This window comes from Rattus norvegicus, chromosome 19 (assembly GCF_036323735.1).
Source record: "Rattus norvegicus strain BN/NHsdMcwi chromosome 19, GRCr8, whole genome shotgun sequence".
Classification (NCBI taxonomy): domain Eukaryota; kingdom Metazoa; phylum Chordata; class Mammalia; order Rodentia; family Muridae; genus Rattus; species Rattus norvegicus.
Genome location: NC_086037.1, coordinates 27,438,888 through 27,510,976, shown reverse-complemented (window position 1 = coordinate 27,510,976; position 72,089 = coordinate 27,438,888). Strand labels below are relative to the sequence as shown.

Below are 72,089 nucleotides of genomic sequence, written 5' to 3'. Positions count from 1 at the left end.
AGAACTGACAGCTGGATATGGATCTTTGCATGGTCCAGGCAGCATGAGTAAATAGGGAATTTAAAGCCACCAAGCTGTACACGGGGTGATAGTGTCTTTTGTGTGGATAATGTGACTTTTTTTATGGACACACACTTTATGATGTAATCACTGACATACTGTATCCATGCTGTCATGTGTTCTGCTCATCCTAATCTATATCAGTCTACAACACCCATTCCTTATTGACTGTTTGCCCAGATATTGAGTAACACACACTCATGCCTGTAGAGCTGCAGAAAAAATGACAACTTTCACAAAGGAATATAGAATAATCCTAATCGAGAACCATGTGCCTCGGTTTTTCTTACAATACAGCATTAGTATTAAACCACAAAGATAATAACCATCAACGTCATTTTGGGAAATAGGTTTTTATAGGTGCTGTTTCATTTGATCATTCATATGCTGTGTTTTTTATTGTTGCTGATTATATTTATTTTTATCATGTAACTCAATGGATCTTTTTTTTTTCAAATGTATGTCTGGGCCACTCCTGAGTGCATTTCCCTCATGATCCAAAAGAGGGAATAGCATTCCCCATTGTAGATGATTGTTAGGGTCCATGTGGTTCTTCTGAGAGAGCAGCACATGCTCTAACCTGTGAGCCATCACCACAGCTCCTGTAGGTAGCTTTTGTCCTTCCAGGGAATGTGCTATACTAGATGGACGCCATCTTCTCCCATTAAGGAGAGAGATCTCAGGAGATTTGTATGTACAGGTGGTTGAGGGGTGCCTGCTCAATGTGGTAGCCTGCTAGGCATCCACACCGGGCTCTGGTGCCTCCACTGCTCATTGTGCATTCAGCATCATCCTCCAGCATCACTCAGTTTCAATTCCAAACAGAGCTTTCACTTACTATCGATGATCATATAGATTATGCACATCTGATAAAATACAGAAGAGACTAGCCTCCTTCTACAGGCCAACTTGGCATAATGAATTCTTTTGATAGAAAGCAAGATAATTATCTTAATCTATGCAGTTTAGGGAGGTCCTCAAGAGCATCCATAGTGAATGCAGACTGCAGCTGTGACCACATGTTTCTTTTGCAGAGCAGGTCTGTGCAAGCCCAGAACTTAGGTGGGATAGTTCATGTTTCACCTTTTACATGGAAATCTGTGATCATATTGAGAAAGTATATTTTCCACGTGACTCATTTACAATTTATGGAATTAAACTGACTTACTGAGAGTGGAGGTGACTCAGAGAGATAAAGTGCAGAAGACTTATCCAGTATGTCTGCAAACAGATGCTGTCTCATTAGTGCTTTTCAATGCTCAGCAGCTAGAGAAGCAAGGGAGAGGCATTGGTGACTCTCAAGCTTAGGTCCTCTTGTCATTATAAGCTGAGCATGACACAAAAAGTCATAGGTATCACACTAGAATCTAGTAACTAGATTTAACCAACCTATCACATTAATGCTATGTTTGGTGGTATTTTTTGCTCTCTTAGGACCTGGAAGAGGCTTGGGGTTTTCTAATCCTACTCATAATTTATTATCCTTCCCAACACTATGTGCTTTGTTCTGTTAATGCTAACAGCGCCATCCAATACCTAGGATATTTTCTACTGTCATGTGTGACATGAGACAAAACAGTCCCTGTCATCCCTCACCTGAATAAACTTCCTTAGAGTTCAGTGTAGTTGGAGGGTCCTTCTTTCCTCTCCAAGATAGAGAAACATTTCCAGTCTTCAGACAAGTGTGTCAGCCATTGTCCAGTGACTGTCTTGAGATGTCCACATTGTCAGCTGAGTGAAGGCAGGGCAGGGCAGGGCAGGGGATTGGGGCAGGGCAGGGCAGGGTAGGGCAGGGGATTGTGGCAGGGCAGGGCAGGGCATTGGGGCAGGGCAGGGCAGGTCATTGGGGCAGGGCAGGGGTTTGGGGCAGGGCACAGCAGGGCAAGGCAGGGAAGGGCAGGGGATTGGGGCAGAGTCCATGAGATGTCAGTAGGCAACAGGCCAGCTGGGGCTAGTGTGGGTACAGGGCTTCTAGTGTGGGTGTGAGAGGAGGAAATTAGGAATGGTCAGATTCTGAGGCAGCACATAGGCCGGAAGCAGCTTAGATCATCTCAGTGCCATATAGGGACATTGTAGACACTGATGGGCAGTGTGGGGATGGTAGGGTCCCATATACTGCTCTCTGCAGGTGTCAGGAGAGCATACAGTGGCTCTGTCAGACTTATGACAATCAGGCAGGCACTGGGTGCAAGTGAGAATCATGGGACAAGCCCTGTGTGCAGCCTGGTTTTGGGACATTCCCAGGTGCCCCATGGACTGCAAATTAAAGGCAAAGGACACAGGGAAGCCAGCAATTCCCATGCACAGGACATAAATACCTGTAGAACTTTCTAGAATTTCCATAGACTATCTGTTACTAGTCCTCATTATAGAAGGCACCAACATTCTGCCCTCTACTTCAACTTGGTGAGACAGCTATTCTAACTCCAGCAGGAAGGCCTCAGGGAAGACAGTAAGAACTCGCAGCTGACCCCTTTTATATTGAAACAGGGTCTTCCTATGGAGCCCAGAGTGGCTGTAGGATACTAATGCTTCTGCCTCACAGTGACTAGAATTCCAATCCACCCTCAGAGCGGTTGATTCATCACTAGATCAGACTAAGGACATGTGAGGCCCCAGGGTGCTAGGATTACCAGGGTCCTAGTAAGTTTCTCCAGCCTAAATTACAACCTGAGTCGGTGCTGCTATTTGGGACACTGCCTGATGCCCAGTGACATCACACCTTGGAACTCTTTGTCAAACATAAGCTGTTATGGGAATGAAGTAGCCACACAATAAACACTGGTCTGAACACTCCTAGGTCAAGAATCCCCTGTTGGAAATGCCTTGGACCGCAAAATTTTAAATTCTAGATCCTTCTGCGTTTTAGAAGATTTATAAATACAAAAAAAGAAAGATGGGCATAGTAATTTAAGCCTGTGATCCCAGTCATGGGAAACTGAGTAAGGGTGATGGAAGACTAAGTTCCAGGCCAACCTGTGTTTCAAGAAAAAAAAAAAAGGCATGGGGAAGATTCCACTCAAGTGGAAACCAAAAGGGTTTCACATGGGCCCTGCCATCCACTGGTCACTACATCCACTCTCATCACCACAGCCACAGGCAGACACTGGGGAACATTTCCCACTGTCTCTCTTTGGGATGCAATCCACCCCATGATTCTATGTGAGGAATCCCCCAAAGGTTGCATCATGTGAGGGACCTAGAAAGTTCCAAGATTGGGAGAATTTAGGAGTTTATAATTAGGGATGATCTACAGCTGTGGCAAAGCCTTTTCCCAGCACATGGCAGCCCTAGGTTTGCCCCCAACAGTAAAAATAAAATCCCCCAAAATAATTCAAACAAAATGTCCTGAAGCCTGCGCCCTGACCAGTCTCTTCAAAAGTGCCAGGAACCTGGGTCCACATTTAGGACCCAGCACGACCTCTGTGACCCATGAGAAGGGATCTAATATGGGAATTAGTACAGTATGACTTATCCTTGTGGATACCTTTGGTGACAATAAACACCTGACCCCTGAAAACCCATCTACCTGGGGGGCTCAACACTCATGTCACCCAAAAAGCCCAGATCCTAGGGCCAGCATGGGCAGGAGGTGAAGAAAGTTTGTCTCTCGTGAACATCAGTTGCCGCTCCTGACCTGACTCTATCCTCAGGAGACAATGTCACCCCAGAAAGTGTGGGTGTCAACGGCTCTTCCCAGGCCAAGGCTGGAATACTCCTTAAGGTCCACAATGCACAGCAGTGCTCACTCTAGAGCTAAATGTTCTACAGCTGAAAGGGGTGGGTGCTCTGCTGGCCACGCCCCTCCCCTGCAGTATTTAGTGCACTCAGAGTGGTGCTTCAGATGTGAGGGACTTCTTGAGGCTACTCCCATGGAGAATGGCAGATTCATCAGAACGGGGCACAGGGTGAGTTCAGAGCACAGCTGGGAGGAATTTAGGGATGCCAAGCCATGACTAAGACCAGATCCTGGGCTGACAGGCAGTTGAGCTGGAGAACTGGCATCCAAAGTGTGACTGCCTAAATTCCTCTTAGACCAAGAGCCCTGGATCTGAGCTACTTTGGTGCGTGCTCCTAAGTGGGGTCCCAGACACAGCTCAGAATTGGGGCTGTGCATGGACTTTGGTGCTGGCAGCAGGTGGCTTAGCCATAAAGTGCCGAGCTTTCCCATCTGTGCCCACTCAAACTCCTCTGTTTCATTTTAGGTGTGTTTGGTATAGTTTTGAGACAGGGTATCTTGTAGCAGCCCAACTCGCTTTGAGCAACAATGTAACATAAAAATAACCTTGAATTCAAGATCCTCGGACCCCTCTGTCCCAAGTCCTGGAATTAAGACCTCCAGCTATGACCATTTTACTGCAGCATAGGATCCATCTGTATTAGAGTGAGCTTTGGAAATACTGGAGCTCCGACTGTTCCTTAGAATTCAGGTTTCCTTAATTCTTAGCAGGAGTTTTGTGATGATGCTGATGAGAGAGTCAGGAGTTACACTGGGAGAGGTAACAGTCCTGGCAGCCCTGAGTGCGCAGTGAAAGTCAAGACAGAAGACTGCTGATTAGCACCTGAGTGAAAGTGGGAGGATTCAGAGTTCAAGAACAGACTCAGTTACATTCCTAAGACCATATTGCAACATTTTTGTTTCATTTTTGGCTTGTTTTCTTTGAGACAAGCTGTTAATTTATAGCCCTGGCTGTCCTGGAACTCACAATGCCTCTACCTCCCAACGGATGGAATTAAAGGCATGTGCCAACATGCACTGCCACTAATTAATTTTTAATTAAACATGCTGGCACAATCCAGTACTCCCAGTGCTTAAGAGGCCGAGGCAGGCAGATATCTGGCTTCCTGACAAGTCTGATCTACAGAGAGCCTGTCAGAATAGCCAGGGCCAAACAGAGAAACCCTGTCTCAAAAAATAAACAACAAAATGAATTTGTTTTAAAGAAGAGAGGAACTATTTAACAGAATTAGAGGGAGAGAACCAAAAGGTAATGGGCAGTGCAGAGTCTAGCTTCTGAGATGAAACTGGACACTATGGGGTTAGGGTGGGGATTCTCATCTTGGACTGGGAGACAGAGGGAGACTTCAGGCATGGAAGGTTCAGTCAGTCATTAGTCAGGATTCTCAATCAAGAGGGTGTTGTAAGTTCCAAAATGTGTGAGCAGTGTTCTGCATGAGAGTAGAAGAACCCGCCTACCTATACAAAACAGCCAATGAAGAGTAATCACAAGCATACGTCTGGAGGTCCATGGAGAGGTTAACATCCACCTTAGTGTGGATTCTTCAGAGCACAGGTGGAGAGGAGTAGAAGAGCTGATGGTGGCTGAGGCAGGAGAGGAGTTCAGGTGTGAATTTGAGCCAGTAAAGGAGCTTGTAGGTTGGGCAGAGCAATGAGAGGTCTAACAGCATAGCTGTTGAGGTCCTTCAGATTAATTTGTCTTAAGAGCCTCATGCCATAGCCAAGGACAGGAGTAGATCTGACTATTGGGTGGCTGGGCTCATATAGCCCAACAGGTTTGTCCTTGCATCTGTGGGATTCCAAGTCTCTCCTTTTAGACACAGCCATGGAGAAGGTGTAGCAGTGAAGGTGCAGATGGCTTTGCAATGCTTGGCTTATGGTGTTGAGTACTTCATGCTCCACAGAGCTAGGAAATGTCCTAGAAGCCAGGGAGGCTGAGCATGAGGAAGACAGGTCTCTGGGAGAGAGAAATGATAACCAAAGTCACTAAGAACTTCCTGAATCACAGTGTCTGTTAACCATATATTTTATTTACTTATTTTTATGGGCCTGAGTGCTTCACCTAATAAATGCTTGTGCACCATGTGGTATGTGTGGTGCCCGTGAAGTCCAGACTGATTCCCTAGAATTGCAATTACAGGTTAATAGGAGCCACCATGTGGCCACTGGGAACTGAACCTTGGTCTTCTGCTCTTAGCCACTAAACCAACCATCTCTTCAGCACCACCCCCCAATTGTATAGTCATTAAGATTTAACCATTTGGCCTTCAGTATTTGAATTAATACAGATGTGACAAGAGTTATAGTTAACATGGTGGTTCAGGTATAGACAGGCAGGCATCTCATTGTATACAAAATATGAATCCTTCCTTCCTTCCTTCCTTTCTATCTTTCTTTCTTTCTTTCTTTCTTTCTTTCTTTCTTTCTTTCTTTCTTTCTTTCTCTTTTTGATTTACTCTTGGAGACAGTGTTGTTTTTTGTGTAGCTGACCTGGAATTAGCTCTGTAGAGGAAGATGGCCTGGAATTCAGAAATCTGTCTGCCTCTGCCTCCCAAGTGTTAGGATCAAAGGCCTGTGCCACACCACCACACATCCTTCTGTTTAAAGGAAAAATGTAGTCTTACAGGGCAGCATGAGTTTAGCCCCGGTATAGACATTTTCCTAGGCCTTAGGAGCTGTAGAGTTCATGAAGGATTTGCTGCCTTCCCCTTTAGCCTGGCTAACTATGAGAGCTGCACACCCATGGGTGTTTGCTTCACAAGAGTCTGGAGGATGAGGGTCACAGGCTGAGGTAACTGTGTAGAGCAAAGGATGCTTGGTGAAGGTCAAGTGGGTAAAATGCTGAAATGCTGAGAGAAGAGGCCTATGGTAGGCGCCTCCTACACCTGAGACTTCCAACCCCAAAAAGCAGGGGGTAGAGAGTGAGGATGCACAGTGCACACAGGTCAGGAAAAAGCCATGTTCCCGAAGCCTCCATGAGTGGTGGACAGGCTCTAGGGCACCATGAGGGACCTCAGGAGCTTCTGCACTTTGTAGAATTACAGGGTTCCATGTTACCTCACATGCCCATGATTTGCCCCCTGCAGCAGGAAGAAGCCAACACCAGAAGCCTCCAGCTCCCAGCCATGCTTTTGCCATGTAGGTTTATCCAGAAAGAGGTTGGAAGTACCTGGACATGGAGTCTCAGTTGGTTGTGAGCCACCTGACCCGGGTGCTGGAGACTGAACCCAAGTCTTCTGCAAGAGCAGCAAAGACCTGTGCGCTGCCTGGCCCAGCCAGGGCTGTGAAATGGGATTTATTTTCATGCTGAACAAGCCCAACAACAGTTTAGGTCCCTAGAAGCCACGTAAACCTGGATGCAGTAGTGTCTGTCATCCTGCCCTTCCTACTGGGAAATATGAACCTAAAGTGGACAGTCTCTAGGATTAGGGGGAAGGGCTAGCCTAGCAATCACAGCCATGGATGAGAGGTAGGTGAGGACCTGTGCTCAGTTTGTCTCTGGCCTTTACACAGGCACACACACACCTGTACTCACAGAAACGCCATACAGACATACGTGAAAAAGGAAATAAAAACAAACAACATTGAAAATACAGTATACTGGGGCTGGAGGGATGGCTCAGTGGTTAAGACCACTGACTGCTCTTCCAGAGGATCTGAGTTCAATCCCCAGCAACCACACATTGTGTCTCATAACCATTTCTACTCTCATATACTACCCTTTACTGTTGTGTCTGAAAACAGGGACAGCGTACTCAGATGGACAAAATAATTAGTTTTTTAAAATCCTTTTCTTAAAAAAAAAAAAAAAACAAAAACTCTTCTGTGACACATGATCATTGTGTGATTCCAAATGTCGCTAAGTCAGTAAAGTCCTATTGCTACATGGTGCACCAGTTGTGTCAGCCTTGGTAGTAGAATGGCACAGTTGAAAATTTGCTGGTCACAGTGACCAGGCAGCCTAGAAAGCTAACCATGTGCAGAGAAGGCTGTGCTGTGTCCTAGTCCTCTACCCACACTGCCCCTCATCCCTACGAACATAGCACAAAGAACAGATGAGGAATGTTCCAGGATTCTTTCCTCTTTGATTGCCTTACTAACCTAGCCCTGTGCTACATGTAACCTTGTCACATCCTCTGTCCCATCCCTAAGCCCTCATACCTGTCAGATAAGACAGGGATCTTGCTTTGGGGGGAAGCTCTGGTCCCTCTCTGTCCTAACAGGCTCTGAGCCATCGCTGAAAGAGAGTCCTCTGAGGACTGAGGGACATCCATAGCCAGTGCTCTGACTTTCAGGAAGGTTTGAGGAAGGGGGTCCTCTTCTTGTGGTGCCTCTAGTAGGAGCAGCCCACACTTGGGCCCAGCTCCCACTGTCAGAAAAAGGAGGGTGGCTCTGGTCTTTGCACAGCTCTCTAGCTGAATGAACAGTGCATCTCTCCTCTCTCTCTTGCAGGAAGTCTCCAGTCTCTGGTGCAGGTGCTGTTCCCAAGACAAAGGAAAGGAAAGTGCTAAGTGAGGGTTCCCGGGATCCTTTAAAACATTATCTGCATTGTCTTCATTAATGTTTCTGTTTAATTTTTTATTCCATGTGTATTGATCTCCTTGTAGGGGTGTGCATGCCAAAGCATGAGTGTTGAAGGTGGAGGAAAAGCCATGGGAGTCACTTTATCCTACTGTGCGGGGTCCCAGGCTCTGAACTGGGTCATTGAGCTTCTTTACAAAGAGCTTTCATGCTGAATTTCTTGCTGACTCTGATTTCAGGGAGAGCATCTCATACAGCCCAGACTGGCCAGTAAACTACTGATCATCCTACCTCAAGCATTACCATCTAGTTCATGAAAGGTTGAGTTATTGACATGAGGAACTGGGGATGGGCAGAGGTGCATGACTGAGGCTATCTCTGCTCAGTGGCATGCCTTTGGGGACAGATAGTTTTCATCACTGAGGTGTCATTTGAGTGCAGTGCTCCTCTGGAGAGAAAGAGTCTCTTTTGCCAGGGCATCAGGCTCTCCAGACAGGACTTGAAGGTGGAGGTCTGGAGGCCAGGCCTGCATTCCTCTTCAGAAGCTGCATTTACCACTCTGGACAGTGCTATAGCACAGGGTCACATATCCAGTTCCACCCTGAGACCTGCTGAGTCACATGCAGTTTGTGCTGAGAAGCAAACTGGGGTCTCCTGCAAGGGCAGTGTGTGCCTCTCAACCACTTACTCATGCTTTCCTTAATTGTACACTCGAAGTGGGGCGGGCATGACACATGTGGGGGTCAAACACAAATCAAGGGAGTTTTTTTCTCTTTTTGTATCAGAGAGGGCCTAAGGATCAAACTCAAGCCCTCAGGATTGACAGTGATGCCTGGACCTGGTGAGTTCAGGGTAGGGGATGAGGGTTTAGTCCTAGGGATGGAGCCCAGGACCTCACATACGCTAGGCAAGTGCCTAATCACTGAGCTACATCCCCAGCAGATGTTGGTTGCAAGAGAACTTGGGCCCTCACCATGCCAAAGGAGCACTCTATCACTAAGTGGCCCCAGCCTGGTAGTCTTGTTTGTAACCTCTGCTGTGTTTGCATGCTGCCTGAGCTTATTAATATAGCCACATCCTCAGGGTGACAAAAACTTCATGGAGACTCCCACTGTCAGATACCTGAAGACAGGTTTCAAAGAGAACAGGTAACCAGTGCAGAAGTCTCAGAGTGTTCGTGTGAAGTACATGGAATATAAGTCCCAGATGACAGAATGCTCAGAACACTGGTGTCCCCACTCTTGGAAGTAACCAGGGCCACAGATCCCAGTCTTTCATCACACCTGAAGACCCCTAGCTGGCATGGTGGCACATACTTCTCATCCCAGCACTTGGGAGGCTTAGTCAGGAGAATCTCCTGAGAACAGGAGTAGGAGGACAGCCTGGCCAACCCATCAGGTGTTACCTGCAGGTCTAGTTCCAGACATAATCCTAGCATGCAGTCATCCCCGGCCATGCAGGGAAAGCATCATGGCACACCAGGAAGCCAGTGAGGCCCATGTTGCTTGACTGGGCAGCTACTTGTTAGCCATAAGGACTAGGGCTCAGAGTGCCCAGAGGCTGTGAGACTGAGGGTTTCAAGGACCCAGCAGCAGGCCAGATGGTCTCAGCCTGGACTCGATACTGAAGAAGGAAGGAGCCCTGAGTCCTGGGCCAAAGCTGTTAGTAGCCCCATGACCTGGGCTGCTGGTGGCTGCTGGGGTCAGGAGCAGTGTCTTGGTGGGTCCTGCTGTGGTGAGAGAGAGCAGCAGAACTTCTGGAGGACAGAGAGGGAGCAAAATAGAACAGGAATCCAGTGTAGAGATCTTAGAGTGTTTGTGTGAAGCAGAGCTAGGAAGTGGGTTGCAGGGGCAGGGGAGCAGCAGGCTGTTCCTGTAGAGATGAGTCCAGCAGCATGGGGTGGGAGAGTATCTCAGGGGAGTGGCTCCTGTCCTTCCAGGACAGTCTCCATCAGAGACTGAAGGGCTGGGCCTGAGAGGCTAGGGGAATTAGGGATGAGGGAGAGACTGGAGAGATGTGGGAAACGGATGCACCTAGGAGTGAAGCAGGGCCCCCAATGTGGGATGGCTGGGGCCCAACAGAGTTGTGTGTTGCTGATCCTACATTAGGCCAGGCCAGAGGGCCCAAGCTCCAGCAGCCAGAAAGGAAGCCAAAGTGTCTGAGGAGGTCTGCATCAGATTGCTGCATCTCATGAGGGTCCCACCAGTGGCCAAGGCAGGATTTGTTGAAAGCAAGGTTGTGTGTATAATTGTTCTCACCTCAGAAGGGAATAGGTGGCCATGGCTCTCACAGGTACTGAGGGTGCAGGGACAGGAGACCTATGGACTGACCTTACTGCCACAGGGCGGCTGAAGGCTCTTGCTGCCTTCAGTTAGTTGTTATATTAACCTGGTAGCTTCATTTCTTGAGAAGCTTGGGTGGATGAGGTGTAGCAGATCAAGGTCCAGCTGTGAGGAGGGATCCAGAGTGTTCCATGGTTGGCAAACAGGTTCTGAGATCTGGCCTGTGCACTCAGGCCAGTGTAACTGTTTGTCTTAGCTGCAGGCTCAAGAGGGTTGAACTGTCACAGGATCAAACACCACATGTGCCCTGTGTTTTCCAAGCTTTCTCATGGTTGCAAGCGCTGGGCGATCTCACATGGACTTTTCCATCATTCCCTGAGCTCTAGGTGACTCGGACGGATCATGGAGAGATCTCTAAGCCTATGCCAGCACAGCAGTGACATCATGGCAGTGTCCTCTAGGGTTCCAGGACTGGATCTTTTTTTTTTTTTTCTCTCTCTGCTGATACAAGGAATAAGACATCCTATAAAACAAGGCCAAGCCTTCCTAGAGTTGAAGCCCAGAACACACAAGACTCCCCCAGGGATGGGCCCATCCAAGAAGGTGTGGGATGTTTTGTGGCTTAGGTTGTTTCACGGTGAGTAGGAAGTGTCTAAGACGCATACATGTAGCTGCTTGGGAGCTGCGGAGGTCATGGGACCCCCTAGATCTGATTCTGCAGATGACTGTGAACATCCATGTGCTGGAAACTGAACTCTGGTCCTCAATCACTGAGCCATCCCACTGGCCCCTGGCTGTCCCTTCCTAGAATGTTTCTGTATTTCCTCCTACTTGATGCCTTGATGCTGGCTCCTAGCCCAATGGCTTTATATACAAGATGAATTCTATAAATGTCTTATAAACACTAAGTATCCTGTGAAGGGTACTAATGCCCTGTTCATAACAGGAAGGCTGAGGAATCCAGTCTGCAACAAAGAGAAGGCTGGGTGCTTTTCCTGTCATTCAGCATGAAGGGCCAGTCATGTTTTCATTGTAGCGTCCTGGTTATGCTATGGGTCTTCCTGGTGCAGCAGTCCTGTTCTGTGACAAATGATGTGTCTCCTGCAGGAGGAAGAGTGGTCGAGTCACAGTACCTGCAATATGACAAGAAAACGAAAAAGGTGATGAAGTCCTTGACTCCCAGAACCACAGGAAGTGGGTTAGGTGGAGGGCAAGTAGGGAGACAGCTGAATCCTGAAGGAAACTGTTGGGACCTTTGCCAGGTGCCTCTGTGACATCCAGACTTGGACACAGGGATGAGTCTGGGTAGTCTAACATCAGCATATATCAGTCTCCATGGTCTACGGCCCCTGCACCTCCTCACTGCTCCTCTGGCTTTGGAGACCTCAATTTTGCCAAGCCTTTTCTTCAGGACCATCCCCTGGATCATCCAGGTGGCTCCTAAGAGACAGGCAGTGACAGCAGACATTTGGTATGGATCACAGGCGAAATTGTCATGGGGCTTTGTGCCATCCTACCCAGAATGCTGTGAAAGGCCCCACTTTGGTGGTGTTCACTTCTGGAATGCCCTGTGTGATAGTTTCAGCTGTGAATAACAAGGCTAGCAGTTTCTACTGCTGCCCACACAGGGCTCCAGCACCCTGAAGGCTGCAGTGCTCACCTAGAAGGGAAGCACATTCAGGACAGGGAGAGCCCTGAGGAGCTCAGTCAACTTCCTGGTCATCCCTGCAGAGACACCTCACCCCTGCAGTGTGGTCATCCCCGCAGTGACACCTCACCCCTGCAGTGTGTGGTCATCCCCGCAATGACACCACACCCCTGCAGTGTGTGGTCATCCCCGCAGTGACTCCTCACGCCTGCAGTGTGTGGTCATCCCTGCAGTGACACCTCACCCCTGCAGTGTGTGGTCATCCCCGCAGTGACTCCTCACCCCTGCAGTGTGTGGTCATCCCTGCAGTGATGCCTCACCCCTGCAGTGTGTGGTCATCCGCGCAGTGACACCTCACCCCTGCAGTGTGTGGTCATCCGCGCAGTGACACCTCACCCCTGCAGTGTGTGGTCATCCCTGCAGTGACTCCTCACCCCTGCAGTGTGTGGTCATCCCTGCAGTGACGCCTCACCCCTGCAGTGTGTGGTCATCCCTGCAGTGACTCCTCACCCCTGCAGTGTGTGGTCATCCCTGCAGTGACATCTCACCCCTGCAGTGTGTGGTCATTCCTGCAGTGATGCCTCACCCCTGCAGTGTGTGGTCATCCGCGCAGTGACACCTCACCCCTGCAGTGTGTGGTCATTCCTGCAGTGACACCTCACCCCTGCACTGTGTGGTCATCCCTGCAGTGATGCCTCACCCCTGCAGTGCAGACCTTTGGACCTGTGGCCTTCAGGTTCCGGATTATCTGTTAAACTCAGTTCATAATCAGAATGTTTTGTGTTCAGCCTCTGCCTGGACTGTACTCCAAGAAGAGTTCAAGGGTTTCTGTGGCAACATCTAGCGATCAAGCCTTAGCAACAGGATTCCCACATCACCCTGCAGGCAGATTCCCATAGTCATCCCTAGTCCATTTAAGCTGCTGCTGAAGATGCCTTGAAGGCATAGCCACAGCGACCCTCTGTGTTCAGAGGTGATGTTTTCATTCAGGAACCTGATGCTGAGTCTTCTCCTAACCCAGCAGGCGGTCTCTGCATCAGGCTGGAGTCTTGAGTTTCTGTGTTGTCCTGATAACACCTGCTGTGTTCTCCTGGGGCAGAATGGATCTCAGAAGGTCTGGGCCAGTCTCACTGGTTGAGGATTCCTGCAAGGCCTCATCTCCAATTCCTGAGGGAAGGTGTAGGTTAGGAGAACGCCTGGATTTGAAATTCAGTGTTTTCAGATTTCAGGATTGGATGAGGGGAACTCAGCGTGTGCATGTATCCATGTGTCTGTATGCATGCACATGCAGGCCAGGGATGGACACCAGCAACCTTCCTCAGTCACCCTATGCCTCTCACACAAAGGAGCTCTCACACAGAAGCTGTGGCTCACAGATGAGGTTGCTCAGGCTTAGAGTCCCAGAGATTCTTCTGCTGTGCTTCAAAACTTTGAGAGAGAGAAAGAGAGAGAGAGAGAGAGAGAGAGAGAGAGAGAGAGAGAGAGAGACAGAGAGAGAGAGACAGAGAGAGAGAGACAGAGAGAGACAGAGAGAGAGAGTGTGAGAGAGAGAGAGACAGACAGAGAGAGACAGAGAGAGAGAGAGAGAGAGAGAGAGAGAGAGAGAGAGAGAGAGAGATTCTACCAGCTTGTACAACCATGCATGCACATATGGATGCCAGAGGGAAATATCCTGTATCTTCCTTTTCGAACAGGGTCCTAATCAACTATCAGGTCTCTATATCTTAATATCTAGCAGGGGTCCCAGCGTGAGCATAGCCAGGGCATACACATGCTTGGCGGTCAGGCAGGCAAGAGGCAGATATCTTGTTCTATTTTTCATGGTTAATGCTCTTAGTGCCCTTGAGGGCCTGGCGGACACCTGCCTGGAGACGGCTGGATCTGATGCTGGCCTAGACAGCCAGGGCTATTGATGATGGATGTCCAAAGTGGCCCTCATTCTTGGCAAACTTCTCTCCTCTAGTCTAAATGTGCTTGGGTGTTTAATGCAAGGACTGGGTTGTAGTTTTCCTCTTCCATCCTGCTGCCTCCTTGTTTTCTTCAGTGGGTCACCTGCCCTAGTGAGGAAAGAGAAGTGTGTGAACCACAGCACCACCTGCCCATGCTTCTGCTTGCTGGTCTGTGGTATCTGTTGATGGAGAACCTTTCCTGTGGCGGTCAGTCCTGTTGCTGTTTGTGAGTTTTGAGGATTTACGTCAGTGTAGTAATGTGCACAGTCATCCTGGGAAACCCCACAGGAAGTTGGTCCCCAGGTTTCAGCACACAGAAGCACAGGCCAGAAGAGATGCCCAGGTGCTGAAGGAGGTCCGGTAGATGTGCTGTTAGTTTCCTGTGCCTGATGCATGATTGTCCCTTGCTTAATAAAATGTATACACAAAACTCTTTAAGTGTCCCACTGACCTCTGAGAAAGAACATCAAAGGGAAGATGGCTCTGAACTCTTAACTCCCTGTTCCTGTCCTCATAACAGGTTTCTGTAGCAGCCAAAGGAGAGAAGCCACCTGAGGGAAGGAAGTCCAAGACAGTGCCTAGGAGCAGAAGTAGGGTCTGGCTGTAGAGGGGACAAGTGGCTGGGTATAGGGACTCTAGGATCAGAAAAGAGGCTGCCTGGCATCTCCCACAGCAACGAAGACAGTCACGCATAGTCATGCTCAAAGGCCAGTCTGATCCAGACTGTCCCTCATTTCCCAGGCGATTATAGATTGTGTCAGGTAGCAGTTGAAAACTGGCCATCAGGGCATGATTCAAGTGTTTATTAAGGTATCATGGCATCAAGAGTATATGAGGACATAGCCATATGTACACAGAACGACATGCAGATGCAGAGAGCAGGGAGGGAATAGCCAGGAGCTCCTGCTTGCTGCTGCCTTAGGGGTTCTACAGAAATCCCAGTGGCACTTGGGAAGTGGAGGCAATATCAATTAGGGATTGTGGCCACATGGGGAGATTGAGACCAGCCATGTGCTGTGGCATCAGAACACTGACCAGCGATGACAAAATGGAACATAAAACACTGGTTGCTCAGCTTTGATACTGCTGACTGCTGATGTGGCCAGGGGCCATCCGGTTCACCAAAGGCTCAGCCAACAGTTGTCTGTCCACTCACCAAATGTCAAAGAGTGGCCCAGCTCCACAACCAAATGTGTGCCCACATTGCAATGGCTCCGGTACTGTTTCACCTCAGCTGCGGAGATCTCAGGATCCATGAGTGTCCAGCACACACACACCCGAAAGAGACAGTCTTAGGGGTCGTAGGCAGAACTGAGGGTGGTAAGCCTCTGCCTCACGGCTCAATGGCCCTGACCTTGGCATTGTTTGGGCACAAGAGAGCAAAGTGATGGGGACAGACAACCTGCAGTCTACCACGCTGGAAGGGCATGACTAACACTGATTGATCACATCCATGTGACTACTGAAGCTTTTCCTGCTCTCTGTAGTGGTGACCTTACAGAAACCATGCACACCCGGTTTAGACTGTATTAAAGTAGCCACCATTTCAGGGTTCCCTGCAAGGTGCCATGGGACAGTAGTAGCATGAGTCTGCATGTATCTCGACAGTTTTCACTAGGGACTACACACACACACACACACACACACACACACACACACAAACACACACATACACACACACTTACTGACATGGTGCACATTCTTTGCACACAGAAGAAAGTGAGTAGTAGTGAAAACACACCAATCATGGAATTGATGGAGGGAGTTGTGGGCAGAAGCTGGGGTTTAGAGTTACTTAAAGGCCCTATGCAGGCTCTCCTTTTGTTGGATGAGAAACTTCAACTGCAATGTGGTTCTTTATTTTCTTTCTCTAAAGCACAGAGGGCTAGGGTGGATCTCAGGGCTTTGAGCATGTTCGGCAAGTGCAGTCACACTGAATTAAATCCTAGGGCTGGAACCCTATTAATCTTCTACAGAATTATAGAGCAGCCTGGATGAAGACTCTTAGCTGAAAATGTGGACAACTCAAGACAGGTACTGGACAATGGCTGTCAGACTTGACTGAAGACTGGAAATGTTTTGCTATCTCACAGGAAAAGAAGGCCCCTCCCACTACACTGTACTCTAAGGACATTTTATTCAGGATAGGATGACATGAACTATTGTCTCATGTCACAGATGTCAGCACAAAGTATCCAAGGTGTTGTATGCCAATGGTAGCATCAACAGAACAAAGCACACAGTGTCATGAAGACATAAATTATGAGTTTGTGTAGCAAGACCCAGGCCTCTTCCAGGTTCTTAGATAGTAACTGAGAACCTCAAATACGGTAGTGATGTGATAGTGTGGTGTAAATCTAGTTACAACTAGTTTTGACACAGATGACACTTTTTGTGTCATGGTCAGCTTATAGTGAATGACTAGACCTAAGCATGAGAATAACCAAATACTACATTGCTTCTCTAGCTGCTGAGCTTCTAAAAGCCCTGGGGTGACAGCAAGCTTTTGTGGACATACTGGATTGGTTCTTCTGTACTTTAACTCTCTGAGTCACCTGCACTCTCAGCAAGTTAGATGAATTCCACAAATTGGAAATCAGTCACCTGGAAAAAATACATTCTCAATACGATCCCAGATTGGCCATGGAAAAAGGGTAGCTTGAACTGTCCCACCTCGGTTGGGCTTGCACAGGCTTGCTCTCCAAAAGAAACCTGTGTTCACAGCTGCAGGCTACATTCACTATGGATGCTCTTGAGGTTCCTTCCTAAACTGCTTAGATTACAATAATTTTCTTGCTAACAATCAAAAAACTGATTATGCCAAGCTGGCCTACAAGAAGCTAGTTTCTATTCTGTATTTTATCAGATGTGCAGAATACATATGGTCATCATTGATAACAGGTGAATGATCTGCTCTAATATGGACACTAAGTGATGCTGGAGGACGATCCTGACCCACAATGAGCAGTGGGGACACCAGAGCCCTGTAGGGATGCCTGGCAACCTAACACGTTGAGCACGCACAGCTCAGTAAGTTCCCTGTGAACACACATCTCCTGAGATCTCTCTATTTAATCATAGGTGATCCTGTCCACCTAATACAGCACCTCATGTGGAATAACAAAAGCCACCTGCAGGAGATGTGGTGATGACTCACAGGGTAGAGCACCTGCTGCTCTCTCAGAAGAACCACATGGACCCTAACAATTGGGTAAAGTGTGTCAGTGATTACATCATAAAGTGTGTGTCCGAGGAACAGCCACATTCTCCACACAAAAGACACTGTCACACTGAGTACCCCTTGGTGACTTTGAATTCACTTATTAGCCCAGGATCCATGGAACATGCAGAGATCCATGTGTAGCTGTCAGTTCTAAGTCCACAGGATGGGACAGAACCCTTGAGTAAGAATGATGGTCTTAAGAGTCAAGAGATAGAATTCAATTTTTATTCATAACAAATACATTTTTACAACAAAACAGGATTAAAATGAATAAAAATATTTAAAAATATTTGAAAGTAAAAATAGTAACAAGAACATATAAATATGAAACAACAAAAAGAAAACTTCAATTAAAATCATAACAAAAATATTTCTAAAAGCATATTCTTAAGGAACATTTAGAAGCACAGATGTATTGCTGTTTCTCCTCTAGCCCACATAATGAAAGGCGGTCCCCCAAGTTGTCTCTCAAGTGCTGTTTTCTGAGAAGAAAGTAAGACTTCAATCAGTCAGGCTGGCTTAGTGGTATATAAATTTAGCGTCTCTAAGAAATGACAAATTAACTCAGAGGATGAATACTCATCCAAAAAATGTTGTTACCATTCAGGATGTTGGTCATCAGGGACTCCTGAGAAAGCAACTTATTCTTCAGGAAGCTCTCTTACTGGGGTGTGTCCAATTCCAGCTCTCTTGCACTTTCTGAGACCTGGGAGAGGAAGGCAGTTTTTCAGACACTGATTTGGTGGGGAAATGCAAGCCAGCTGTCAGAATGCTGCCTTCTACCACCTCAGTTCTATTGGACAGTCGACATGGACATTTTAAGTGATATCATTGTTGCTAACTCTGTGGGCAGGGCAAAATCTCCAGAGAGCCTCACAGTAATGTGGGCTGACAATATGGGACCCAGACTTATACCAGTGCAAAACAAGAACAGGGCAATGGCAAGAGACCTCATCAGGTTGCAGGAAGAAAGGAGATGTCCATATGTCACCAAGGATAAAGCCAATGACAAGTACTAATTTGACATTTGCACTTGGTTCTTATCCCAAAGGTGCGTCCTACACAAGAGATCACATGACCACAGAGTGTCATTTGTCAAAGAACGAAGAACTTGTTCAAAACTCTACATAGGATCCAATGTATCACATGGATATGCAATAATATGATATGTTATTCATCTGTCACCATTTCTAGACTGCAGCTTCAAAACGAGCAGCAAAATATGCTTGCACAATAATTCAGTTTCTGAAAAGTGGTTAACTTCCCAGAATACTTGTGCATAGGCAGAGCAATGAACAATTCCATTACATGAGGTGGTTGGCTGGTTGTGAGTGTAAATTAGAAAGGTGGTAAGAGAAGCAAAGATGTATCAAATTGGCAAATTTTATCAGATATTGTTAAGCTAACAGGTCCCTACCTGATAATGCTGGTTCTGTCCGTTGATGGTCTTTATCTTTCTTGTTAAAGTCAACCAAATATTTCTGGTTCAGTGCACAATCAAGATGTACCTCCTTGCTCTCCTGCTTCAGTGGGACCAACTTCTTCCTACATGTGTTCTCCATCAGGAGCTGGCTGAGCAGGTTTCTGGAAATACAGTCTGCATAGTAAGATCATGCTGGCCCTTTCTCCCATTCCTACTCCCAAGTCCTACTAACTCTACCAGGTCCCAGATACCCATGAAGACTTAATAAAATGCATCTTGATACATATAAGGCTGCTGCACAGAACATAAAGAGTTAATTCGGGGAAGAATAAATTGTTTGCTTGGCCTGACACCAATTAGTGTCCACACCTCTGAGAAAGAACATGGATCCACAACTATCCATGAAAGCCCAATGCATGGGGGCAACATGAATTAGTACTGGGCCAACACCCTCAAAAGAGGTCAGTAGAACCAAGAGAAGGTCATGCTAACCATGTGGTCCACGCACTGAGTGTTGTAAAACCTGGTGTGACACCATAGGTCCAGGTCAGCCTAATAAACTTCTGCTGACTTCAATCAGTGCTGTTCTCTCTAGAGCCTTTTGAAGATGCCTCGACAATCCTGGGATGAGGAACAGTCTTTTATGGAACTGAAAACTGAGTCCTAATGACCCTGGAACACTGATGGGTAAATAGCACAAGAGATAGAACCAGAGCTGAAGACCGTCCAATCCAGAACAAAGAAAGTCAGAAATGGCCATTCCACAAGTGATAGCCTTTCTGACCATGACTTACCTAGAGAAGGTAATCTCCTTCTTCAGCTTATGGTTGTTCTCATGGACCTCAGTGTTCTCCATCTCTAAGTTGTGCAGAATTGACATGACCGCCTCCTCCATTCTCTCCAGGTCTTCATAATATGGATTTGGCCTGAAGTGTGACCTGGCCCCAAATGATAGAATACAATGAACATCGGCATTTAGGATAATATGAACTCAGGGTGGGTCCTAAATTACCCCAGGCTGCTGCCTGGATCTTCCAGAACTCAGTCACCTGCCTAGCAAGTACAGAGACTCACCATAAACTCACTGCAATTACAATCTTGCAAAGCCACCAGCTGTCAAGGGCTTTGCAAATGCACACTGGGAACTCACTCTCCCTGACTTTATCCCTGAATTCTTCATTCAGACCACAAGTTCTGCTTTAAAATAAATGGAAGCAGATGAGTCCATTTTCAATCTCACTCCTCAGGAAGGGTCAGGTTCTGAATCTCCATTATATGGGAGGTGAGGTTTAGCACAGGGTGGTTAGGGAGGCACAGCTTTCTAGAACCCAAAACCTTAATAGGATAAGAAGGTGACCTTGCAGACCCAGGAATGAAACAAGAGCATTTGGAGCGATTCATACCTGTTCTTCATGGATCTCTCTGTCAGAAACCTCAGGCGATCTCTCAGGTCATTTCTCTCCTCGGTAATGAGCTGCAGCTCTTTAATCAGCCTCTCCTTTTCCTTCTTGGCCTGATTCTCGCTTAGTTCAGTGCCAGGGGATGATGTTTCTCTCCCAGCGTCTGTAGGTAGAAGAACACAAGTGAACCTGCATGGGGAGAATGTATAGAGTGTTCATAGACCTCAGTGAGGCCTAAACAGGAGAATAAGCCAGGAACCCAGTGTCACTGCTAGGCGATTGGTCTATGCTTAAGAGGCCTCCTCAGTGGATCTCAGTTCTCCCACTACTCTATAGATACCAAGAGACATAAGCAGCCAGGTGTTCCCTATGCCGGACATCACGTGCTTACATGTACCACGGAGATGGCTTCTCCAGGATTATCATCAGCTGAAGAGGGTACAGCTTGGTTTCAGGACCCTCACTCCTGTGGCTTCAGAACTCAGATGATAAATTCACCATCCAGAAAACTTGAGTGATTGGAGACACTCAGATGCCCTACCCTGATACTCTAAGCCAACAACTTTGGATTTAAAACGCATTTCCGGGGAGGATATGTTCAACAGACTTATCAGTGTCCCTATGTGAAATACCAAATGCCCCAGAAGTGCGAATAGGTTACAGGCTGAATCTTGGTCTACACGATCCAAATAGTTTTGGTATTTTAGAAACATGTTTGTAACACACACTCTAATATATAAAGCTAACGATGACCCTGCCAGTTAGAAGAAATCAGAGAAGGTCTAAGAACATAAGGTTATTGCCTGGAGCACAATCTCTCCCTGTTACTACTGTCAGATACCCACTGTATTTAAAGAAGCAATGATAGTGAAATACATTGCTGCCCTGTCTAAACTCAGAAAAGGTGGACCCTCCATGACTACTGATGAGGTTATTATATCAATGTAACATAACAAATGAACTGAAAAGTAAAGACCAGAAGTCCACAGTATAATAGCATTGGCCTTACCATATCGTCCCAGTGGGGATGGGGAAACTAAAGTTATGAAATCCTGACTTTCAGGAATTGTGATATTCATGGAAATTCAATTCCTTTTCAGATGCTCCAGTTGTTGTGGCCCATTGCTAGAAAGGTCAGCGTAAGCCTGCAGCCACCCTGGCAGGAAGCTCAAAATACACTGCCCAGAACTTACTCCACATTCCCCAGAAGTGCTGTCTTTGTCCATCATTACTTTGAGACGAAAGGCCAGACTCCTTCACTCTAGTCTCTCCAGAATCGACGTTCCCCCTCCCAAAACGCTTGCGAAGACGGGAAAACATGTCTTAGCTTGTAACTGCCAGACTCAGACTGAGAGAAACTAGGGCACTGGTCGTCACTACAACACTGGTGACATCACAGAGGATTCCAGAACTCTCTAGGAGACAATAGAATGTCCAAGAAGGGACAGCTGATGTCATGGGGAGCAGACTTTGCCTCCCTGGTAATGTTCTCCCTGTACTGAGCATAAGCTGAGGTGCCCTTTCCAGGAGACTTTCCTGGGGCAGAGCCACTGAGCATCTCCTGCTTCCAAAGCCAAATTTTCCTCAAGGCTTGATTATAAAAACCTTAGTAATTCTTATGCATCTAAATGAATGTTTCCTTTCAAATCTTTCCCAAAAAATGTCTCATCCTAACTCAAATTGTCCACATTCACCAATGTAAGCCATTAAAACTTCCTGAGATTTCACACCAGCTTGAATATGCAGTCAAAAGTTCTCCTGTCTCATTATGTACAGGTGCTTTATATCACATCAAGAAATAGTCTGCATGGGAGGTTACAACATGCGTGTGTATTAGGGGAACACTCATGAAGTCATGTGCTTAGCAATCGACAATTGCCAGAAAATTCCTTAGGAGAAAGAGTTGAAGTCTTTAAGGTGCTAGGAAAAGTGTGGAGACCAGTTGGCAGAGGAAAATGCAATATTGGAGACACCAGTGAAGGGAACCTCATGCTGCTTGTGGGGTTCTGCTCTCTGCACCAATGTCGCTAAAGGAGCACTGCTCACAAGCCTGAGTAAGATATACCATGAGCTTCTATCAGAAAAATAAAATAAACAAGAGATATAGAGGGTGCACAGAAATGTCTAAAATGAGGCTATAAACATCATTAAGTGGATAGAGCAAGGTCCCAGCACCTGTACACTGGGAAATGGCCACCACACCAAACACAAAAGTAGTAACACATTTATCATAGTAAAACACATTTATAATAGTAAAAAATGAATACTTTATAGAATGCACCCACTAACACTGATTGATCACATCCATAGTTCAAATTTTGGGGGCAAATTCATGGCCTTAACTACCTTTGTCTCAACTTATATAGCAAAAAATAAGAAAGAACGAGAAAAGACAAAGTCAAAACTAAAAGCTCAAGCTTCTCATATGAGGATTGCAGGAAGTGTTATATGGGAGTCAGTTCTGATTAGGCCATTTTAGATAGAACAGTGCATAGTGACCCTTAATGTGATGGGCCCTATATAAAGCTTTTTGCAATATTGGAATTTTAACAAACCTCATCCAGTATGTACGGAAGAGGCAAAGATGTGATCACCATGTCCTTACTCTGTATCAGGTTATTTTTCTGCATCCTTGATTGTCAGGCATAGAACAGCAACAATCTGAAATAGCTGGTAGACATGGAAAAACATGGCTAAAACTATAGTTGTGGGTTACACACCTCAACTGTGAAAGGCTAATGCTGTGTGCACAGTCCTTGGAGGCCACTCTTTTAAGCCTAATTATTTCAAACTGAAAGGAGGTTTATCTGAGCTCAAGGTGATCCTGGCCAGCCAGGTAGAGGGCAACATGTGATACTTGAGACCCTGTTTTAAACCAGCACAGAAATCCACACTTCATTCAAAGCATCATCTACGAATTCTCGATTATTTACCATTCTCTCCCTACCAGTCATTCTGTTTGGAATGGTAGAAAACAACTGGAACTGATCTTTCTATTTTAAGGACCTTGATCTCTCTTTTTTTAGGTCCACATTAAGAGTGCATACAAATGGACATCACCATCTGAACATCTTAGTATTATCTACTCTGTATATATAGCATAATACTGTGCCTATGACAGTCTTAAGCTTCCTTGAGTGTAGTTGCCCCATCAAGAAGTGTGAAGTTCTGAGTTCAAACCCCAGTGATGCTTTAAAGGGACTAGAAGAAAGCCATCAGAGATACTCCACTTCTTTGTCCTTAGATTAAATCAAGTTGACACAATGTGAACCTGGTGGGCTATTTAACCAGCATCTTTCTCCCAACCCCACTTCCACGAGTTCAGTCCATGGCAGAATTCATCCCCCACCATCCTAGATATTTCTTTGTATATTTCTACAAGAGCCAGGTTTCTTTTTTTTTAATAGAATTAGTTGTAGGCAATCAACTGCTGCCCTATGTGAGAAATGATTAGTATCTATTGCAACTTACCACAGTGTATTTGTGTATACAAGTACATTATTGGAAATCCAGCATTACTGAGGGATTGGAAACCAGGGCTGTGGCCTTGCCTTTCTGTGCCTCTTCCTGGCTCACAGGCAGCTGGGGGCAGACCTTGAGTTCCTCTTCAGGGACAGAGTGATGTTGAATGGGCACTGAGCAGGCAGAGAAACACAGCTGAGGCAGCTCCTTTCAGTTATTAAACACATCATCTCCTTCCGATCTTAAGGGCTATTGCTGAGGTCTTGCCCCCATACCTACCTTAATAGCAGTGAATTTGTTACACAGCAGCCAGCTCTTTCCTATTGCTCTGTAATACGCCTCCACATCATGGATGCCAAGAAAAACACTAACAAAGAACAAAAAACTCTGACGTTGAACTGTGTGGTGCTGGTCACATACCCTGTTATGTTCTGTATGTTATGAGGTTTGTTAATCTTAACAAGTTCCCCAAGTGTATTCTTCACATAGGACCCAATAGATTCAAGGAAAATAGGAACAATTATGTGTAAAATGGCCTGAGTCAGGGCCCACAGACCGAAGCATTTCCAACAGTTGTGCACCAGCCCATGTGGATTTTGCAATGAGCGGGGCCTAGCAATGTCCAGTACACAGTTGTGAGCTGTTGCTCTGGTTGAACTGTATTGGTGTGTGCATTAATAAACTACACCTATTTAAATGAATTCAGTGTCCTGTGGTTTGAATCCAGACCCCTTGACACCAGGTCTTCCCTTCTGCAGCACTCGGGAAAAAGGCTAAGTTTAGGAAAGGTGACCTCTTGTCATAAGTTATGTGACAAGAGGGATGGTGAATGATCCCTTGTGATAAGAATCAAGGTTTCCTCTGTGGTATTTAGGTCTATACTGGCCCTGTGCAACAGCTTCAAGAACCCATTTCTGATTTTCCTTGGGATTCCCGTGATGATGCACTCAGACAGGATTGGAAACAACCAAAACGGTGGTCAGACTTGATTTATAAAATGTACGTAACATTGCAAACTTATGTTGTAGGATATTTGATCATATTGTCATCCCCAATATTGTGTTATTTACTTAGAAAAATACCTTCTGGCTGTGTAGTTCAGTACTAGCACCAATATTTAACCCTAGAGCTATTTTTGTTTGTTTGTTTGTTTTTTGTTTTTGTTTTTGGATGAACAAGTACTTTCCTATTTTGTGGCCCAGCCCTAGCTCTTACTTCTTTGCACAGTCATAGAGAGACCTCAAACATATACTCAGACAAAGCCAGGGGAGTGTATAAAAGGGCCTAAGGCAATACCACATAATGACATTGAAAGTGGGCTCTCTTCTTCATGCACGCCTCCAGCTCTCCTGACATCTACATGAATTATAACTCCTAATGCAGTGTAAATGATGTCTGCGCTATTGCTGAAGGAATCATGAGAATAACAACTGTAAACATTCCACCATGGATAGAATTTGTGGAAAGAGGCAACTGGCAGCCAATGAGAGGGCTCTACAGTTAAAGGGGCTTGCTGTCAAGTCTGATGAGCTTGACTCAATCCCCAGGACCCACGTGGTAAAAAGGAGAGAACCAAGGGACAAGCTGTCCTCTGGCTTCCACTCATGTGCTTACATGTATGTGAGTATATATGTATATGTCTGTATGTACGTGTGGATATGAATGTGTGTATGCATGTATGTGTATACGTGTATATGTATATGTGTGTATATGTCTGTCTATATGTGTGTATAGGTGTATTTGTATGTGTGTATATGTATTGTATGTGTGTGTATGTGTGTATGTATATGTGTATGTGTGTATGCATGTATGTGTGTATGTGTGTATGTGTGTGTATTTATGTGTGTATGCATGTAGGTGTGTATATATCTGTGCATGAGCATGAATGTGTATAGTCATGTATATGTATGTGTTTTCAGGTACGTGTATTCGTGTTTATGTACGAATGTATGTGTGTATATGTATGTATAGACACACAAACACACACAATGTTAAAACATAAAAAGCTCCTTGGAGTATTCACCATGCCTGGATAAGTGGTGACCATGTGGGGGAAACACATGTCCATGTAAGCACACCTGTTCACGTGCACTGAGCAATGCCCAGCCTGGTCTTGAGCTCACTACCTGCCCAACGATGAGTTTCTGCCCACCTGGTCTTCTCAGAGCCAGGTGACGATTGTTCCTGCCATTCCAGTTCTGTTCCAGTTTCTCATGCCACAAACCTTCTAGCTTGAATCGCACCTACTGACGCAGGAACCTAACAGCCTCCAACCCAGTGAAGTAAGTAAACTTCTTCCTGACATCCTCAGGCTTGGTGTCCCCCATGAGTCACAGGGAGGAAGGATGGCATGCACCAAGGAGAAGGGCCATGGGCAAGGAAGACAGGATCATAAGTCAGTCATCCCTGACACCAGCAAAGTGTGTGCTTCAGAGCTGGCTCTGCTCACTCTTGTCCCAGTGGCAGGACTTAAGAGTGGTGCATACCTGTCACCCAGCGCTCAGAGACGTCTGAGGCATGAGAACCAGGAGTTCATGGCCATCGTAACTAATGGTGAGATCAAAGCCAGCCTGGGCTGCATGAGACTCAGTCTCAAAGCAGGCAAGGAGGAACTTGCTATATTTGAGCAAGGAAGCTGCCATCCTCCTGGGTTCTAAACATTCACTGCAATACAGAAAGATGCTAGGGCTAGTGTGGCAGAAAGTAGGAGACAGAGAAGCCAGGTTAACCCTCACTAATCTTCTCATGCTGTGTGAGCTATGAGTAGATGGTGCCCTATACACTGTGGACAGGATGGTCTCTCAGACAGTTCAGAAAGCCATGGAGGACTCCAGCAATTCTCCACTTGGGTGTCACTTGAATCTTATATGTGTGTGTGTACAAGCCAAAACATAAAATCCATAGGTGACTGTGTGAATTCAACATGGCCCAGCCATGTGCTGGAATATTATTCAGCCTTACATAGGATTCAGATTCTGACCCTTGAACAGGAATGAGAATGGTAGCCATTCTCCTAAGTCAGACCTCCAGGCAGTGCAAAGACAAACTAACACTGTATGACACCACTGAGGGCTGCAGTGTCACCAGTTATATAAAGACAGAAAGCAGGAAGGTTTACAGAGCCCCAGGGGTGACATGGAGGGGGGAGGTTGGAGGGTAGGTGTGTAAGTGGGACTGAGCCTCAGAGGAATCAGACATGGCTGCAGAATATGCATGTGGTTGCCTCCCATACCTGTGGGTGCTGCCTCCTCAGAAAGGCAAATACAGCAAAAGAAAGGACCAGAGGGGACAGGCTCTGACCTCCTGTAGACACACACAAATGACGTGACAGAATGTGCACACTGCTGCCTTGCTGCAGGAGCAGTTGAGCTTCCAGAAGGGTTGAAAGAGGCTGGAAGGGCTGAGCATGGCACTGAGTTCAAGGACATAGCTTTAGGTCCTGGGGAACCTACGGTGCCCAGGCCCCATCCTGCTGATACTGAAGGACACAGCTGACATTGAGGGTGATGGCTGGGCTGGGCTGGGGAATAGGTGTCCACTCTCACCTGCTCCAGCTTGAAGATGTGCTGGGTGAAGTAGGACTGCAACTACTTGTTGGATTCATTGATGCAAATCTGCTGGAAGCTATTTTGTTCAAAGTCCTCAAATCTGAAAATGGCCAAGACACCAATGGGCAAGCACTGGGAGACAAGGTTTTGATATAGCCGGGGCCTCCTGGGAAGACTAGCCGTCCTGAGAGGAGTTGCAGAAGAGGGGATGTCTTTTGCTGACCTGTTTGGTACCCACTGTTTTTTTGCCAAGGGTTCCTTTATTACTTCTTGATGGAACCAGGCCTGCACATATCCAGTAAGCATTGGGGTGGAACCTAGGCTTGGTGCCCACATGCTGGCATCGCTGAGGGTGAAGCCTAGCCTACCACACTTCCAGACACCGAGTGCAGATGCCTGGGTTCCTATAGAATGGCGGTTCTTACCCTTCCTAACACTGTGACTCTTTATTTCAGTTCCTCATGTCGTTGTCATCCCAACATAAACTTATTGGAGAGCTACTTCATGAGTGTAACTTTGTTACTGTGAGGAACTGTAGTGTAAATGTCTGGTGTGCAGGAGCTCTGATGTAGAACCCACAGATTGAGAGCAGCTGCTGTAGAGGATCAGAGTCCTCTGCCAGCCCTGGTGTTTGCAGAGATCCCGTGGGTTCCTAGTCTCCATGGCTTTCCCAAGGACAGGGTTTATTCTTGGCCGTCTCAGGGCCTGGGACCTCACAGAAACAGCCTCTCCCATGTCCTTCCTGTTGAGAGTGTGGTTGGTCCTCAGCACAGTCCAGTCAAACAAGGCGCGGTATAGACACTTGGCCAGGGGTCTCCTGCAGTTATGGCCTCTGGACAGAGGGGTTTCTTACCTGGGGTGGGGCAACCGTGCCAGGTACAGGCAGTGATGCTTAGAGTCAAGACCTAGTTTTGTCTTATTTTCATAGACAAAGTTGCCCAGGCTGGCGTCGAACTTGCCGTGTAGCCAAGGATAATTAAACAACTGATCCTACTGCCTCTACCCCCCATGGCCTGGCATTGCAGATGAGTGTCACCAGAGCTGGCTTGTCACAGCTGCTATACGGCTCTAAGTCAGGGGCCTCATGTGCAGGAGTTTTATGACTGTGCCATCCCAACCCCGCAACCAGGGTTTTCACCTTTCTCCTGCTGAAGTCTGCTTAATCCTACCCTGGCCCCAGGACACAGCAGCTGTGGGAGACTCAAAGTCTGGGGCTTCAGCACAGCATGGGTACACAGCATGGCATGCAGCCTACACGGCTGTGAAAAAGCCAAGGAAGTGCTTCTCAGCTCACCCCCTGTAGGAGTGTCTAGCCCATCCTTCTCTCCATGGACGCAGACATCTGCTTCCAACTGCCCGACATGTCCCTCTGGTTTTGACTTTCCTGGATGCCATGTCAATGCCACCACACAGAGTGCTGCCTCTACTGGGGACACTCACACAACCTCTCTGGGGGACATCTGAGCCAAGCAGGGATTGGGTGCACTGCAGAGAGGTCAAGTCATGTCGTGAAGTACCTTGTCCCACAAAGGCTCACTGTTCAGGGAGTTGACTGGAAAAGTAAGCTTATGCCCCTGGGCAGGGTCCCCATAGGGAGTGTCCTACACCCTGCCATCAGGTCTATTCCCGGTGCCATGCAAATTCAATTTGCAAGACCCAATGCTCTGGAAATGTCAAGAGCTAACGGAAATGTACCAGGAAGTGCACACCACAGCAAAGGGAGAGGATGGCACAGAGACCTATGCTATGGGTTAAAGGGCACGGAAAGGCCACCTTGAGCACAGGGGTCAGTCACCTCTTTCACAAACAAGGCAAAGGTCAATGCTCTCAGCTCTGGGAGCCTAAAGGGCTCTGTGGCTCCTAAGCCCTGCAGCTGCAGCCAGAAGCAGCACTGAACAGGATGTAAATGCTGAGTATGGCGATGTCAATAAAACTTTATTTACAAAACCAAATTGGTGGTAGTGGTGGTGGTGGTGGTGGTGGTGGTGGTGGTGATGGTGGTGGTGGTGTCGGCAGACTGGTTCATTTCAAAGCATGCTGGAGTGGCATGGCCACTGAGCATCGGGAAACACAGAAAGGAATGCGACCGGACGCAGGGCTCCCAACACCCTAGATGTCGACCTATGGCACTGGAACAGGGTCCCTGAAGGTAAGTCTGGACAGTCAGATAAGGTAAGTACAATTTATTACAAGGAAATGGGACAAGATAAATCTTCTCTTCATCTCGCTATGCTTAAGCATCTTTAAGAGTGCAGGGAATTCATGTCTATCAGTCTGGTTTAGAAAAGTGTTTAGAGACAGCAAGAGTACACTCCATGGTTCCCTTACGAGGGTTCCAGGGATTCTGATATCTGGGTCAAAGTGAAAGTTAAGGAGAAAAAGGCTGTCAGGCAGGGCAAAAAAATTCCAATTTCTGGTCTCTTTGGGCTGTAATTTTTACTGTGTTCAAGGCCATGAATGCAGACAGGGTAATAACGAATACAGAACAAGAAGCTAGAGCTTCATTAAGACAAAACGAAAGTAAAAGTTTTACCCTCTGCACCACTGCCTGAAGCAGGTTTTTCTAAGTCGTTTCCGGAGGATGGCATGTTGACCATTAGATTCACAAGATGATAATGACGAATTCACCTGCTTTTTCTTTTCCTATAATTAGGCCAGCATCGATTCAAGGTGTGGCCCAACCGACTTATTATAAAGGATGATACTGGTTGGTTGAAAAAGGTAGTAGCTTTCTATGAACCATATATTAAGTTTTTATGTATATTAAAATTAACATTGGAAAGAACAATGGTAGGAGAGGTAGCTGGAGGACAACTGCTGCAAATGCTTGCTTTTGAAAATGCTAATTAAGAGTACAGGAGAGCATTATTACCTATAAAGGAGGCTGGGGATATTAATGCTTATATGAAGGCATGCAAGGGTATCTTTTCTGAAAATGGAAAGATGCATATTTGGCACGTATTGATCCAGATAGAGTTATTAAATTATATGTTTAAATACTCTTGAATATCCTACAGGCACTTTCGCTCAGGATGAGTTGCCTTTAGAATGGGTTTATATTAAATAAAACTTTAACCAAACATTAACAATTAATGAGGAACAAATTTCTTTAATTATTCAGCAAGGCATACAAAGACCTGTTACTATGTGGGGATATGATTGTGCTGCTATTGTTTTCCCATTAAGCAAAGATAAAGGGGAATATTTAATGCAGATGTCTGAGGTTTTTCAATTAGCCATGATTTCTTACACTGGAAATGTTGAATTTCATCCTCTCCATAGTAAATTGTGGGATTGCTTTAAAAAACAAAAAAAAATTTGATAAATGCACTAATTTCTGTTGATCCATTACCATCAGCCCTTACTGTGTTTACAGATGGCTCTAAGACCAAGATGGCTTATTGGACCAAAGATTAATTTTGGGGACAAGAATCTTCTTTTGGGTCAGTACAACAAAATGAATTATTAGCGGTAATTAATGTATTCCAGGATTTTACTCATGATGTAAAAATATTATAGCTGAGTCCGCTTATGTTGTAGGAGTAGTACAGAATATTGCGACTGCTGTTGTTTCTACATCTAAGCCTATATTAAATGTTATTCTCACATATTAAAGGACTATTGTTATTATGAAACTCTAGAATATTCATTACACATACTAGATCACATTCAAAATTTCCAGAATCTTTAACACTTGGCAATCATATGGTAGATCAATTAGTGGCATTTGCTACCCCAGAAGAACACAGTCATAATCATGCCAATACAGGATATTTACATATTAAATATAAGATTCCCTATTCTCAAGCCAAACAAATTATTGCTAATTGCCTATGTGTCAGTCTTCACGTATAAAATGTATTCCATCTCAAATTAATCCCAGAAGGATGCAACTTAATACATCGTGTCAGATCGATATAACCCATATTTCTGAGTTTGGTCGCCTTTCACATATAGATGTAAGCATAGATAATTTTTCAAAATTTGTGTGGGCTACACCATTTCCAGGAGTACGCACTGCTCATGTTATACAGCATCTATTGGAAACTTTTGCTGTTATGGGACTGCCTTCTAAAATTAAAATTGATAATGGACAACATATATTTCTTATCAATATAAACAATTTTGTCAACGATATCATATTGTACATATTACTGGTACAGAACACAATACACAAGGACAAGCTTTTGTTGAAAGAATTCACCATACCCTGAAATGACAAATTATAAAATTAAAAAGGGGGAAAAGAGATGGCCTTATGCAACCTGAATGGAGTTTGCAGACCAGTCCCAGGGCTATATTGGCACAAGCATTATACGTTATTAATTTTCTTAATTTACCACAAGGTGAAGTTATATCAAGAGCCAATAGACACTTTGTTGAACTTCCCCCAAGAAGGCATGGAAAAGACAGTATGGATAAAAATTGCCCCGGATGCTGAATGGCAGGAAAGGACATCATTGTATATAGGGGAGAGGGTTTTGTCTCATTACAGGATGGGAGACTATTCTGGTTACCCGGGAGATGGATCCAAGCACAGAATAATAAGAACTGCTCCCTACCCTCAAAGGAATCCAGTTAAACCAGCTACATTTTCTCCTAATGGATGTTCTCAGGAGATGAGGAGGTGTCCTCCATTACTGAGGCCCTGGCTTCTCTTAGTGTCCACAAACAACAATGGATAAGGATCCGTGTAGTGACAACCCTATTACCTATGTGGGGTCAGGTGAAGCGATTAAGCACTGAAAGGAATAATTTTGTCTCCTTCAGGAAAGTCCTTTACGGCTGAGCACTTATTCTTAGCAATGTGTGTTTTACTCATGGTTTCTTCTGCTGCGGCCAATGCCAGTTATCGGGCTTATATTGCTTATCATGATGAAATCCTACTACTTTTCTGTTAGTAAATATATGGATAATGACACAGAACATGATTGGAAGTTAATTCAAGCCTATTTAGAGGGTAATGAAAGTGCTTCAAAAGTAATTAATGCCTTGAAATATGATGTTCGAATGTCTTTTGGTAAACAGCTAGAAGATATGGAATAGCGAAATTATTGGCTGATCAATTGACAGGATTAGATCCCAAGGCTTGGCTTCAAAGGATTTTCCATAGCATGGGAGGAGCTAGTTTTGCCATAATCTTATGTACATTATGTATTATGTTGCTTTATTTTTACATGACTAAACCCCTACAAGGACCTTTAGCTATGTTATGTAAAGTGTTACTTTAAAACAAAAGAAAAAAGAAGGAATTGTTAAGACATAGAGATGCAGCTCCCAGGCAGGGTCAAGAAAGGCCTGGTGCCAGATTCAAGTAGGGGCTGGAATGCCGCCCTGGAGAAGAAAATGTTTTTCTCACTTGGCCTTAAATTATGTTCTGCTGTGTCCCGTTTCTGTGGAAGTGGTTCTAACGCTCTCTTGGTAATGGTGAGTATATTTTGATTATAATAAGAGAGGTTATTTGTTATATGAATATTTTTAGAAGAAGCTTTCGTTTATTCGTCTTTCTTTGTTTAATATTCCCTCATTGTTCCTGGTATCCTGGGAATAATGATCTTATGTTATCTTGACACAATGAAAATTGTAGTAATGCATATTCTTAGCTTAATAAGGATTAATAAAGCTTACAACTGCGTGCAGTTTCTTATGCCTTTGCTCTGCACCCCCTGTGTCCTGGGGGTATGCGACCATACCCAGGGCCCCAACTCACTACACATTGACAATGGGTCACCCCACAAAACACAGAAGCATCTACCTTAGTCAAAAATGGACATTTTATTGAATGCACACACTAACACTGATTGATCACATCCATAGCTAAGATACTAGGGGCAGATCCGTGGCCCAAAATACATTCTTCTAAACCTATGAAGCGAAAGAAAGAAAGAAAGAAAGAAAGAAAGAAAGAAAGAAAGAAAGAAAGAAAGGAAGGAAGGAAGGAAGGAAGAAGAAAAAACACAAAAAACTTAAGCTTCTCATAGGAACTTCGCAGGAAGTGTTGTCTGGCGGTCAGTTCTGATTAGGCCATTTTAGATGAAACAGTGCACAGTGACCCTTAATGTGATGGCCCCTATATAAAGCTTTTTGCAATATTGGAATTTTAACAAACCTCATCCAGAACATACAGCAGAGGCAAGGATGTGATCACCATGTCCTTGCTCTCTATCAGGTTATTTTTATGTGTCCTTGATTGTCAGGCATAGAACAGCAACAATCTGAAATAGCTGGTAGACATGGAACAAAGTGGCTAAAACTATAGTTGTGGGTTACACACCTCAACTGTCAAAGGCTAATGCTGTCCTCAGAGACCTCGGAGGCCCCTCTTGTAAGACTATCTATTGGAAAGTGGAAGCAGGTTTATCTGAGTTCAAAGTGAACCGGGCCAGCCAGGGAGAGGGCAACATGGGATACTTGAGACCCTGTCTAAAACCAGCACAAAAACCAACCCTTCATTCAAAGCATCATCTATTAATTCTTTATTATTTACCACTTTCTCCCTACCAGCCTTTCAGTCTGGAATGGTAGAAAAGGACTGGGAATGTTCCTTCTATTCTAAGGACCTTGATCTCTCTTTCCTTAGGTCCACATTAAGAACACATGCAAATGGATATCACCATCTGAACAACTTAGTATCATCTACTCAGTATATCTAGCCTAATACTGTGCTGTGACAATCTCAAGCTTCCTTGAGTTTCGCTGAACTAGCAAGAAGTATGAAGTACTGAGGCCACACCCCAGTGATCCTTTCAAGGGGTTAGAAGAAAACCATGAGAGATGCTCCACTTCTTTGTCCTTAGATTAAATCACATTGACACAATGTGGGTGGACTATTTAACCAGACATGTTTCTCCCAACCCCACCTTTCTGAGTTCAGACCATGGCAGAATTCATGCCCCACCACCCTAGATATTGAGTTTTGTGATATGTAATTATTATTTAAACCTATGTATTAAATTTTGTCATTTTGTTAATTTTTGTGGTTTTCCCAGTCTTCTTTGATTAACTTTCCTAGTTTTATTAATTTATCCCCTGTGTTCTCTGGTATTTTGTCCTTCCCTTCAAACTAAAGTATTCCTTTTAGGATCCTCTACAGAGCTGTCTTACTGGTTACTCATATTTTGTTAAATTTATTTTTAGTATGCATTCGTCAGCACAGTAGCTGGGCAGCTGCCTGCCCTCCATGGTATCAGATCTACTTTCCAAACAATAACGCTCAACTCTTACAGGCTGTGTAGCATCTTGACTGTTTTTGTTCCACTTGGACAGCCCTCAGGACCAGGCTCTCCTCTCCCTTAACCATGGCTGCTGTCCTCTTCCTCTCTTCTCTCCATCACACATGTTCTTCCTTTATTCTCTGGCAGCTTCTTCTTCCTTCTTCCCTCCTCATGATCCTCTCTAGCAAAGCCCTCAAAGCTCCCCTCCCCCATCTCTCTGCTGTGCAGCTGTTGGCTGTTGGCTTCTTTATAATCACAGTTAACTGGGAACAGGGTCAGTTATTTGGGGTTAACCAGTCCTGAGTTCCACAAATTAGCATTAAAATACAAGCAGAATTAGGCCAATCCACTACAGGGATTTTTGTTTGTTTGGTTGGTTGGTTTGGTTTAATTTTCATTTACCTTTTTACTTGTTATTTTATTTTTGGCTATTTTTTATTAATCGGTTATTTTATTTATTTACATTTCAACTGTTGTCCTGCTTTCCAGACTCCCCTCATCAAACCTTACATCCCGTTTCTGCTCAGCTTTGCCTATGTGACAGTGCTCCTGCACCCACACATATCCATCCCCACCTCACACCTCTAGGATCTGCCTTTGGTGGGGCTACAGGCCTCACCTTGAACCATAGAGCATCCTTGCATACAGTTTGGCTGGCAGTTTGGCCCCTGGGAGCTTGGGGATTAGGGAAAGAAGATCTGTTCAGATATTAAAGCCAATGTTTGCTGCATTCTCTTCTTTTTCTGGTTATAGGTGAAATTATGTTTGTGTGCTTCTCTTTTTTTAAATTATTGAGAGAAGATTAATTTCTTGGTTTTTCTTGGGTATAGTTTAGTTCATTGTCTTGGAGTTTTCGTCCTGTTAGCCTCTGTTGTGCTTTCTTACAGAAAAGAATTGTTTAAATTTGGTTTTGTCATGAAATATCCTGGTTCCTCCTTTTATGGTGATTGAGGATTATGCTGGATATAGGAGCCTGTGTCTGCAGTACATCTGCCCAAGATTTTCTGACTTTTAGAATCTCTGTTGAGAAGTCTGGTGTAATTCAGATACATCTGAATTTATTTGTTACTAGATATTTATACCTTACCCCTTTTAATGTTCTTTCTTGATCTGTGCATTTAGCGTTTTAATTATTATGTGAATGGAGGAATTTTTCTGGTACAATTAGTTTGATGTTCTGTAGGCTTGTTGTACCTTTATTGCCTTTTCTTTCTTTACCTTATGGAAGTTTGCTGCTATGATTTGTTGAAGGTGTTTACTGGATCTATGAACTAGAAATCTTAATTCTCTTCTCTATCTATTATCCTTAGGTTTCAACATTTAATTGTGTCCTGAAATTCATGGATGTTTTGGATTCAGTAAACCATACATGTTTATCTGAGATGGGTGTTTTGTGCTTTGTGGGATGACCTCCTTGACCCCAGGCTGCATGAAGAATCTCAGCTGACAATGGGGACATAAATCATGAGTTTGTGTAGCAAGACCCAGGCCTCTTCCAGGTTCTTAGATATTAACTGAGAACCTCAAATACAGTAGTAATGTGATAGTGTGGTGTGAATCTAGTTACTCTTCTCTATTTTGATATAGATGACTCTTTTTGTGTCATGGTCAGCTTATAATGACTAGAAGACCTAAGCTTGAGAATAACCAAAGACTACATTGCTTCTCTAGCAGCTGAGCTTTTAAAAGCCCTGGTGTGACAGCAACTTTTGGTGGACATTCTGGATTATTCCTTCTGTACTTTAACTCTCTGTGTCACTTCCACCATGAGTAAGTTAGTTCAATTCCATAAATTGAAAATCCATCACCTGGAAGAAATACTCTTTTTTTTAAAGATTTATTTATTTATTTATCATATACAAGTACACCGTGACTGTCTTCAGACACACCAGAAGAGGGCATCAGATCTCATTACAGATGGTTGTGAGCCACCATGTGGTTGCTGGGATTTGAACTTAGGACCTCTGGAAGAGCTGTCAGTGCTCTTAACCACTAAGCCATCTCTTTAGCCCAAGAAATACTTTCTGAATATGATCTGAGATTGGCCATGGAAAAAGGGTAGCTTGAACTGTCCCACCTAGGTTCTGGGCCTGCACAGGCCTGCTCTCCAAAAGAAACCTGTGTTCACAGCTGTTGGCTGGCTAAGAAAGATTTCACGAGACGTGATACACAGCCCTCGGACTTCTGCTCCAGTCATCTGCACAATTTTTCCCGGACGATATCCTCATACCTCCAGCAGGCGGGTGATGAAGCTGTCCACTCTCAGCTCCCCTTCAGCCATCTTGTGGGCACCAGACTCTCCTCCCTGCAGCAGGAACAAGGGCTTCTCCATGGTGGCTGCAGCAGCAGTGGTGGTTTGGCATTCTCACCTAGGAGGCCCTATGCCTTTCTACCCCAGTTCCAACTCACCTCAGGCCCGGGCCTTCCCCCCATCCACTTCCCACGGAGCAGGGAGAGCAGCACCCACTAGAAATAAAAGGGAAGCCCTTGGTCCTGCCAAGAGTGAACCCCCAGTGAAGGGGCTTGTTGGGGGGGGAGGGTGGTAATGGTGGGAGGATGAGGAGGGGAACACCCATATAGAAGGGGAGGGGGAGGTGTTAGGGGGATGTTTGCCTGGAAACCCAGAAAGGTAATAACAATTGAAATGTAAATAAGATATCCCCAATTTAATAAAGATGGAGAAAAAAATAGAAAGAAAAGGCACACATTTAAAACAGAAGAATATGGACCCTAATTTTAAACCACAGCTCTGTCAATTAACTATACCTTAAGGAAGCTCAGAAAAGCAGGCCAAACAATTAATATTTTCTCGGTTTAAGTAAATAATAATGTCCGTTTCTTGCTATTGTGGAGGGAATTAAATAGATAATATGTAATCATGGAAGTTTTGAAGTTCCATCCATTTTTCTGTTCATTAAATCAATCTTACTCATTTCATTGATGAAATATGTATGTTTTCCGTTTCATAGTTATATGTATAATAAAACCATTATAAAACCTTCAGAATATTCAGTTATTATAGATATTTGTCATTTCTTACAGAGGGCAACTATGATTGACTACACCCAATTCTATAAAAAACAAAACTCAGGAAACCTGGCCCTTGGCAGCAATGAATCAAGAAATATCTCGGATGGTGGGGCATGAATTCTGCCAAGCAATGAACTCAGATAGGTGGGGTTGTGAGGAAGATGTGTGGTGGAATAGCACACTAGATTCACGTTGTATCATCTTGATTTAATCGAAGGACAAAGAAGTGCAGTATCTCTGATGGCTTTCTTCTAACCCCTTGAAAGGTTCACTGGGGATTGACCTCAGTTCTTCATTCTTCTTGCTGGGGCAGCAACACTCAGGGAAGCTTGAGATTGCCATAGGCACAGTATTAGGCTAGAAATGCTGAGTAGGTGATACTAAGTTATTCAGATGGTGATACCCATTTCATTTGTTCTTAACGTGGACCTAAGGAAAGACAGATCGAGGTCCTTAGAATACAAAGATCATTTCCAGTTCTTTTCTACCTTTCCTGAATGAAAGACTGGTTGGCAGAGAATGGTAAAAATTCAAGAATTGGTAGATGATGCTTTGAATGAAGGGTGGGTTTCTGTGCTGGTTTTAGACAGGTTCTCAATTACCCCATCTTGTTCTCTACGTTGCTCGTCAGGTTCACTTTGAGCTCAAATAAAGCTGCTTCCACTTTCCAACAGGTCGTCTTACAAAGGGGCCTCCAAGGACTGTGAGGACAGCATTAGCCAATGAGAGCTGAGGTGTGTAACCCACAACTATAGCTTTATCTGAAAGACCCTCAGACAGAGGAGACTCTCGCTCCAGTCCTGAGGACAATCACCACCCCATGAACACACAGGACTCAGTCTTGATGTAAAAACAAGAGGTTTACTTTGGGATACCAATGCACTGGGGCTCGACACGGTCCTCACGCAGGAGGGATGTGAGGAACCTCAAACAACAGAAATATACAGCTTAAAATGTCAGTTGAGATTACACAGTTTCCTTAGCTCAGCTATTTCGTGCCAAGGATAACTAGGCAGATGTTTCTCGTCCTGGAATTCCTGGGATAAGGCCGTAACCACATCAATGCAGCTATTTCAGTATGAAGGACGTCTGACTTGATATATGTTTTCTTATCCTGGGGTTCCCAGGACAAGGACCAAGGATATCTGTCTTGGCAGGTGTTTCTCTTCTGGAGTTCCCAGGACAAGGCTATAGCTATGTCAGCCTATAGCACAGCTGCATTCAGTACCAAGGATATCTCACTTCTATAGTGGTCAGTCAGCTTCCCAGAGATGTTTCCTGTCTTCTAATTGCCCTGCAGTAAATATGTTCTGTACCCTCTGTTCTTATGGTCGGGCAGCTTCCTAGAGAGTGGGTGGGAATGTGCTTTCTGTACTTTCTGGTCTATTGTCTAATGTGTAGGGGCTAAGCGAGGGCCAGCTTAAAAGATTCTCATTCGTAAGAAATGGCTGTACTGATATCAAACGGGGATCTTTCATATCCACTTTCTTCCAAGTCTACCAGCCATCTCAGATTGTTGCTGTAATATGCCTGACAATCAAGGACATAGAAAAATAACTTGATACACAGCAAGGACATTGTGATCATATCCTGTGTTGTTATGTATGTTCTAGATGAGGTTGGTTAAAATGACAATATTGCACAAAGCTTTATATAGGACCCATCAAATTAAGGTTCACTATGCACTGTCATAGCTAAAATGGCCTGGTCAGAAGTGACCACTGGATCATTCTTCTGTAACTTCACATGAAAGGCTTGTGCTTTTTGTGTTTTTTTATTTTTCTGTTTTTTCTTATTTATTTATTTATTTATTTATTTATTTATTTATTTATTGTTTTATATGTTGTCAGGAAGATAGTTCAAGTCATGGATCTGCCCCCAAAATCTGAGCTTTGCTACCAATACTGTAAACAGTATTAGTGTATGCATTCAATAAAATAACTTGTTTTTTTTAAGTAGGATAGATGCGTTTGTGTTTTGTGGGGTGATCCATGAAACAGGAGTGAAGATGCTTGTTTCTTACTCTGTCCACTGAGTTATGTCTCTAGGCTTGTCCAACTCCTTTGGCTGTACCCCCCCCCCCGACACACACACATTGCTGACTATTTTATTTTTCAGATGAAATCAGACGTTATAGCTTAGAGAGGCCTGTAAGCAATACTGCTTTTGTAACTTAGGTGCAGAGAGGAGAGCCCCACACTCAGCCTGAGGGTGCATTCACTGGTGGATCCAAAATTTCAGTTTCCTCTGCTAACAGATCACCACATTGTTGCCAGGACCATAATGAATGCAATTCTTTCTCCTAAGGAATCCGGTGGCAACTGTTAAATGTTAAGCACAAAGCTTCAGGTTGTACCTATAATACACACCCACATCGCAACCTACCCTACAGGCTATTTCTGGGTGTGATTGCATGCACCTGCACATGATGAGACAGGAGACCTCTTTGGCTACTTATAGTAACTGGTGTGATTTCTCAGTAATCTTTAATGGGTAATATTGCTGACTGAGGAGAATTTGAGGTAGGATGAAACATTTCTGTGCAGGGATTGGGGAGGAAGCACTCATTTAGATATATAGCAATGACTTAGGTTTTTCCAATCAAGCCTAGAGCCAAATTTGGCTTTGGAAGCATGTGGTGCTCAGTGGCTATGCCACAGGGAAGTCCCCTGAAAAGGGCACATAAGCTTTTGCTCAGTACAGGGAGAACATTAGCAGGGAGGCAAAGTCTGTTCTCCGTGACATCAGCCGTCCCTTCGTGGACATTCTATTGTCTCCTAGAGAGACCTTGGAATCCCTGTGATGTCACCAGTATCGTTGTGACAACCAATTCCCTACTTTTTCTTTTAGTGTCCAAAGGATATATCCACAGACATGTTTGCCCGTCTTTGTAGGCGCTTTGGGAGAGTTGATGTTGATAGAGAAGAGTCTAGAGTGAAGCAAACGAAACCTAAAGGTAATGATGGACACAGGACATGGGGAATGTGGAGTAAGTTCTGGGCAGTGTATGTTGAGCTTCCTCTCAGGGGTGAGTGTGGGGGCCTTCAGCTGGCCTTTATAGCAATGGGCCACAACCACTGGAACATCTCCACAGATATTGAATTCCATGATTATCACAATTCCTGAAAGTCAAGGTTTTCACATTATTAGTTTCTCCATAACCACATGGAGGATATGGCAATGCCTATGCTATTATTGGGTGAACTTCTAGTCTTTACTTTTACAGTGCATTCGGTATGTTAAATTGATATAATAACACCATAAGTAGTCATGGAGGGTATAACTTTTCTGAATTAAACAGGGCATCAGTGTACTTCACTTTCATTGCTTCTTTAAATTCAGTGACTATCTGACAGTAGTAAGAGGGAGAGAATTGTGCTCCTGGCCATGACCTTATATTCTTAGAACTCCTGTGACTACCTCTGGCTGACGGGGCCAATCTTACCTTCATATATTAGAGGTTCTGTGTGGCAGATATTTTTCTACAGTAGCCAAACTATATGGAGCAGGTAGAGAAAGAGCCTGTAACCTATTGGCACTTCTGGGGCATTTGTCATTTCAGTAGGGGGAATTAATAAATCTGTTGACCATGTCCTCCCCCTACATGACTTTTTAATGCAAAGTTATTGGACTAGAGTAACAGTGTAGGATATCTGAGTATCCCTGATCAATCAATTCATTGTGGATGGTGAATTGATGATCTGACTTCTGAAACCAGAGGGGTGAGGGTCCTGAAACCAGGTTGTAGCCTGCGTACCTGATAATAATCCTGGAGAAGGCATCTCTCTGGTACTTGTAAGCCTGTGTGGGCGGGCATAGGGAACACCTGGCTGCTTACATCTCTTGGTCTCTATATAGTAGTGGGGGAACTGTGATCCACTTAGGATGCCTCTTACACATAGATCAAACTCCTTGCAGTGACACTGGCTTCCAAGCATGTTCTCCTGTTTGGACCTCACTGTGGTCTGTGTATGCTCTATGCATTCACCCCATGCGGGTTCACTTGTGTTCTTCTACCTACAGCGGCCTGCAGACAGACGTCATCCCCTGAAAATGTCCTAAACAAGGTGCAGTCCAACGAGGAAGAGGAGAGGCTGAATAGAGAACTGGAGCTAACTACCAAGGAGAGAAATGAGCTGACAGATCGCCTCCTTTATGTGACAGGTGGATCCATGAGCAAGAGGTATGCATTGCTCCAAACAAACGACCTTGTTCTAAACCTCATCTCCCATAGATAGGAGATTCAGAACCTGACCCTTACTGAGGAGTGAGATTGAAAATGGACTCTCTGATTCTGCCTGTTGAAAATCTGAACTTGCAATCTGAGTGAAGATTTCAGGGATAAAGTCACTGGAGCATGAGTTCCCAGTGTACAATTGGAAAGCCCTTGACAGGTGGTAGTTTTGCAAGGTTCTGGGTGCTGTGAGTTTGTGGAGAGTGTTTGTGCTTGCTAGGAAGGTGACTGAACGCTATCATCTCCTGGCAGCAGCCTTAGGTGACAGGTCCCACAGTGTTCATATCAATGCTTAAGTAGAAGGCCTGAGGCTCTGGCCTGCTCCTTCTTGTCTCTGTGCCTTACACTCTGAGACAGTAATGGTGCATGCATTTCTACTGATTCTCATTGTGCTCTTTCCATATTTGTCTCTCTCATTCTCTGAGTCTGTTTACTTTTCTTTTCTTTTTCTTTTTTTTTTTTTTTTGGTTCTTTTTTTCAGAGCTGGAGACCTTACTTTTCTTTTCTTGTGGGTGTGCCCCAGCTTGTGTGTCTGTGTGTGCACAGCTCTGCATGCATGTGCACAACCTTTATATGTTTCTCTATCCCTCCACCTTTGGAATTTAGGGGTCTGTTTTTTGACCTCAGGATTTACCTTTATAATAGTTTCATGGAGGTGTAAGTGCTTTATTTTGGAAGCCCCACTTTCAACAGCACAGTTCTTTGCCTGTGTAGTCACATTTGTCTATACATTTGTATGCCTTGGGCAGATTATAAGTTTGTGGCAATATCTGGTCTCATCTCCAGAATTATGTGTACTGTCTGCCTCTAGAATATTAGTTATTCGGCTTGTAGCATTCCACTTGTCAAAACAGGAAAAATGAAATCAGAGGTTTCTGGATGTGTGTGTGTGTGTGTGTGTGTGTGTGTGTGTGTGTGTGTGTGTGGTTGGGTAAGCTCTGTGGCCTAGGCTCTTGACAGCATAACAGGTTTGAATGCAGATCCAGCCCTCCTGATTGAAAAAAGTGAGCCAGGGAACCCTTTATCTGGGTGCTTAGCTTCTGTTGTCCTGGGCACACAATTCCAAGTTTCTGAAGCTGAAGAAGATCCAAATATGTAGAATTCAGAAAGTGTCCTTCCAGGGCTGGGGTAATACAAGACATAGCCTGAGTTCATATAATCCTAAACCTTGATGTTCATTGGGTTCTATCTTCCTGGGGCCAGCCCCTACTTCAGGCCAAATCCATTTTATGAAAACTTGAAGATAAAGGAGAAAGAGGTCATGTCATTACTGCACAACTTAGACACAAAGAACATTGAACATCGTGAGAAATTTCAGGAGCTCAAGAAGGAGATTAACTTCTATCGGTAAGTACTGGTCAAAAGGGCCCATCACTTGTGGAATATCCATTGCTGCCTCTCTTTGTTCTGGACTGGAGAGCCTGCAGCTCTGGGTCCATGTCTTCTGCTGTTTAAATATCACTGTGCCGTGGGTCTTTTGGACTCAGTTTCAGTTCCATAAGAGACTGTGACTTCTCAGCACAGTGTCTATGCATCTTTAGAAGGCTCTGGATAGAACTATACTGATTCAGGCATCAGTGTTATTAGGCCGACCTGGGCCTCTGGGGTCATACCAGGTTTAACAAAGCTCAATGTGGGGACCACATGGTTAGCATGACCTCCCTTGGTTCTACTGTCCTCTTGTGGTTGTTTACTGCCTACTAATTGATATTGCCCAGATGCATTGGGCTTTCATGGATAGTTGTAGATTCCTTGTTCTTTTGGAGAGACATGGACTGTTAGGTGCTTGGGTCACAGAAACAATTTATTCTTCCCTGGATTGGCCGTTTGCTGTTTGTGGAGCAGCCTTACATGTATGGAGATGTATTCTATGAAGTCTTTATGGGTATATGGGTCCTGGTGGAGTTTGTGGGATTTGGCAGTTGGAATGGGAGGAAGAGGCTTCAGGATCTTACTATGCAGAGTGTGTTTCCAGCAACCTGCACAGCCGGCTCCTGATGGACCAGGCATGTATGAAGAAGAAGTTGGTCACATTGAAGCAGGAGAGCAAGGAGTTAGAGCGATATTTGTTTGAGTTGAACCCGAATGCTGAAGACGAACAGGAGAAGACCAGCAACCTCCAGACCCAGCAAAATGTGGTAGGAACAAGCAGCTGAGTCAGATTAACAATGTCTGATACCATTTGCCTATTGGATACATCTTTGCTTCCCCTATCATCTTTCTAATCTCCCCACACCCAATCAGTCACCCACCCCATGTGATAGAGTTATTCATTGCTCTGTCTATGCACAAGTATTCTGGGATGTTAACCACTTTTCAGAAACTGAATTATGGGCAAGTACACTTCTCTGCCCTTTTTGAAACTGCAGTCCAGAAATGGTGACAGAGGAATAACATATCACATGACTGCATCTCCCTGTCATAGATTGGATGCTATGAAGAGTTTTGAACGAGTTCTTGGTCGTGTGACAAAGGTCATACAGGGGTCATGTGATGGTTGGAAGCACCTTGTAGGGATAAGAACCAAGTGCAAATGGCAAATGAGTCCTGGTCTTTGGCTTTGATCTCAGTATCATGTGGCCTTCTACTTTCTTCCTGCAACCCAGTTAGGTCTCTTCTCCTTTCCCCGTTCTTGGTTTTCACTGGTAGAAGTTTGAGGAGCAGCTTGTTCTCCCACAGTACTGTGAGGGTTGTTGGTGACTTTCCCCAGGCTGCAGAGATATCAGCAATGATTTCAGTGAAAAGATCAGTGCTGTCTGTCCAATGCAGCTGAAGGGACAGAAGGCAGCAACTTGACACCTGGTATGCGTGTCCCCACTAAATCAGTGTCTTAATAGCTGCCTTCTCCTCCCAGGTCTCAGGAACTGCAGGAGACATGGAATAGGACAGATCCCAAGAAGACAGCCCCCTGAAGAGTGAGTTTCTCTGTCAGGAGTTCCCTGCTGACGACAATCCTCAACAGTCAAAGACTTTTTTGGGGAGAATATTCTTCTTCTCAGTTAATTTCCTCATTGTATAGAGACCCTAAATTTATGTATCCGTATGCCAGCCTGTCTCATTGAGGTCTTTCTCCTCTCTCATACCGACAACACCATTTGAGAGACATCTGAGGGGACTGCCTTGACATCTCCCTAGAGGAGAAACAGCACTACAACTGTGTTTCTAAATGTTCATTAAGAAAATGCTGTTAAGAAATATTTTTGGTTATGATTTTCATTGAAGTTTTCTTTTTGTTATTTCATACTTATATATTCTTGTTACTGTTTTTCATTTTTTATACCATTTTAGTTGTTCATTTTATGCCTGTTTTTTGTAAATTGTATTCCTTATGAATAAAAATTGATTTGTAACTCTTGACTCTTAAGACCATCTTATTCAAGGGTCCTTTCCCCTCCTGTAGACTTAGAATTGACAGCTGGATATGGATCTTTGCATGGTCCAGGCAGCATGAGTAAATAGGGAATTTAAAGCCACCAAGCTGTACACAGGGTGATAGTGTCTTTTGTGTGGATAATGTGACTTTTTTTATGGACACACACTTTATGATGTAATCACTGACATACTGTATCCATGCTGTCATGTGTTCTGCTCATCCTAATCTATATCAGTCTACAACACCCATTCCTTATTGACTGTTTGCCCAGATATTGAGTAACACACACTCATGCCTGTAGAGCTGCAGAAAAAATGACAACTTTCACAAAGGAATATAGAATAATCCTAATCGAGAACCATGTGCCTCGGTTTTTCTTACAATACAGCATTAGTATTAAACCACAAAGATAATGACCATCAACGTCATTTTGGGAAATAGGTTTTTATAGGTGCTGTTTCATTTGATCATTCATATGCTGTGTTTTTTATTGTTGCTGATTATATTTATTTTTATCATGTAACTCAATGGATCTTTTTTTTTCAAATGTATGTCTGGGCCACTCCTGAGTGCATTTCCCTCATGATCCAAAAGAGGGAATAGCATTCCCCATTGTAGATGATTGTTAGGGTCCATGTGGTTCTTCTGAGAGAGCAGCACATGCTCTAACCTGTGAGCCATCACCACAGCTCCTGTAGGTAGCTTTTGTCCTTCCAGGGCATGTGCTATACTAGATGGACGCCATCATCTCCCATTAAGGAGAGAGATCTCAGGAGATTTGTATGTACAGGTGGTTGAGGGGTGCCTGCTCAATGTGGTAGCCTGCTAGGCATCCACACCGGGCTCTGGTGCCTCCACTGCTCATTGTGCATTCAGCATCATCCTCCAGCATCACTCAGTTTCAATTCCAAACAGAGCTTTCACTTACTATCGATGATCATATAGATTATGCACATCTGATAAAATACAGAAGAGACTAGCCTCCTTCTACAGGCCAACTTGGCATAATGAATTCTTTTGATAGAAAGCAAGATAATTATCTTAATCTATGCAGTTTAGGGAGGTCCTCAAGAGCATCCATAGTGAATGCAGACTGCAGCTGTGACCACATGTTTCTTTTGCAGAGCAGGTCTGTGCAAGCCCAGAACTTAGGTGGGATAGTTCATGTTTCACCTTTTACATGGAAATCTGTGATCGTATTGAGAAAGTATATTTTCCACGTGACTCATTTACAATTTATGGAATTAAACTGACTTACTGAGAGTGGAGGTGACTCAGAGAGATAAAGTGCAGAAGACTTATCCAGTATGTCTGCAAACAGATGCTGTCTCATTAGTGCTTTTCAATGCTCAGCAGCTAGAGAAGCAAGGGAGAGGCATTGGTGACTCTCAAGCTTAAGTCCTCTAGTCATTATAAGCTGAGCATGACACAAAAAGTCATAGGTATCACACTAGAATCTAGTAACTAGATTTAACCAACCTATCACATTAATGCTATGTTTGGTGGTATTTTTTGCTCTCTTAGGACCTGGAAGAGGCTTGGGGTTTTCTAATCCTACTCATAATTTATTAATCTTCCCAACACTATGTGCTTTGTTCTGTTAATGCTAACAGCGCCATCCAATACCTAGGATATTTTCTACTGACATGTGTGACGTGAGACAAAACAGTCCCTGTCATCCCTCACCTGAATAAACTTCCTTAGAGGACAGTGTAGTTGGAGGGTCCTTCTTTCCTCTCCAAGATCGAGAAACATTTCCAGTCTTCAGACAAGTGTGTCAGCCATTGTCCAGTGACTGTCTTGAGATGTCCACATTGTCAGCTGAGTGAGGGCAGGGCAGGGGATTGGGGCAGGGCAGGGCAGGGCATTGGGGCAGGGCAGGGGTTTGGGGCAGGGCACAGCAGGGCAGGGCAGGGCAGGGCAGGGCAGGGGATTGGGGCAGAGTCCATGAGATGTCAGTAGGCAACAGGCCAGCTGGGGCTAGTGTGGGTTCAGGGCTTCTAGTGTGGGTGTGAGAGGAGGAAATTAGGAATGGTCAGATTCTGATGCAGCACATAGGCCGGAAGCAGCTTAGATCATCTCAGTGCCATATAGGGACATTGTAGACACTGATGGGCAGTGTGGGGATGGTAGGGCCCCATATAGTGCTCTCTGCAGGTGTCAGGTGAGCATATAGTGGCTCTGTCAGACTTATGACAATCAGGCAGGCACTGGGTGCAAGTGAGAATCATGGGACAAGCCCTGTGTGCAGCCTGGTTTGGGGACATTCCCAGGTGCCCCATGGACTGCAAATTAAAGGCAAAGGACACAGGGAAGCCAGCAATTCCCATGCACAGGACATAAATACCTGTAGAACTTTCTAGAATTTCCATAGACTATCTGTTACTAGTCCTCATTATAGAAGGCACCAACATTCTGCCCTCTACTTCAACTTGGTGAGACAGCTATTCTAACTCCAGCAGGAAGGCCTCAGGGAAGACAGTAAGAACTCGCAGGTGACCCCTTTTATATTGAAACAGGGTCTTCCTATGGAGCCCAGAGTGGCTGTAGGATACTAATGCTCCTGCCTCACAGTGACTAGAATTCCAATCCACCCTCAAGAGCAGTTGATTCATCACTAGATCAGACTAAGGACATGTGAGGCCCCAGGGTGCTAGGATTACCAGGGTCCTAGTAAGTTTCTCCAGCCTAAATTACAACCTGAGTCAGTGCTGCTATTTGGGACACCGCCTGATGCCCAGTGACATCACACCTTGGAACTCTTTGTCAAAAATAAGCTGTTATGGGAATGAAGTAGCCACACAATAAACACTGGTCTGGACACTCCTAGGTCAAGAATCCCCTGTTGGAAATGCCTTGGACCGCAAAATTTTAAATTCTATATCCTTCTGGCTTTTAGAAGATTTATAAATACAAAAAAAGAAAGATGGGCATAGTAATTTAAGCCTGTGATCCCAGTCATGGGAAACTGAGTCAGAGTGATGGAAGACTGTAAGTTCCAGGCCAACCTGTGTTTCAAGGAAAAAAAAAAAGGCATGGTGAAGATTCCACTCAAGTGGAAACCAAAAGGGTTTCACATGGGCCCTGCCATCCACTGGTCACTACATCCACTCTCATCACCACAGCCACAGGCAGACACTGGGGAACATTTCCCACTGTCTCTCTTTGGGATGCAATCCACCCCATGATTCTATGTGAGGAATCCCCCAAAGGTTGCATCATGTGAGGGACCTAGAAAGTTCCAGGATTGGGAGAATTTAGGAGTTTATAATTAGGGATGATCTACAGCTGTGGCAAAGCCTTTTCCCAGCACATGGCAGCCCTAGGTTTGCCCCCAACAGTAAAAATAAAATCCCCCAAAATAATTCAAACAAAATGTCCTGAAGCCTGCGCCCTGACCAGTCTCTTCAAAAGTGCCAGGAACCTGGGTCCACATTTAGGACCCAGCACGACCTCTGTGACCCATGAAAAGGGATCTAATATGGGAATTAGTACAGTATGACTTATCCTTGTGGATACCTTTGGTGACAATAACCACCTGACCCCTGAAAACCCATCTACCTGGGGGGCTCAACACTCATGTCACCCAAAAAGCCCAGATCCTAGGGCCAGCATGGGCAGGTGGTGAAGAAAGTTTGTCTCTCATGAACATCAGTTGCCGCTCCTCACCTGACTCTATCCTCAGGAGACAATGTCACCCCAGAAAGTGTGGGTGTCAACGGCTCTTCCCAGGCCAAGGCTGGAATACTGCTTAAGATCCACAATGCACAGCAGTGCTCACTCTAGAGCTAAATGTTCTACAGCTGAAAGGGGTGGGTGCTCTGCTGGCCACGCCCCTCCCCTGCAGTATTTAGTGCACTCAGAGTGGTGCTTCAGATGTGAGGGACTTCTTGAGGCTACTCCCATGGAGAATGGCAGATTCATCAGAACGGGGCACAGGGTGAGTTCAGAGCACAGCTGGGAGGAATTTAGGGATGCCAAGCCATGACTAAGACCAGATCCTGGGCTGACAGGCAGTTGAGCTGGAGAACTGGCATCCAAAGTGTGACTGCCTGAATTCCTCTTAGACCAAAAGCCCTGGATCTGAGCTACTTTGGTGCGTGCTCCTAAGTGGGGTCCCAGACACAGCTCAGAATTGGGGCTGTGCATGGACTTTGGTGCTGGCAGCAGGTGGCTTAGCCATAAAGTGCCGAGCTTTCCCATCTGTGCCCACTCAAACTCCTCTGTTTCATTTTAGGTGTGTTTGGTATAGTTTTGAGACAGGGTATCTTGTAGCAGCCCAACTCGCTTTGAGCAACACTGTAACATAAAAATAACCTTGAATTCAAGATCCTCCAACCCCTCTGTCCCAAGTCCTGGAATTAAGACCTCCAGCTATGACCATTTTCTGTAGCATAGGATCCATCTGTATTAGAGTGAGCTTTGGAAATACTGGAGCTCCGACTGTTCCTTAGAATTCAGGTTTCCTTAATTCTTAGTAGGAGTTTTGTGATGATGGGGATGACAGAGTCAGGAGTTACACTGGGAGAGGTAACAGTCCTGGCAGCCCTGAGTGCACAGTGAAAGTCAAGACAGAAGCCTGCTGATTAGCACCTGAGTGAAAGTGGGAGGATTCAGAGTTCAAGAACAGACTCAGTTACATACCTAAGACCATATTGCAACATTTTTGTTTCATTTTTGGCTTGTTTTCTTTGAGACAAGGTGTTAATTTATAGCCCTGGCTGTCCTGGAACTCACAATGCCTCTACCTCCCAACCCATGGAATTAAAGGCATGTGCCAACATGCACTGCCACTAATTAATTTTTAATTAAACATGCTGGCACAATCCAGTAATCCCAGTGCTTAAGAGGCAGAGGCAGGCCGATATCTGGTTTCCTGACAAGTCTGATCTACAGAGAGCATGTCAGAATAGCCAGGGCCAAACAGAGAAACCCTGTCTCAAAAAATAAACAACAAAATGAATTTGTTTTAAAGAAGAGAGGAACGATAACAGAGAATTAGTGGCCGAGATCCAAATGATATTGGGCAGTGCAGAGTCTAGCTTCTGAGATGAAACTGGACACCATGGGGTTAGGGTGGGGATTCTCATCTTGGACTGGGAGACAGAGGGTGACTTCAGGCATGGAAGGTCAGTCAGTCATTAGTCAGGATTCTCAATCAAGAGGGTGTTGTAAGATCCAAAATGTGTGAGCAGTGTTCTGCATGAGACTAGAAGAACCCGCCTACCCATACAAAACAGCCAATGAAGAGTAACCACAAGCATACGTCTGGAGGTCCACAAGAGGTTAACGTCCACCTTAGTGTGGATTATTCAGAGCACAAGTGGAGAGGAGTAGAAGAGCTGATGGTGGCTGAGGCAGGAGAGGAGTTCGGGTGTGAATTTCAGCCAGGAAAGGAGCTTGTAGGTCGGGCAGAGCAATGAGAGGTCTAACAGCATAGCTGTTGAGATCCTTCAGATTAATTTGTCTTAAGAGCCTCATGCCATAGCCAAGGACAGGAGTAGATCTGACTATTGGGTGGGTGGGCTCACATAGCCCAACAGGTTTGGCCTTGCATCTGTGGGATTCCAAGTCTCTCCCTTTAGACACAGCCATGGTGAAGGTGTAGCAGTGAAGGTGCAGATGGCTTTGCAATGCTTGGCTTATGGTGTTGAGTACTTCATGCTCCACAGAGCTAGGGAATGTCCTAGAAGCCAGGGAGGCCGAGCCATGAGGAAGACATTTCTCCGTGAGAGAGAAATGATAACCAAAGTCACTAAGAACTTCCTGAATCACAGTGTCTGTTAACCATATATTTTATTTACTTATTTTTATGGGCCTGAGTGTTTCACCTAATAAATGCTTGTGCACCATGTGGTATGTCTGGTGCCCATGAAGTCCAGAACGATTCCACTGAACTGCAATTACAGGCTAATACGAGCCACCATGTGGGCACTGGGAACTGAACCCTGGTCTTCTGCTCTTAGCCACTAAACCATCCATCTCTTCAGCACCACCCCCAATTGTATTGTCATTAATATTTAACCATTTAGCCCTCAGTATTTGAATTAATGCAGATGTGACAAGAGTTATAGTTAACATGATGGTTCAGGTATAGACATGCAGGCATCTCATTGTATACAAAATATAAATCCTTTCTTTCTTTCTTTCTTTCTTTCTTTCTTTCTTTCTTTCTTTCTTTCTTTCTCTTTCTTTGTTTTACTCATGGAAACAGGGTTTCTTTTGTGTAGCTGACCTGGAACTAGCTCTATAGAGGGAGCTGGCCTAGAATTCACAGAGATCTGTCTGCCTCTGCCTCCCAAGTGTTAGGATCAAAGGTGTACACCACCACCACCACAAATCCTCCTGTTTTAAAGGAAAAATGTAGCCCTACATGGCAGCACCAGTTTAGTCCCAGTATAGACATTTTTCTAGAGTTCCTGAAGGGCTTGCTGCCTTCCCCTTTAGGCCTGGCTAACATGAGAGCTCCACACCTATGGGGTTTGCTTCATAAGAGTCTGGAGGATGAGGGTCACAGGCTGATGTAACTGTGTACAGCAAAGGATGCTTGGTGAAGGTCAAGTGGGTATCACAGCTCAGCAGGTAAAGGCTCTGCCACCCAGCCTCATGGCCTCAGTTTGATCATCTGGTGAAAGTAGAGAACTGAGTCCACATTGTGTCCTCTGCTCTCCATGTGCATATCATGGCACAGGAACACCACAAACTACATAAAATGTAAAATGCTGAAATGCTGAGAGAAGAGGCCTATGGTAGGCGCCTCCTACACCTGAGACTTCCAACGCCGAAAAGCAGGGGGTAGAGAGTGAGGATGCAGAGTGCACACAGGTCAGGACAAGGCCATGTTACTGAAGCCTCCATGTGTGGTGAGCAGGCTCTGGGCACCATGAGGGACATCAGGAGCTTCTGCACTTTGTAGAACTACAGGGTTCCATGTTACCTCATATGCCCACGTTTTGCCCCCTGCTGCAGGGAGAAGCCAATACCAGAAGCCTCCAGCTCCCAGCCCTGCTGGAAGGTTTGAGGAAGGTGGTCCTCTTCTTGTGGTGCCTCTAGTAGGAGCAGCCCACACTTGGGCCCAGCTCCCACTATCAGGAAAAGACAGGTGGCTCTGGTCTTTGCACAGCTCCAGCGGAATGAACAGTGCATCTCTCCTCTCTCTCTTGCAGGAAGTCTCAGCCTCTGGTGCAGGTGATGTTCCCAAGGCAAAGGAAAGGGAAGTGCAGAGTGAGGACTCCCAGGATCCTTTAAAACATTGTCTGCATTGTCTTCATTAATTTTTCTGTTTAATTTTTATTCCATGTGTATTGATCTCATTGTAGGGGTGTGCATTCCAAAGCATGAGTGTTGAAGGTAGAGGAAAAAGCCATGGGAGTCACTTTATCCTACCGTGTGGGGTCCCAGGCTCTGAACCGGGTTGTTGAGCTTGGCTACAAAGAGCTTTCATACTGAATTTCCTGCTGGCTCTGATTTCAGGGAGAGCATCTCATAGAGCCCAGATTGGCCAGTAAACTACTGATCATCCTGCCTCAAGTATTGCCATCTAGTTCATGAAAGGGTTGAGTTACTGACACGAGGAACTGGGGATGGGCAGAGGTGCATGACTGAGGCTATCTCTGCTCAGTGGCATGCCTTTGGGGACTGGTAGTTTTCATCACTGAGATGTCATTTGACTGCAGTGCTCCTCTGGAGAGAAGGAGTCTCTTTTGCCAGGGCATCAGGCTCTCCAGACAGGCCTGGAAGATGGAGGTCTAGAGGCCAGGCCTGCATTCCTCTTCAGAAGCTGCATTTACCACTCTGGACAGTGCTATAGCACAGGGTCACATATCCAGTCCTACCCTGAGACCTGCTGATAAAGAATGTCTATCCTGGGACAATGTCTATCATCGGTTCAAGGTGTGGCCCAACCAACTTTTTATAAAGGAAGATAGTAGTTGGTTGAAAAAGGCAGTAACTTTCTATGAACCATATATTAAGTTTTTATGTATACTAAAATTAACAATGGAAAGAACAGTGGTAGGAGAGGAAGCTAGAGGACAACTGCTGAAAATGCTTGCTTTTGAAAATGCTAATGAAGAGTACAGGAGAGCATTATTACCTAGAAAGGAAACTGGGGATATTAATGCTTATATGAAGGCATGGAAGAGGATATCTTTTCTGAAAATGGAAAGATGCATATTTGGCACATATTGATCCAGATAGAGTTATTAACTTATACATTGAAATACTCTTGAATATCCTATAGGCACTTTAGCTCAAGATGAGTTGCCTTTAGAATGGATACATATTAAATTTATCTTTAACAAAACATTAACAACATATGAGGAACAAATTTCTTTAATTATTCAGCAAGGCATACAAAGACCTGTTACACTGTGGGGATATGATTGTGCTGCTTTTGTTTTCTCATTAAGCAAAAATAAAGTGGAATATTTAATGCAGACGTCTGAAGTTTTTCAATTACCCATGATTTCTTACACTAGAAATACTGAATTTCATTTTCCCCATAGTAAATTCTGGGATTGCTTAAGAAAACAAAAAAAAAATGTGATAAATACACTAATTTCTGTTGATCCATTACCATCTGCCCTTACTGTGTTTACAGATGGCTCTAAGACCAAACATCTAAGACAGATGGCTTATTGGACCAAAGATAAATTTTGGGGACAAGAATCTTCTTTTGGGTCAGTTCAACAAAATGAAGTATTAGAAGTAATTAATGTATTGCAGGATTTTACTCATGATGTAAAAATATTAAAGCCGAGTCAGCTTATGTTGTAGTAGTACAGAATATTGCGACTGCTGTTGTTTCTACATCTAAGCCGATATTAAATGTTATTCTCACATATTAAAGGACTATTGTTATTCTGAAACTCTAGAATATTTATTACAAATATTAGATTACATTCAAGATTGCCAGCATCTTTAACACATGGCAATCATATGGTAGATCAATTAGTGGCATTTGCTACCCCAGAAGAAAACAGTCATAATCATGCCAATACAGGATATTTGCATATTAAATATAAGGTTCCCTATTCTGAAGCCAAACAAATTATTGCTAATTGTGGTATTTGTAAGCCTTCACTTATAAAATGTATTCCATCTGAAATTAATCCCAGAAGAATGCAACCTAATACATCGTGGCAGATGGATGGAACCCATATTTCTGAGTTTGGTCGCCTTTCATATATACTTGTAAGCATAGATAATTTTTCAAAATTTGTATGGGCTACACCATTGCCAGGAGTACGCACTGCTCATGTTATACAGCATCTATTGGAAACTTCTGCTGTTATGGGACCGCCTTCTAAAATTAAAACTGATTATGGACCAACATATATTTCTTATCAATTTAAACAATTTTGTCGGCTCTTCCAGGAAAATGGCGACTCCTGCACGTGCTCCAGAGTTGCGGCCCCCACGAAGCCTGCGACCACCATGGGCCCTGCTGGGGAACCCTGCCTGCGGGGCCAGCCTCAGCCCATGCACAATGTGCTCCCTGCCCTGAGGCTTCAAGCCCCCAGTTCCTGAGGACGTGGGGCGGCAGAGTTTGGCGGAGCTGCGGGAGAGGTTGAGGCGCCAGGAGAGACTTTTGCGCAAAGAAAAATTCATTTGCAAATTGCCCGACAAAGGTAAAAAGATCTCAGACACCACTGCCAAACTGAAAGCTGCCATTTCAGAAAGTGAAGAGGTCAGAGGGAGAACTGAACTACTTCATCCTGTTAGTGTTGACTGTAAGCTAAGGCATAAAGCAACCACAAGAGTTGATACCGACATAGACAAGGCCCAGAATTCTGACCTGATGCTTGATACTTCATCATTAGTTCCTGAATGTTCGTCAGTAGACATTGAATCATCTAAAACAACCTCAGAAACTCAGGGACCTACACAGCTCTCTCACAAAGGCAATGAAGAGACTTTGGAGACTGGCTGCACAGTGAGTACCAGCCCGTCTGTCCGCATCACAGCCCAGGCTCCCCCATCTTAAGTTAATGAACAACTCCCCCAGCATTCAAGTCAAGTGGAAGAGGTTTCCAGCAGCGTCGACAGTCTGTTTATCACTAAATTGCAAAAGATCACAACTGCAGACCAGACTGAACCCTCAGAAGAAAACACCAGCACTGAGAACTTTCCAGAACTGCAGAGTGAGACTCCTAAGAAGCCTCATTACATGACAGTGATAGAAATGCGAGCTAGAAACCCAGTGCCCCCTCCTCATAAGTTTAAGACCAATGTGTTACCCACACAACAGAGTGACTCACCAAGTCATTGTCAGAGGGTTCAGTCTCCTGCTTCCTCAGAAGAGCAGCTATGCAGGGCTAGGCAGCATCTTGATGATGTCACAGCAGCTCACCTTCTTCTGCTCCACCCCCTGCCTGCACAGCTGCTCTCCATAGAAGAGTCACTGGCTTTGCAGAAAGAGCAGAAGCAGAATTATGAGAAGATGCGGGCAAAGCTCGCAGCACAGAAACTAGCTGAGAGACTGAATATTACAATGCAGAGCTACAATCCAGAAGGGGAGTCTTCAGGGAGATACCGAGAAGTGAGGGATGAAGATGATGCCCAGTCCTCGGATGAATGCTGAAAATGAGCGCTGGGAGATCCCGGGAGTTGACTGTTGAGCTTACATTGTCTCATCCAACTTCCAAACAAGTACCAAGACAGTGTCAGACCTTGTTGAGGGACAGCAGTTGAAGTTACACAAAGGTAGCTACAAAATAAGAACCCAGTTTGTCTTTCAGAAGATGATCTTCACATGCTTGAACAGTTCAATATTTGAACATTGTGTTTGGCCGTATTGTGTTACAGCTTTGCAGTATATTATGCATTGGTCTGACATTTTAGTGTGAGTAGAACACACGTTTTCTTTAAGATATCTGCTTTTTTCTTCTTCGTATTCTTATCAGATAGCACTGCTTGCACCCCTTCTGGTGAAATATTTTGTTATTCCAGGCACCAAAAGTGAATTAGGAAGGCCTGGTCCCCTCACTCAAGAAATGAGGGGAGCAGTCTAAAGAATGGTACGCATGCTTGCATGGACACGTTCCTGAGATGCTGGATGTGAAATGCCGCATACAACACTTGGGAACCACCACCACTGTGTCTGCTGCTCTGTCCTCTCTTGGGGTGACTGCTGTCACCTGTGATGAGGTTAAGGAGCACTTGGAAGAAGTGCTGGGTGGGGAGGGTCTTCTGACCCGGTATGGGGAGCTGCTCCTGGCTGCCCTAGGCTTGAACTCATTGCCATCTGGGATGATAGGTCCCTGTACAGGACACTCGTGATTGGTAAGGAAACCGGTGTTTTTCTAAGAGTTACAGTTGAATTGTCAGTATATTGCTTTTTTTCCTTGTTAAACCCACAGAGGTGTTTACAGGCTGCAGAAACCTCAGTCCTGTATGTGCACATTTGTGCTTTTTAAAATGATTATATGATCATTTCCAGCAAAGATAACAATGTTATCAAAAAGCCTTTGTCTATTATGTGGAACTTGTAAAGGAGAAATAAAATACCAATCAGAGCAAAAAAAAAAAAAAAACCATTTTGTCAATGATATCATATTGTACATATTACTGGTATAGAATGCCATCCACAAGGACAAGCTTTTGTTGAAAGAGTTCACCATACCCTGAAATGACAAATTATAAAATTAAAAAGGAGGAAAAGAGATGACCTTACACAGCCTGAATGGAGTTGGCATACCAGTCCCAGAGTAATATTGGCATAAGCATTATTTTTTATTACTCTTCTTAATTTACCACAAGGTGAAGTTATATGCAGAGCAGATAGACACTTTATTGGACTTCTCCCTGAAGGCATGGAACAGACAATATGGATAAAAATTGCCCGAGATGCTGAATGACAGGAAGGGACTTTACTGTATGTAGGGGAGAGGATTTTGTCTCCTTACAGGATGGGGGACAATTCTGGTTACCCAGGAGACGGATCCAAGCACAGAATGATAAGAACCGCTCCCTACCCTCAGAAGAATCCAGTTAAACCAGCTACATTCTCTCCTGATGGATGTTCTCCGGAGATGAAGGAGGTGTCCTCCATTACTGAGGCCCTGGCTTCTCTTAGTGTCGCCAAACGACAATGGAGAAGGATCGATGCAGTGACAACCCCATTACCTAGGTGAGGCGATTAAGCACTGAAAGGAAAACTATGTTGTCTCCTACAGGAAAGTCCTTTACTGCTGAGCACGTATTGTTAGCAGTGTGTGCTTTACTCACGGTTTCTTCTGTTGTGGCCAATGCGAGTTATCAGGCTTATATTCCTTGTCCACCTTTATTTGAACCTGCTACTTGGCGGGGAAACAGATGTGGTTTTATACACCACCCCAAGCATTTTGTCATCTCTTTGGAATAATTTGACCTTTTGAATAGACGTGATGGAGCTTTGTATAATTTTCCTTATGCTGGATTAAAGATGCCTTTGTGTTTAGGAAAGAGACCAGGCCTACAAATGGGTTATTAAAATTGGCGATTACCAGGAAAAATTGTTACAGTCTCCAGGATTGACAGCTTGGTCTATAACCAAAATTGGAATAACATTACATTTGTTAGCGAGCCAGTATATCCTATTTGTGCTTGGTTTACTTATGTAGGCTTAAAATATCTCCCATGCAATTGGAAATACTGCCCTGGCATGTTTCGAAAAATTATTCAAGATAAATGAATAAATTGGGGTCCTTATGGCCAATTATTAATACATGTTCAGAATGGAATGTTACCACTTGTGATTTGTCAAATGTTACCAGGATGAACTGAGAGGAGAATGAACGCCTTAATGGATGCTTGCTGATGGAGTGTGGAGATGGAGGCATTGCTGATAACCGACTGGCCTCTGTGGAAGATCCTACTGTGTTTCAAGCTCATTTGTGGAAGACTGTCACTGCATTAAAAGAAGCTGTGCTTGCTAATGGAAGCTTTTCTGGGACTGCTCAATCTGCCTCTCAGTATAATTTTACAACATTTAAGAAAGAAAAGGTTACTACTTGTATTCCTATGCCATATTTCTTTTTAATAGGTAGATTTAATTTTGCTAATGGATTTGCTTGTACTAATTGTCATTAGTATTCATGTATTAATTCATCTATTTAGTTTAATATAAATCAATATTCTATTATGATATTCAGCAAAAAATATATGTATTGATGCCTGTTAATTTTAGACATCATTGGTCTCAAGATCCTCTTAATTATATGATTATTGATTTTTTTAATAATCTGCTGAGGAACAGTAAAAGAATTATTGGAGTTTGTACCTACTATTTTAAGTCTTATTTCTGTTGCTACTTTGGCAGCCATTTCCAGCATAGCATTAAAAACATCTATTGAGACAAAGCATTTTGTTGAAGACTGGCATAAAGATTCACATGAGTTATGGATAGAGCAAACTAAAACTGATACTAGACTTCAACATCAAGTAGATGTTTCAAAACAAACAGTAGAATGGTTGGGTCGAAAGAAGTTATTTATTGAAAAATATGAGGATTTAAGATATGATTGAAATCCTACTACTTTTGTGTTAATAAATATATGGATAATGATACAGAACATGATTGGAAGTTAATTCAAGCCCATTTGGAAGGTAATGAAAGTGCTACAAAAGTAATTAATGCCTTGAAATACGATGCTCGAATGTCTTTTGGTAAACAGCTAGAAGATACTACCCCTATGTAAATAGCTAAATTATTGGATGATCAATTGACAGGATTAGATCCCAAGGCTTGGCTTCAAAGGATTTTCCATAGCTTGGGAGGAGCTAGTTTTGCCATAATCTTATGTACATTATGTATTATGTTGCTTTATTTTTACATGATTAAACCCCTACAAAGACTTTTGCTATGTTATGGAAAGTGTTTCTTTTAAAACAAAAGAAAAAAGGAGGAATTGTTAAGACATAGAGATGCAGCTCCCAGGCAGGGTCAAGAAAGGCCTGGTGACAGATACAAGTAGGGGCTGGAATTCCACCCTGGAGAAGAAAATGTTTTCCTCACTTGGCCTTAAGCTATCTTCTTCTGTGTCCTGTTTTTGTGGAAGTGGTTCTAACGCTCTCTCGGTAATGGTGAGTATATTTTGATTATAATAAGATAGGTGATTTGTTATATGAATATTTTGAGAAGAAGCCTTTGTTTATTCGTATTTCTTTGTTTAGTCTTCCCTCAGTTGTTCCTGGTATCCTGGGAATAATGATCTTATGGTATCTTGACAAAATGAAAATTGTAGTTATTCATATTCCCAGCTACATAGGGATTAATAAAGCTTGCAACTGTGTGCAGTTGCTTCTGCCTTTGCTCTGCACCCCCTGTGTCCTGGGGGTATGCAACCGTACCCAGGGCCCCCAATTCACTAGACATTGACAGTGGGTCACCCCACAAAACACAGAAGCATCTACCTTAGTCAAAAATGGATATTTTATTGAATGCACACACTAACACTGATTGATCACATCCATGTAACTACTGAAGCTTTTTCTGCTCTCTGTAGCGGTGATGACGTCAAAATCTTACTGAAAACCATGCACACCCGGTTTAGGTTGTATTAAAGTAGCCCACGATTTCAGTGCTCCCTGCAAGGTGCCATGAGACAGCAGTAGCATGAGTCTGCATGCACCTCGACAGTTTTCACTAGGGACTACACACACACACACTTTACTGACATGGTGCACATTCTTTGCACACAAGGAAGAAAGTGAGCAGTAATGAAAACACACCAATAATGGAATTGATGGAGGGAGCTGTGGGGAAGCTGGGGCTTAGAGGTACTTAAAGGCCCTATGCAGGCTCTCCTTTTGTTGGAGGAGAAACTTCAACTGCAATGTGGTTCTTTATTTTCTTTCTCTAAAGCACAGAGGGCTAGGGTGAAACATAGGGCTTTGAGCATGTTTGGCAAGTACAGTCACAATGAATTAAATCCTAGGGCTGGAACCTATTAATCTTCTACAAAATTACAGAGCAGCCTGGATGAAGACTCATAGCTGAAAAGGTGGACATCTCAAGACAGGCACTGACAATGGCTGACAGACTTGACTGAAGACTGGAAATGTTTTGCTATCTCACAGGAAAAGAAGGCCCCTCCTACAACACTGTACTCTAAGGACAGTTTATTCAGGTTAGGATGACATGAACTATTGTCTCAGGTCACAGATGTCAGTACAAAGTATCCAAGGTATTGTATGCCAATGGTAGCATCAACAGAACAAAGCACACAGTGTCATGAAGACATAAATTATGAGTTTGTGTAGAAAGACCCAGGCCTCATCCAGGTTCTTAGTAACTGAGAACCTCAAACACAGTAGTGATGTGATAGTGTGGGGGTGAATCTAGTTACAACTTGTTTCTATTGTGACACAGATGACTCTTTTTGTGTCATGGGCAGCTTATAATGAATGACTAGACCTAAGCATGAGAATAACCAAATACTACATTGCTTCCCTAGCTGCTGAGCTTTAAAAAGCCCTGGGGAGACAGCAAGCTTTTGTGGACATTCTGGATTATTCCTTCTGTACTTTAACTCTCTGAGTCACCTGCACTCTCAGTAAGTTAATTCAATTCCATAAATTGGAAATCTGTCACCTGGAAAAAATACATTCTCAATACGATCCCAGATTGGCCATGGAAAAAGGGTAGCTTGAACTGCCCAACCTAGGTTCTGGGCCTGCACACGCCTGCTCTCAAAAAGAAACCTGTGTTCACAGCTATAGGCAGCATTCACTATGTATGCTCTTGAGGTTCCTCCCTAAACTGCTTGGATTAAAATAATTTTCATGCTAACAATCAAAACACTCATTATGCCAATCTGGCCAACAGGAAGCTAATTTCTATTCTGTATTTTGTCAGATGTGCATAATACATATGGTCATCATTGATAACAGGTGAAAGATCTGCTCTAATATGGACACTAAGTGGTGCTGGAGGATGATCCTGCCCACAATGAGCAGTGGGAACACCAGAGCCCTGTAGGGATGCCTGGCAAGCTAACACATTGAGCACGCACAGCTCAGTAAGTTCCCTGTGAACACACATCTCCTGAGATCTGTCTATTTGATTGGAGGTGATCCTGTCCACCTAATACAGTACATGATGTGGAATAACAAAAGCCACCTGCAGGAGCTGTGGCGATGACTCACAGGATAGAGCATCTGCTGCTCTCTCAGAAGAACCACATGGACCCTAACAATTGAGTAAAGTATGTCAGTGATTACATCATAGAGTGTGTGTCTGAGAAACAGCCACATTATCCACACAAAAGACACTGTCACACTGGGTACCCCTTGGTGACTTTGAATTCACTTATTAGCCCAGTATCCATGGAACATGCAGAGATCCATCTCCAGCTGTCAGTTCTAAGTCCACAGGAGGGGACAGAACCCTTTAATAAGAATGATGGTCTTAAGAGTCAAGAGATAGAATTCAATATTTATTCATAAGGAATTCATTTTTACAACAAAACAAGATTAAAACAAATAAATTAAAATATTTAAAGGTATGTGAAAAGATAAAAACAGTAACAAGAACATATAAATATGAAACAACAAAAAGAAAATTTCAATTAAAATCATAACAAAAATATTTCTAAACAGCACATTCTTAAGGAACATTTAGAAGCACAGATGTATTTCTGTTTCTCCTCTTGCACACATAATGAAAGGCTGTCCCCCAAGTTGTCTCTCAGGTGCTGTTTTCTGAGAAGAAAGTAAGACCTCAATCAGTCAGGCTGGCTTAGTGATATATAAATTTAGGGTCTCTAAGCAATGACAAATTAACTCTGAGGAAGAATACTCATCCAAAAAATTTGTTACCATTCAGGATGTTTGTCATCAGGGACTCCTGAGAAAGCAACTTATTCTTCAGGAAGCTCTCTTACTGGGGTGTGTCCAATTCCAGCTCTCTTGCACTTTCTGAGACCTGGGAGAGGAAGGCAGTTTTTCAGACACTGATTTGGTGGTGAAATGCAAGGCAGATGTCGGAAGGCTGCCTTCTACCACCTCAGTTCTATTGGACAGTCAACATGGACCTTTTAACTGATATCATGGTTGCTAACTCTTTGGGAAGGGCAAAATCTCCAGAGAGCCTCAAAGTAATGTGAGCTGCCAATATCGGACCCAGACTTATACCAGTGCAAACCAAGAACAGGGCAATGGAAGGAACCTCATTGGGTTGCAGGAAGAAAGGAGATGTCCATATGTCACCAAGGTTAAAACCAATGACAAGTTCTAATTTGACATTTGCACTTTGTTCTTATCCCGCAAAGGTGCTTCCTACACAAGAAGTCACATGACCACAGAGTGTCATTTGTCAAAGAACCAAGAACTTGTTCAAAACTCTACAGAGCATCCAATCTATCACGTGGATATGCAATAATGAGGTATGTTATTAATCTGTCACCATTTCTATACTGCAGCTTCAAAAAGAGCAGACAAATATACTTGCAAAATAATTCAGTTTCTGAAAAGTGGTTGGCTTCCCAGAATACTTGTGCATAGGCAGAGCAATGAACAATTCCACTACATGAGGAGGTTGGCTGGTTGTGAGTGTAAATTAGAAAGGTGGTAGGAGAGAGCAAAGATGTATCAAATTGGCAAACTTTATCAGATATTTTTAAGCTAACACAGCTGCTCATCCCTACCAGATGATGCTGGGTCTGGACGTTGCTGGTCTTTATCTTTCTTGTTGAAGTCAACCAAATATTTCTGCTTCAGTGCACAATCAAGATGTACCTCCTTGCTCTCCTGCTTCAGTGGGACCAACTTCTTCCTACATGTGTTCTCCATCAGGAGCTGGCTGAGCAGGTTTCTGGAAATACAGTCTGCATAGTAAGATCATGCTGCCCCTTTCTCCCATTCCTACTCGTAAGTCCCACTAAGTCTACCAGGTCCCAGATACCCATGAAGACTTAATAGAATTCATGTCGATACATATAAGGCTGCTGCACAAACCACAAAGAATAAATTCCGGGAAGAATAAATTGTTTGTTTGGCCCGAGCACCAATTAGTGTCCACATCTCTCAAAAAGAACATGGATCTACAACTATCCATGAAAGCCCAATGCATGGGGGCAACATCAATTAGTAGTGGGCCAACACCCTCAAAGGAGGTCAGTAGAACCAAGAGAAGGTCATGCTAACCATGTGGTCTACACACTGAGTTTTGTAAAACCTGGTATGACACCATAGGTCCAGGTCAGCCTAATAACCTTCTGCTGACTTCAATCAGTGCTGTTCTATCTAGAGCCTTCGGAAGATGCCTAGACAATCCTGGGATGAGTAACAGTCTTTTATGGAACTGAAAACTGAGTCCTAATGACCCTGGCACACTGATGTGTAAACAGCACAAGAGATAGAACCAGAGCTGAAGACCGTCCAATCCAGAACAAAGAAAGTCAGAAATGGCCATTCCACAGGTGATAGCCTTTCTGACCAGGACTTACCTAGAGAAGGTAATCTCCTTCTTCAGCTTATGGCTGTTCTCATGGATCTCAGTGTTCTCCATCTCTAAGTTGTGCAGAATTGACATGACCGCCTCCTCCATTCTCTCCAGGTCTTCATAATATGGATTTGGCCTGAAGTGTGGCCTGGCCCCAAATGATAGAATACACTGAACATCAGCATTTAGGAATATATGAGCTCAGGGTGGGTCCTGTACTACCCCAGCCCTGGAAGGACACCTTCTGAATTCTACATATTGGATCTTCTTCAGCTTCAGAAACGTGTTTTTCTGCGTCCAGGACACCAGAATCTCGGCATCCAGATGGAGGCTTCCCTGGCTCCCTTTGTTCAATCAAGAGGAAATCTGCAGTCAAGCCAGTTAAGCTATCGAGAGCCTAGGCCACACCTCTCCATGCTCCCCCACCCAACACACCCAGAAACCTGTGATTTCTTTTCTCCTGTTTTGATAACAGACCTTATATCAACACAAAATTATAATCTGCACAAGGAATACAAATAAACAGACAAACGTGGCCACATAGGCAAAGAACTGTGCTGTTGACAGTGGGGCTCCCAGAACAAAGCATTCACATCACCATGAATGGGTTACAGGTAAATACTCAGGCCAAGACATAGACTTCTATATTCCAAGTGTGGAGGGAAATATAAACATATAACAGTTGTGCATATGCATTTGGATGTATGCACATACAGACTCACAGACTGAGAAATACCCACAAAAAAGAGAAATTTAAAAACAGAGTCAGAGAAAGAGAAAGAGAAATATGGAAACAGAGAGTACTGTGAAAACCAGGAGAAATGCATCCACCATTGCTGTCTCAGAGGGCAAGACACACAGACAATAACAAACAGGCCTGAGCCTTAGACCTTCTAGTCAAGCATTGAGATGAACAGTTTGGGACCAGGCCCCTCAGGCTGCTGCCTGGATCTTCCAGCACTCAGTCCCCTGCCTAGCAAGTACAGAGACTCACCATAAACTAACTGCAATTACAATCTTGCAAAGCCACCATCTGTCAAGGGCTTTGCAAATGCACACTAGACATTCACTCTCCCTGACTTTATCCCGAATTCTTCATTCAGACCACAAGATCTGCTTTTCAGTAAATGGAAGCAGATGAGTCCAATTTCCATCTCAATCCTCAGGAAGGGTCAAGGTTCTGAATCTCCTCTATATGGGAGGTGAGGTTTAGCACAGGGTGGTTAGGGAGGCACAGCTTTCTAGCACCAAAACCTTAATAGGATAAGATGAAGGTGACCTTGCAGTCCCAGGAATGAAACAAGAGCATTTGGAGCAGCGATTCATACCTGTTCTTCATGGATCTCTCTGTCAGAAACCTCAGGCGATCTCTCAGGTCATTTCTCTCCTCGGTAATGAGCTGCAGCTCTTTAATCAGCCTCTCCTTTTCCTTCTTGGCCTGCTTCTCGCTTAGGGCAGTTTCAGGGGAAGATGTTTCTCTCCCAGTGTCTGTAGGTAGAAGAACACAAGTGGACCTGCATGGGGAGAATGCATAGAGTGTACATAGACCACAGTTAGGCCTAAACAGGAGAACAAGACTGGAACCCAGTGTCACTGCTAGGCGATTGGTCTATGCTTAAGAGGCCTCCTCAGTGGATCTCAGTTCTCCCACTACTCTATTGAGACCAAGAGATGTAAGCAGCCAGGTGTTCCCTATTCCGGACATCAGGTGCTTATATGGACCACGGAGATGGCTTCTCCAGGATTATCATCAGCTGAACCGGGTACAGCTTGGTTTCAGGACCCTCACCCCTGTGGGTTCAGAACTCAGATGATAAATTCACCATCCACAAGACTTGAGTGATTGGAGACACTTAGATGTCCTACCCTGATACTCTAGGCCAACAACTTTGGATTAAAAACACATTTCCATGGAGGACATGGTCAACAGACTTATCAGTTCCCCTATTTGAAATACCAAATGCCCGAAAAGTTCCAATAGGTTACAGGCTGAATCTTGGTCCACATGTTCCAAATACTTTTGGTATATTAGAAACATGTTTGTAACACACAACCTCTAATATATAAAGCAAACAATGACCCTGCCAGTTAGAAGAAATCAGAGGAGGTCTAAGAACATAAGGTTATTGCCTGGAGCACAATTCTCCCCCTGTTTCTACTGTCAGATATCCACTGTATTTAAAGAAGCAATGATAGTGAAGTACATTGCTGCCCTGTCTAAACTCAGAAAAGGTGAACCCTCCATGACTCTTGATGGTGTTATTATATCAATGTAACATAACAAATGCACTGTAAAAGTAAAGACCAGAAGTTCACAGAATAATAGCATTGGCCTTACCATATCCTCCCAGTGGGGATGGGGAAACTAAAGTTCTGAAATCCTGACTTTCAGGAATTGTGATATTCATGGAAATTCAATTTCTTTTCAGATGCTCCAGTTGCTGTGGCCCATTGCTAGAAAGGTCAGCTTAAGCATGCAGCCCCCCTGGCAGGAAGCTCAAAATACACTGCCCAGAACTTACTCCACATTCCCCAGAAGTGCTGTCTTTGTCCATCATTACTTTGAGACGAAAGGCTAGACTCCTTCACTTTAGTCTCTCCAGAATCGACGTTCCCCCTCCCAAAACGCTTGCGAAGACGGGAAAACATGTCTTAGCTTGTAACAGCCAGACTCAGACTGAGAGAAACTAGGGCACTGGTTGTCACTACAACACTGGTGACATCACAGAGGATGCCAGAACTCTCTAGGAGACAATAGAATGTCCAAGAAGGGACAGCAGATGTCATGGGGAGCAGACTTTGCCTCCCTGGTAATGTTCTCCCTGTACTGAGCATAAGCAGAGGTGCCCTTTCCAGGAGAATTTCCTGGGGCAGAGCCACTGAGCATCTCCTGCTTCCAAAGCCAAATTTTCCTCAAGGCTTGATTATAAAAACCTTAGTAATTCCTATGCATCTAAATGAATGTTTCCTTCCATATCTTGCCCCAAAATGTCTCACTAACTCAAATTGTCCTCATTCACCAATGTTAGCCATTAAAACTTCCTGAGATTTCATACCAGCTTGAATATGCAGTCAAAAGTTCTCCTGTCTCATTATGTACAGGTGCTTTAGATCACATCAAGAAATAGTCTGCATGGTAGGTTACAACATGGGTGTGTGTTAGGGGAACACTCATGAAGTCATGTGCTTAGCAATTGACAATTGCCAGAAAATTCCTTAGTTGAAAGAGTTGAAGTCTTTATGGTGCTAGGAACAGTGTGGAGACCAGTTGGCAGAGAAAAGTGCAATATTGGAGCCACCAATGAAGGGAACCTCATGCTGCTTGTTGGGTTCTCATCTCTGCGCCAATGTCGCCAAAGGAGCACTGCTGACAGGCCTTCTATCAAAAGCTGAGCTTCTATCAGAAAAATAAAATAGTCAAGAGATATAGGGGGTGCAGATAAAGGTGTAGGACGAGGCTATACACATCACTACGTGGATAGAGCATGGACCCAGCACTTGTGCTCTGAGTCATGGGCTTCCCCACAAACACAAAAGCATCTGTCACAGTAAAAAAATGGATACTGTATTGAGTGCACACACCAATACTGATTGATCAGATCCATACCCCAGATTTTGGGGGCAGATCCATGGCCCCAAATATCTTCCTCTCGACTTACACAGCAAAAAATAAGAAAGAAAGAAAAAAGTCAAAGCTTCTCATATGAGGATTGCAGGAAGTGTGATCTGGTGGTCAGTTCTGATTAGGCCATTTTAGATAGAACAGTGCACAGTGATGCTTAATGTGATGGGTCCTATATAAAGGTTTCTGCAATATTGGAATTTTAACAAGCCTCATCCAGAACATACAGAACAGGAAAGGATGTGATCACCATGTCCTTGCTCTCTATCAGGTTATTTTTCTGTGTTCGTGATTGTCAGGCATAGACAGCAACAATCTGAAATAGCTGGTAGACATGGAACAAAGTGGCTAAAACTATAGTTGTGGGTTACACACCTCAACTGTCAAAGGCTAATGCTGTCCTCACAGTCCCTGGAGGCCACTCTTGTAAGACTGTCTACTGGAAAGTAGAAGCAGGTTTATCTGAGCTCAAAGTGAACCTGGCCAGCTAGGAAGAGGGCAACATGGGATACTTGAGACCCTGTCTAAACCAGCACAGAAACCCACACTTCCTTCAAAGCATCATCTATGAATTCCTGATTATCTACCATTCTCTCCCTACCAGTCTTAAGACTGGAATTGTAGAAAAGAACTGGAAATGATCTTCCTATTCTGAAGACCTTGATCTCTCTTTCCCCAGGTGCACATTAAGAACTCATGCAAATGGGTATGACCATCTGAACATCTTAGTATCATCTACTCAGTATATCTAGCATAATACTGTGCCTATGGCAATCTCAAGCTTCCTTGAGTTTCGCTGACCCAGCAAGAAGTATGAAGTACTGAGGTCAAACCCCAGTGATCCTTTCAAGGGTTTAGAAGAAAGCCATCAGAGAAACTCCACTTCTTTGTCCTTAGATTAAATCAAGCTGATACAATGTGAACCTGGTGGGCTATTTAACCATGCATCTTTCTGCCAACCCTACCTTTCTGAGTTCAGTCCATGTGAACCTGCATGGGGAGAATGCATAGAGTGTACATAGACCACAGTGAGGCCTAAACAGGACAACAAGCCTGGAATCCAGTGTCACTGCAAGGAGTTTGGTCTTCGCTTAAGAGACCTCCTCAGTGGGTCTCAGTTCTCCCACTACTCTATAGAGACCAAGAGATGTAAGCAGCCAGGTGTTCCCTATGCCTGCTGACACACGCAATGAATGCAGTAAATTTTAATTTCTGTTCAATTGTTCAGTAACTTACTTACACTTGCATATTGCTGTGGAAGTGATGGGGTTTCGTGATCAGCATTGCATTTAACAATGCATAACCAATCATCCCTCCTAGAATGACTGTATATAGAGAAAGAAAATTTATTAGAATGGTTTATAGGCTGTGGTACAGCTAATTAAACAAGGAATGGAAGGTCCAAAATGCAGTAGTTACCCCTGTTGAAGCCAATCCCCCTAGCATAGCTGTAGCCATTTTGTTCCATGCCTGCCAGATAGTTCATATTCTTGCTGTAATATGTCTGCCTGTCATGGTTGTCTGAAAATAATTTAACTCAGAGCAGGGTCAGGAATGATCACATAACTTGTGTATGTTTTTTTTTATTGGTTATTTTGTTTATTTGGATTTGAAATGTTAACCCCTTTCCAGTTTCCCCTACAATAACCCTGCATTCCACCCCCTTCCCCAGCCTCCTCGAGGGTGCTCCCCCACCCACCCATTCCTGAACCACTGGAAGGAAGTTCTTTATGTTGTGAGGTTTCTTAATCTTAAATTTCATAATTATAAGCTTCATGTAGGACCAAAAAAATTAAAGGTCAATATGAGGGCTGCAGTGACGGATCCATGGTTAAGAGCACTGGCTGCTCTTCCAGAGGTCCTGAGTTCAAATCCCAGCAACCACGTGGTGGCTCACAGCCATCTGTAATGAGACCTGATGCCCTCTTCTGGTGTGTCTGCAGACAGCTACAGTGTACTTATATATAAATAAATAAATCTTTAAACAGATAAAAAGTCAGTATGAACCTTTGTTGTCTAAAATGGCTTGAGTCAGGGCTGACAACCAGACAGCCCTTCCAGCACCTGCCTATGAGCTCACATTTTAGTCTTTATAAACTGACATAGAAAAATGTCCAGAGTCCTAGCCTGACAAATTCTCAGCTACGTCTCTGATGATCAGTCTTAGGGTGGGCATTCAATAAACCATCCCTGTCTAAGTGAGGTCAGAGTTTGTGTGGTTTATGGGGCAACTCCGGGACCCCATCAGTTTTGTCCATAAGGCTGGATATTTCAGCTGGTCTTCAGTACATGCAGTACTCCTGAAGAAGTAGGCGAATTAATAAAGCAAACTTCCTTCTTCCATGTCCTTGATATGAGCCGGCAGAAGGTGTGGTCCAAACAACAACCTACAGATTGGGTAAAGATCTTTGCCAATCCTACAACAGATAGAGGGCTTATATCCAAAATATACAAAGAACTCAAGAAGTTAGACCTCAGGGAGACAAATAACACTATTTATAAAATGGGGCTCAGAGCTAAACAAAGAATTCATAGCTGAGGAATGCCGAATGGCTGAGAAACACCGAAAGAAATGCTCAAAATCTTTAGTCACAAGGGAAATGCAAATCAAAACAACCCTGAGATTTCACCTCACACCAGTCAGAATGGCTAAGATCAAAAACTCAGGTGACAGCAAATGCTGGTGAGGATGTAGAGAAAGAGGAACACTCCTCCATTGTTGGTGGGATTGCAGACTGGTACAACCATTCTGGAAATCAGTCTGGAGGTCCCTCAGAAAATTGCACATTGAACTACCTGAGGATCCAGCTATACCTCTCTTGGGCATATACCCAAAAGATGCCCCAACATATAACAAAGACACATGCTCCACTATGTTCATAGCAGCCTTATTTATAATAGCCAGAAGCTGGAAAGAACCCAGATGCCCTTCCACAGAGGAATGGATACAGAAAATGTGGTACATCTACACAATGGAATATTACTCAGCTATCAAAACCAATGACTTTATGAAATTCATAGGCAAACGGATGGAACTGGAAAATATCATCCTGAGTGAGATAACCCAATCACAGAAAAACACACATGGTATGCACTCATTGATAAGTGGATATTAGCCCAAATGCTCGAATTACCCTAGATGCACAGAACACATGAAAATCAAGAAGGATGACCAAAATGCAGATGCTTCACTCCTTCTTTAAAAGGGGAACAAGAATACCCTTGGCAGGGAATAGGGAGGCAAAGTTTAGAACAGAGGCAGAAGGAATACCGATTCTGAGCCTGCCCCACATGTGGCCCATACCTATACAGATATTAGATAAGATGGATGAAGCAAAGAAGTGCAAGCCGACAGGAAGTGGATGTAGATCTCTCCTGAGAGACACAGCCAGAATACGGCAAATACGTAGCCGAATGCCATCATTAAACCACTGAACTGAGAACGGGGCCTCCGTTGAAGTAATCAGAGAAAGGACTGGAAGAGTTTGAAGGGGGTTAAGACCCCATATGAACAACAATTCCAACCAACCAGAGCTTCCAGGGACTAAGCCACTACCCAAAGACTATACATGGACTGACCCTGGACTCCAACTGCATACGTAGCAATGAATAGCCTAGTAAGAGCACCAGCGGAAGGGGAAACCCTTGGTCCTGCCAAGACTGAACCCCCAGTGAACATGATTGTTGGGGAGAGGGCGCTAATGGGCGAAGGATGGGGAGGGGAACACCCAAATTGAAGGGGAGGGGAGAGGGTTGAGGGATGTTGGCCTGGAAATTGGGAAGGGGAATAACAATCGAAATGTAAATAAGAAATACTCAAGTTAATAAAGATGAAAAAAATAAAAAGAAAAAAGAAGGTGTGGTCCAGATTAGAGGTGGACCTTTCCATCTCAAAAGATCTGAATTAAAGATTTATCTTCTGATCTCCAAGATTTGGATTACAAGTAGGTCTTCTTGCTTCAGAAAATTTAATTAAGAAAAAAAAATCCAATGGTGCTCATGCCTTTAGCCTCAGCATCCAGGAGGCAGAGGCAGGTGGCTCTCTGCGTTAAAGGCCAGCCTGGTCTACAAAATGAATTCCAGGACAGCCAGAGCTACACAGGGAAACCCTGTCTCAAAAAAAACAAAGAAGAGGAGGAGGACCAAGAGGAGGGGGTTGAAGAGAGGAAAACAGAAAGAAGGAAGGAGAGAGAGAGAGAGAGAGAGAGAGAGAGAGAGAGAGAGAGAGAGAGAGAGAGATCCCCCTCACAGGGCGTCAAGCCATTTGGCATTAGTTAATTCCAGGTACACTCAAGTTGACAACCAAGAACAGCAATCCCATTACCCGTGGTTGTGATCTCACCCTGGTAGGCTCCTGAGTAGGAGGCTGAAGCAGGAGAAATGCCATAAGTCTGATGCCAGCATGAACTACACACGTGTTCCAAGCCAAGCCAATCTCAGCTACAGTTTGAGATTCTGTCTGAAAAATATGAAAGAGAAAGAAAACATAAATTCCTAGAGCAGTGTTTCTCAACCTTCCTATGGCCTCAACCCTTTAGAACAGTTCCTCAAGCTGTGGTGACCCCAACTACAAAATTATTTTGTCGCTACTTCACAACTGTAAATTTGCTACTGTAATGAATCTTTATTGTAGTGTAAACTGTCTGATAGGAGACCCTGTGTGGGTCACGACCCACAGGCTGAGGGCCTTTGCCCTAGAGGCGGTCTTGGCCTAGTTTATATAGTTCATATTATAATGGGCTCTCTCAGCGTTTGAAGGTCAAGTATATTCACTTGTAACATCAAAACTTCAAAATTCAGCTGAGCTGCTGGCTGGTACGGTGTGACATCCCCCAGAATACCTTTGCCATTTTGTTCCATGCCTACCAGCCATTTCATATTGTTGCTGTAACACGCCTGCCGTCACTGACAAGGAGAAGGGACTTGGCTCAAGG

General features: G+C 44.3%; 1 pseudogene; it reads left to right on the top strand.

Annotated features, from left to right (window-relative positions):
- The first annotated feature begins 54,596 nt into the window (after window positions 1–54,596).
- On the top strand, window positions 54,597–56,054 carry LOC134483574 (DNA-directed RNA polymerase II subunit GRINL1A-like; annotated as a pseudogene).
- Window positions 56,055–72,089: the final 16,035 nt, after the last annotated feature.